Below are 67,666 nucleotides of genomic sequence, written 5' to 3' on the forward strand. Positions count from 1 at the left end.
CGGGTAGGAAAGCGATGTAAAAGATCGTGACCACGATTGTCTTTTCCAGCTCTTTCAAGCATTGGTACTAGACTAGAGTAAGAGGCGGTGTTTGCAAGCAGATGCACAGGCGATAGGCGGCTTTGACGTTGCAAATCTGGAATGTAATGACTAACTGATTTAAATTATCTTGTCTGCGGTTTGGAAAAAATGAGCAGCGGGTACTACGTCTGGAAGGATGGACTGTTTACTACTTGAAATGTCGACGTGTTGGTAATGATGCATTGATGGTCAGAGGTGAGGCTGTTTTACAATTTCAGGGGCATCAGAGCCTGACCTTGTGGATCCGGGCCGCCATTTAATGCAACAATTATTCTTGCTTCATGTCCTCGCGACTGTTAGTCGACCACTGGAGCTTTGGAATGAATATGAAAAATGGAGTGACACTTGAGAACTGTGCTACTTACACCTCGGTGAGTTGTCAGTTCCCGGATGATCTCTCCCAACCCTGAGAGCGGCTCTATGAGCGAAGCGCGCGCATCTTCCCTTGTCGACTAACCCTGAAAGATCCTCGGGGTCAATATGTAGTCCGTAATATATGATCGCGGCATTCATGATTCTCAGCGAGGAATAGACCCCCCCCGGACGTATTCAGTGGAAATTATATTTAGAGGGTTACTGGAAAGTCTGTTCCTTCACCATACGCTGAATCGTCGACATCTTGATCTTGATCGGGGACCGGTAATAATATGAGTTACACAGTTCATGAGCCTATCAAACGGCATGTAAATGTATACCACTGGTCGCAAAAGGCTGTGCTCAGAGTCTACGATGGGGTGGAACCCGATCTTGCTCCACCCAGTAATAGCACAGTGATCTTGCTGTTAACTTGCTGTTTTCGTTGGAAATTTCCATCCCAAACAGTAAGATCATGGTCTATAAATGAAAAGGAAGAGATGATTCAAAGGAATTTCAGTGAAACCCTGGAGTCTTTCCTTTCTTCGTCGTGCCTCCTTTTCGACAAGTTAAAAAAACCTCCAAGAACCCTCCTTTCACCATCTCTTCAATGGACCCCTTCTTGTCCCAAAGCATTCCAGAACTTATAATAGACGCCATTAGCTTATGGACGGACAGATACCGCTCTACCCGAGCTCTAACATCCTGTAGCCTCGCTTCACGCAGCCTCCTCCCACGATCCCGCTTCCATCTTTTCCGTATCATCCGATTTAACGACGCAGAACGATTCAGCACATTCCAAGAATATCTCCCCAGATAGGGACGTTGGTCCGCGTTCTCGACGTCTATAATGACTCGGGATGGGTGACCTCGCTAAGCGCGGTATGCGCCCATATGAACAACCTCGAGGAGATATTCTTCCGTAAAGTGAAGTGGGGTAACTTGGATTTAAAGGGGTTGTCAGGCGCTGAAGAGGGCCTTTCTAGTCGATGTAGATATGAAGGGGTTCTGGGAAGGAATTGAGCGGGTGAAGGAGCTGACGCTGCTGGGAAAACCAAAGGCGAGAGCATGGAAGATTTCCGTGGAATTTGAGGTTATTGGATGTTGAGTTTTGTCCGTACGTCAAACAACGGCTGCAGAACGCTCTTCTGAGGCCGGGAACGCTGAGGAATTTACGATCGCTGGCGGTTAAGTTTTGCGAAAGGAACGATGAGGAACTGTATTTGTTTGTGAAGCTGCTTGAGCGCACGAAATACGAGTTACAAGAGCTCAAGGTTACGCACCTGCCAAGTTTCGGTGAGTCTTTGGTTTTCAGCCATTTTACAAATATTGATACACGGCGCAATATGGAGGCTTCGATTCAACATTACTTCATCTGGACGTTTTCAGAATCAGAAAACTGACGATCAGGCTCGAAGACCATGCCAATGATTTATCACAATGGCTGACCTTGATCACGAGACTGCAAGTCCCCACTTCAAGGGAAATAGACATCTTCGTTCCCTCGCCTAGCATGTATGAAATTCAAAACGCCGACAGCCTCTGGGACGCTCTGGATGACAGAAATATCAAGTTGATGATCGACCTCTCTTGGGATCGGGGTGAGCAGACGTGCTGGAAATTTCAGGATGCGATATGGGTGTATAGTTTGGACAGGAATCAGTTGGAAGAAATGAGAGATTTCATATTGAGTAGGATGGAAAGACTGGCGAAAAGGGGGATGCTGGAAGTGCGGGTAAGGGTTGCAAGGAAACTTTTCACGAAGATTGGACCATATTAGCTTGATAAATAGAGATTGTGATGCTTGATTTCTCCTTTTCCGTAAAAAATATCCTGGAAAGTGAACTTAATGAAAGTTGATTAATTGAAGAAGGCAAGAAGAAGCACTCGCAATTACAGGTTGCTGTTATTCGGTTTTGAGTCAGAAGCTCTGTTAACTCCTGAAAGTCACGTATAGTGTTACCATAGAAGTTTATCGTGGGCTCGACATCAATCGATAACGATGCAAGGTAGATAAAGGAGGATATGTGGCTGTGCAATGCTTTCACGCGACGCGTTGTTTGGGCATGTTGTTTTGCCAAGGCTTTCTTCGTCACTCACTGCACCTTAGAAGTCATCTCTTCGTTTTGGGGGTGTCGTCCCCGGAGACATTTGGGGCAGCAATAGATCAACTTCTATTTTCCAACTCATTAAATATTTTCCTAGTCTCTGTTTTTGGTGGTAAGCTTCCTTCTAGCAATCATTCAAGCAAGGGGAAGGCATTTTTAGGTGACTCTGAATCATCCGGCTGGAAAAACAGGACTAATCGCAGGTGTGTTCTATCAATGATATGCAAATTGTTGAAATGAGCGGTAATTCTCCAGCCGCTCACTCGGATTTTAGCAGGGAACCCTCGCAAACAGGCAAGGGTTGTCTTCGTTCGACTACCTATTGATCTACTCGCCGTGTACACTAATAGAAGCAACAGGATGTAATAAACTAGTTCTTGCCTGACTAACCCTGATAACCGATGATCCCGACGTCAACTGCGCTGTGATACATGACACTTGAAACTCCAACACAAATGCTGTCGTTGGTGTTCCTTTCCACTTGTGACTAAATCTGAGCTGAGATAGGTGCTCACCGCTCAGCCACAGGAGGCTCGCGGGAGTGACTTCTGTCGAGCTCCAACATATCCCGTTGAGTAATGACACCGGACTTCTATGATGAGGTTTAGATGAGGAATGCTGCTTGAGAAGCCGTGCATGAAGGAGGGCACAGGGATCATAGTGAAATACACGAACTACCAAGGCCATCAAGGGGATTCCGAGGTCACTTTCCGTAACTGCTGATCATCCGCAATCCAATCGGGGCCCCCTTGAAACTGAACCGCCGGCATTCTTTGTCGGGCAGTCCTCGCGATAAATGTGATATCTGTGACGTTTCACCCTTATTAAATGCCGTGTGACCCTTGATGTAGTTAGACACGCGTCCTCCCGGCCCAGCCAGCATCTGAACATGGTGTTGGATAACACGCGCACCGTGTGATCAGGCACGTTTGCCTAGCGAGTAGATCATGTTTCTTAGAAGGCAAACAAGTACAGAATACTATGAAAACTAGCTACTTATATATCTTTCTGTATCTTCTAGTACTTTCTTCACCTTAGTAAACCTTTACTCAGCAAGACTCAGGCTAACTGGACATCGCGCCAGCTCGCACAGCCACAGGGTCATCAATACTGTATAATTTCGATCAGAGCGAATGGCTTGTGACCTGTGACGGTCCTGGACCTTGCCGAATGAACGAATACAGAATTTGGGACTGTGACATTCGCAAAAAGTATGAATACGAACCCGAACGAAGGTTGATTTTATGGGCAGATCTTCAACCGTAAAGGGATCAGGATCCTTTGAAAACAGCGCAAAAAGCGCTTCCGGAGAATTCTACGCTATTTAGCATGATTTATGGCCCAATTTAGGATTTTTTGGCCGTCTGGAGCCCCGGAACCTATCCGAATGAGGCTCCTGTGACCTGTGACATGCTCTTCTCTTACAAATACGAATGCGGGCTCAGGACATGTGACATTCGATGTGATCGAAATTATACAGTATTCCACACATGGTCTCCCCCAATATGCAAAGGATTGGGCGGAATACGGTCTGCGGCTCTGCCCCCAACATTATGTTCCAGCACACATTTCTGACCTTTCGCCTTTCTTCGTCTCGATTCTCGCTATATGAAACAATTCCCGAGTCCCTTGGCGCAGGAATACCACTGCCAGCATGGACACCACGAAATCGTAAGTCCTCTCGTAACCAATGTTCACTGTTTCGCTGATCTTCGCTTCTAGGTATTATACGCTTTTATCAACAAGGATTCTGTGCTTATTATGGCTAACAGGGCTTTATGCCCTCAGATTGACTACTAGGTATTCCTGCTGGCCAGTCGCTTGCGGCATGCAATTTGTTTTCTTACTCACTGATGTTACTTTGATTTATTTTGGCCGCATACTAGACACATCGCTCAGCGGAGACAAGTGGAAATGTCACCTTTTTCGACAATAATAAGATAACTACCAGCTAAAAATGCGACTGGGGGAGTCTACTTGGCTATCTCGTCTTTGGTCGTATAGCCCTCTTGAATATCTGAATCGACCTCGACGGTATCCATGATATATACGGCATTATTCTCCGTCATGTTCTACGACGTTTTCTTGGGTCTTTCTCTACTCGAGCAAATTCGACGTGTGAGAGATTATCATAATATTTCGCATGAGTAGGTGGCTGCGCTTCCTTCCATCTATGTCTTCCTCTTGCACAATGCAGTCAGGATGTGGTCGCCAGGCAAGTTGCCACACGCGCTTGTTCTTCTCTCTTCTCTTCTCTGACTAGCCTAACGGTCAATGTGAAGGAATCTCGTTGGCTCAGCAACGTCACATTGCAATTGAGCGAAAGGATGTGCAGCAGCAGTACTTGATCTATGCAAAGCAATTTACCACCCACCCGCTCGCTAACTGTCCACAAGATATATAGCGTCTCGTATAAGAAACCAACACTACCTATTGGTCCTACACCGCCATCTACCTTCAAATCGAACCGGTACCGGTTCCGTTCGTACAGTCATGGTACTCTAAATGTTCTTTACGTGTAGGCTGGTGGCGAATCAAAGGAATTACCTTGAGCCCTTTCTGATTCACGTACAAGGAGTTGCCAAACCTGTGTCCTCAATCTCAGAATTTCTCCTGTGACATCACCCAATGCGGCAGTGCCCGCATGTGGACCCTCTTCTTCGGTGGAAGTTTGAGGACCCACTTGTTGTGTGCTTCTGCGTATCTGGGGTTCTCTGGGTTCAGAGGGTCTGACAGGCAAAGGAGCAAAAACTGTGCTGATATCGTCCCTCCGTTGTCTCTCATCTTCAGTTGGACTTCCCTCCAGATCTCTATCAGCCATTCTCAAGTGTCCCTCCTGCAAGTTGGTCGATGACGGTGCCATCTCGCCCGCAAACATGGGAGAGATGGTTGCGCCATTTTCTTTGCTCATTGCGCCAGCTGGCGAAGGATGCGGCGGCAGTATTGATTGTCGCTGAAATATTATCTTAGGGTTTGGCGATATACGGTGCTTCAAGCTTCGGTGCTTCCGCCGGCGTATGAAGAGAATTGTGCCGCCTCCGAGAATAAGCATCAAGGATACCAGTGATCCTGTTACTGCGCCAATAATGATGGATCTTTCGTGTTTTCGATTATGATCTTGATCTGTCGAATCTGACTTCCTACAATCAAATCAGATCTATTGAATGCCAAAATTATTCTGAGAACACGCACGGTGGGTCACTTGCAGTAATTTTCGCACTTTGTACTGATGTTTCGGAGGAACTACTGAAACACGGATATTGAACAACATCCCGGAAGTGCTATAATGTGCGAATACAGACCTGGACCTGGGTGATGGATTCATAGCAGTCAAGGACACATTGGGTGGAGCATAGATCTGGGTAACAGCAACTACGGTATTTGTTTGGTTCTTTATTGCTCTAATGGTGTATTGGCTATGTTCAACAAACTATGAGTGAATACGCTTTGGAAAGAAACTCTGGGCCCACCCCGGTGAAGGAAAAGTCACATTCAGAGTCCCATGAGGTTGACTGGCATCACCTGCTAAGATTATGTCCCCTTGTGGAGAACCTTGGGAGTTGTTGACTCCGTCGAAACGGATATCGTCCGTTTCGTTATCGCGATGCCAGAATACCGTTATAGGTATCCCGACAGTCACAATACCCGGGTAACCGTCAAAACGAAAGCCGTATGAAATAGCGAACTTGAGGCAAGATCTACAGCCCTGAAGTTTTAGCGCCTACGTAGCAAGGTAGGGAGAAATGACTCACAGAACAATAAGGAGTAGCATCTTCGCCTCACCTGAGGGCCTTCCGAGTACTTAGAAGCGAGACCTTGCAATATGCGACTGTGGAGAGAACGAAAAGATACTATCGATGTCCTATATATGTACCCAACTTGTGGGAGAAACATACGGTCCATCAGTGGTCTGGGAGACGAATAATACACCGCCATTGAGATATGAACCCGTGATGAGATCCGCCAAGCATTCAAATATCAGAACTTGAATGGCCAACAAAGAACAGTTCGTCGGTGGGATACACTGCTCAATGTAAAAGAATGGCTGACAGTATTTCACTGATCAGGTTTGAGCTTGATCTTCGAGTTGCAAACCCTGATAGGTGTTAGCCGCAATCATGACAGAAAAAAGGCGTTCATCGGTATAACACTATAAATAGACGGCCGTGGCTTATGTCGACCAAGTCGACACCGTTCCCGACAATAGTCACAAAAGTTTTCAGGATTATTTCCGGTTATGATTCCTACAGATCCCCTTCATAGAGGTCAAAGGACTGTAAGCACACAGGCCAAGAGAATCGCAGAAAATTCTCCCGAAATTTCCACCAGATAGTCAGGTTTACTATGCCGGCACCTTTCAATTAATCATTTGAATACAATTCGAAAACGACATAGCGAAGCGGGAAGCCATCTCAATCTGATATCCATTAGATCATCTGAAAGACTTAAAACCGTCGCTAAAACTAAATATCATATCTAAGAGAAAAAACTTGCACGAGTTTGAATCCCTGTAAACAGTTTCAACCAATCGGAACTGGCATCTCATCTCATCTCGTCATTGCACGGCATGGTACCTTCAGGCACGCCGGACGCAAGGATACAAATAACAGGTAAGTAACAGGTAAGTGCACTAACTACCCTCTAGTGGTGCTGTGTCGTATGACGCGTAGTCTTACGTCATTCAATGGCCCCTAACCATTGCCTCCAAGTGCCAAACATTGATGCGAAAAGGCAATCTTTCACGATGACCGTGAGTATGGTAACTGACAAACCAGTCCTATCTCTCACATCTGTTGCGAACTCAGGACGAGCTAATAATCGACTTTACCAAACCAAATCACCGTTTAAATACAAACCGCTCCAACATCCCACTCGGGTGGAGCTGCGACTGGGCCAGATTCGAAGGTAGTGATTTGCTAGCACCCTGCATCAATGGACGCATCAGAGAAAACGCTATATTGGAAGGATATTATAGCATCTTTGGCGAAATATTCTTCGTCATGTACAAGGTTGGGACGTATACGACCATCATCAGATGTGGCAACGACACGGGGCAATATTACTTGTTCAACCTCGACATGGACAATCTTTACAAGTTCACAGAAGATATCCGACGCTGGAGGCGTTTATGGAACGAGCCGCGCTTTGGATCAATGGCGACGCGCAGATCTATTCGGTGACCCCGTTTGCAGCTGTGGAGACAAAGCCAGGGCCAATCCCGCCCAAAGAGTTGGAAGATGCATGGGATCTCGAGGAGGAGGCGATGTCCTAGCACGATATTGAGTATGCACGCGTTGTTATGGTCACCATCTGAAGAATCAGAAACCAGTTAGATCACCACGTATATTGATATCTTGCTTTTGCAGAGATTGCACAGCCGGCTAGCACCATCAATCCCAAATGTATCTTCGCTTCAATCGATAACACGTGAACATTGAGAATCATCTCGAAGTCCATCATCGTTACCATACGTCCCATGGATCCTAACGATATCGTGAGCAAAAGCACCAGTGTTCCACCATAACTAACATCACATACTGGACCAGATTTCTGTAATGTCTGACATGTGCTATTTCTTCCGCGAACAGAGCAGGCTACCCATTGGCTGACGATGCGACTGGAACTTGTTCTTGGGGAACGGGATGTTTTTCCCTCGTGCCGTCGATAGCCGCACATATTTCAATGTCGAGCTAGAAGGAATCTACGATATTCCTCGTGGCACCTTCAAAGCCATCATGTTCTATCACGACCTCATGGTCTTCCTTTGTTCAGGGCGATTTTACGTCTGGGAGCTCGCCGTCTGTTCCACCGACACTTGTGGTAAAGAAGATGTGCGTGTTTGATAACTCCGTCTACGAAGAGAAAGAAGCGGAATGGTACAGGCTTATGGGCATGAAGGATTATGAGAGTGGAGATGACGATGAGGGCAAAATTGAGCTCGGAGAGTCAAGGCGTTCTTTGACGGAGTAGTGGTGAGAAATTTGTTCATTGAACATGATGCATCCCCGGCTTGTCCTTAGCAGCAAACTCGACTTCAGACGCGGAGTGGGAACCAGAAGTTCAGGTCTGCGGGACAGACTTGCAGAAGGAATGCTTTCATCTAAAGAGGAACCTGCGGAGCTCAGCTTGTCCGGATACATGTTGAGAAAAAAGTGCTCTCGCAATCAGCCGTCTGCATTTCTCGGCCTCGTTATAACAAAACTTCTTCAGACTGGAAGCGTCTCCTTGACACTGTTTTTCATGTGGAGGGATGCGCCTCTCGCGGCGTGGGAGTGTACGGCATCTACGGCGACGTGACCATTATGAGGAATCATACGTATGGTCTCTGTGGCGGCTTCACAAGGTGGTTGTACGAGTTCACGATCGCGTTCACTTCCGTCAATGCCTTCTTGTCGGAACAGGCAATGGGGCACGATGCTTGTCACGCTGAAAGAAGTTTCCGCCGTACCAAGAAAATTAAAAGATGAAGGCCACGAGATCAAGGGGATGAGGTCAAGGTGAAGGACGAAGAGCCGTCATAGTGATAAAATAATAATCGAAGATTTGACGACGGCCAACTACATTTGTTCTGCTTCCTTCTGAGCTCTGGTCTCCGCACACAACTCGCGGGAATTATCCGGGATAACTTCCACCTCGCCTGAGGAAAAATGTCGTCCGCTGCGTCTCCTGATTAACCGGACCCATCCAATCCTTCACGGCGTCTAAAAGCGTCTGACGACGAATACGTCTCGGTAAATTCGTGGAGAAATGCTTTGAATGCATGCCAGATCTATGGCCCCACATGCGATGAGATGATACATGTCGAAGAAAATATCTCCGCAGATGCCAAGGTATTGGTTCTCGAGGAAAATGTTCGGGAATATGAGCGTGTGGTATGAAATGGGGTCTGCCCCTTCCCAGAGGCTCTGATAGATACTCTTATTGAGGTATACAGGTGAGGGCCATTCCGAAAGAGACGCAGTCCCCGCTGCGTCTATGGCTATACTCATCAGCACTTAATAAAGACGAAACAACCTGGATACTCATACTTATCACGAGAAAGGCTGCTTGTTTAAGGGCGGCGTCAATGTCGGTGGTTCAATCTCAAGGGGGCCTTGATTTCCTCGATTGGATTTGGTCGGGGCTTTATTGGAGAAGAATGATTGAGCATCACTCTTGTTAGGGCCTGGATAATATGGTATTTCGGTTCGGTGTGAGTCCTGTCATCAGGTGTTCGCTGGACTTCCCGACGTAGGAGGACACTAGGAAAACCTCTCAGGTGTTACAGAGATGCAGCTCCAGATGTGTAACAGCCGAGTAACCAAACTTGCGGGTTCTGGACGTGAGCCTTGTCGAAAAGACGTCATTTTAGTCGTCACCGCAGTGTTATCTGAACGGAGTTCAAAGCTGATACAATGAAAGGCGAATGGAAGACATGCATACTAAGTTTAGAAATGATTGCCAGGTTTTCTCCATGTGCCGACCCGACCATAGACTTGATATCTGCGGAAGCGTTAGCGTACATTTAGGTGGGGTACTCGCAAGAATTCCACACTTTGACAGTCGTCGAGGAGTACTTATCCCCGACAATGTGACACACTTCCATCACCTAAAGGAATCGCTGATGGACTTGGAATTTCGTGCCGGAGTCGGACGAGACATGATCGGTTTGATATTGAATATTGAGAAACCTCGACCCGCCTGACTGTCAGTCGATGTGGACAATTTTATGTAAGCTCCGGTCATGCGGACTTGGCCAATGACTGTACACCGTCGTCCCATCCATATCCATCTCTCACATTTATCATGAACCAGACCGAACTGACAATCGATTTCTCGAAACCAAATCATCGCTTGAACACAGACCGCTCCAATGTCCCACTCGGGTGGAGCTGCGACTGGGCTAGATTCGATGGTAGCGATTTTATACTAGCACCCTGCATCAACGGGCGCATCAGACAAAATGCTGTCTTGGAAAGATGCTACAGCACCTATGGCGATATCTTCTTCGTCATGTACAAGGTCGGGTCGTATAAGACCATTCTTCGATGCGGCGACGACACAAGACAATACTACTTGTTCAACTTTGATACAGACAAGCTTTACAAGTTCACGAAGAAATATCCGACGCTGGAGGCGTTTATGGAACGGGCGACGCTTTGGATCAATGGGGACGCGCAGATCTATTCGGTGACCCCATTTGCGGCTGCGGAAATAAAGGCGGGGCGAGTTTCAGTTAGAGAGTTAGAACTTGCGTGGGATCTCGAGGAGGAGGCGATAGAGGGAGGGAACGTCGTAGATGACATATGCTAACCAACAAACGGGGAGCCTTCCAGACCCGGAGTCCCAGATTGCTTCGGTGATCAAGCTATCCCTGTCGTCTTCACGCGACCTCCGCAAGCTGTTCAGTGCGGCAATGCAAGCAGCTATTATCCTTCTTGTACTTGCCCTGGGTGCTCAACTCCGTAAATCGTAAAATTATCTGACGTGACGGCCGCATCACTTTCATGAACGATGTCGACTGCGCGTATGCCAGATTGGCCGATCCCAGCCGGTCCTTCACACGTGCGAAAATGTATCCATGACGAACACATCTCGGTGAATTCTCGGAGTCGTGCATTTAGCGGGTGGTCGTTCATGGCTGGCAATGATATACGTCGAAGCAAACATCTCCGGTGACGCTAAGGCAGCTGTCGTAGAAACTGCTTGGGGATATGAAGCCGTCTACGACACGAAACAGGAAGCAGCGTTAAGAGTGGTGGGGCTCAGCCGATGCTCTAGTCGAGGAGCATACGGGTGGGAATCAGGCTTGGAAGAGGGTCGGGCATATGCCAAGGTAATCTTCAAGAAAAATCCTTGGCAACGAAGCCATCTATGGAGCACGAAACAGGGAGCAGCGCTATAGGTGATGGACCCGGTAGACACACTACTTGAGAGAAATGGGCGGGGGTGATGTTCGGAAGATGCGCGGGTTCGGAGACAGGCACGTACGTCAGCATTTAATCAAGGCGAAACAACTCGACACTCACGTTCGCCGCGAGGAATACGGCCTAATTAAGAGCTGTATACCTGTCGGTGGTGGAGTTCCAAAGGGATATTGGATGCATCGTGGAAGGGGTGATCTTCATTTGCGATGAGCGATCATGCCCCGTCCTCGATATACCCGTGACGATCTCTTAGGTTGGCTGACGTGATCTATCAAAAGGCGCTCCCAGTGTTTCACTGAGCAGAAGTGCGTCGGAGACTCCCCTCAGGTGTGACATCGGCTACGGAAGGGGTTAAAAACAGGAAGACCTGAACAAACAGAACAACATCAGAACAAGAAAGCAGCCAAAACGTCGAGGCTTACGGTCCTGCTATCAACAGACGGCTTGAATGGGAAACCCTCGACGTTCGCTCAGGTGTAACCACGAAATAAGGAAAATGTCCATGGATCCACGTTCCCGATGTGTACTTCGGCCAACAGAAGTTGCCACTACCTTACTATATTGCCTCGCAATGTATGGACATGGACTTCAGTACCACAGTTGTACTTTTAACAGCGTTGAGGACCCACAAGAAAATGAGAATGAACGATAAGCCTACCAATCTTGAAGAAGATCAAAGCTCTCCTGCTGACGGCCATTGATGTGGCGATCCGACCTTAGGTCGGACCAATGCAAGAGAAGAGCGACGGGAATGTTCGCAGCTGCTTGTAGCCGTTCTAGGAAGCCAGCACTCGGCAAGATGGTGGTGGTGGTACCGTTGCGCGCGCAGGTCCTAATATGGAACGGCAGGGTCCATGGTGCGATCTCATGCCTAACAGGGATGTGGCACAAGTGGGATTGACCTAGACAATGGAGACCATTGATAAGAAGGAAAATGAAGACGGAAGATAGACCTACCGAAGTTATGCACAAAGACGAAGGCATTCTCTGCAACGTAGAACCACGAGTTGCGCTTCTCTTCGAAGCTTCAGCGCCACGAGTAATGAGCTGTAAGGATATTAGCATGATATAATTGACACAGGATCACTCGTCCATACCTCCGTGCTTGGCCGCCTTCTTCCTTCGATATTTGCACACTTCGGCTACGGCGGAGTCTCTGCGCCTTCGGAACACGGGATCTTCACTTTAACATCGAACAGTACGGCGAGAAAGTATCTGCAATACGGCCTTTCCTGGAGTTTCATTAAACTTCAGTCGGGCGGATGGAGTACTATAAGTCAAAAAGTCAGCACGCAACGATAGGATTGGTCGACGCTGGACGGACAAAACAACGATCCATACTTTGGGACGACGTGATGCCACCGCCTTCCTCTCTGTTGAATAATATCGATGTACGAAGCCTAAATGAAAGGAATCAGAAATGAATCGAAAATGAAAACAGCTTACCAAAGGCATCCTATCGTTCAACTCGTCATAGTCGCGGAGATGATTAAGTTACAGCCTGTTCAGGGATCTTAGAGTCGAGTCATTTTTGAAGCACTGCGCGCGTACTCCAATGCCTGCTTCCCTCGAAGCTCAGCGCTCAGCTCTAGGCAACTGATACTGTGATAGTTAAAGTTCGAGAGGCACCTAGAATCTTAAAAGACCAGCACTGGCTCTGAGAGAAAATTATGCGATAACATTACTTTAGATATCGAAAACCACCATAGCTGCATCTTTTCGCACCCAGGTCCTGCTCGTCCTTGACGGCGTACAGAAGCGGTTTACTAACGCTAGTTCGACGTTAGGCCTTCGGGAGAAAGAAATACCCGTAGGGAGATTGGTGAAGATCCCAATGATATTTGCCGCGATGGCGTACCTCTAATAATTGGTTCGTCTCAATCCATATGGATCAACCCGCTTGAACCTGGTCCGTTGTCTCTCGGAGATTTTTGGTGACAAGATTTGGTTCCATTCCACATGAAATAATGACTGCGACGAAGGATTTGTCAGTATCGAGCACATGGGAGCCAGCACCGACACGTACTCTTCACAACAACTTCAAGCCCTAGACCGGGAAAAATTTCCGAGAAGTCTATTCCTTCTTTTAGTCGTCGAAAACATTATAAGAGAGTCTAGCATTTGCAGAAGCATAAACACCGCACGGAACGTGAGTGAAACGAGTACTAAATTCAACGGGCCCGGTCACCGTCGTCGTGGTAGGAAAGGAGGAAGCAGGACAAAACAACAGACGCAAACAGACGCGTCACGTCAGTGGCTGTGCCAGCACATTTCACCATTTTCCGACGCCCTGGTCGCACCTCCATACTTTTTATCAGTCTTTCGGCCCCGGATTACACTTAAATTTGCGTATCGTCTCCAACCCACAATCCTGCCCCTTCCATAAAAGCCTCGAGCGTTGGATAGTGCTCCGTAACTTGATAAGCCTCTCTGACGATTTACCACTGACCAGCCGTAACAAAATAAAGATCATTTTAATTCACAGGTTCGTATACAGGGAATTCTCTTTCACTGTATATCCAACACAATATCATACCACGACAGAATCAGGACAATGCAGAGCAATAGCTGAGGCAGATTTTCGATAACCCGCTGAGCGGGGCTGTCAGGTGAAAGGACATCTGCCACGCTATCGACCCGACCAATAGGCAGTATCTGGAAAGAGAGTCTCAGCCACCAGCGGCAATAGCTCGGCAAATGAGCCGTTGCGTTGCCGCACGCTCGCCACTTAAGCCGACCCCGAGTATAGCCCCTGTCCAGACAGTTTTGCGCCTACTTACGACCAGTTAACCCTGCTGTAACCCTTCTGTCGTTTCCTCATTCCTCGGAAAAAACTGGGGATGGATCCAGATGCAGAAGGTCGACGGCTATCACAGAACAGATTAAAGCTATTCAACTCTGATCGAAGATCACTTCGAACATATTTCGTATTTTGACGTCTAACCATCACCTGCATCAGTGCATCGCAATGCTCTGTACGTTTACTTTCCCACTCAGCCTTGCACACGCCCATTACTTATGTTTATCCCGAAAGACCTGAGAAGGAAATTGATTTCAGAGTCCCCAATCCACCGCCTGTATACCGGCTCCTCGAATCTTCCATTCGGGTGGAGCTGCGCCTGGCACAAGTTTTTGCGGTCGCTATAACCTCTATCCTTGAGTACGAGGACGTATTGACTCCAACCTCATCCTCGAAGCCCTATTCAACGTCCATGGCGATATATTCTTCGTCATGTACAAGAGCAGGACATTCTTAACCGTCATCAGAACTGGCGAAGACCCCACCCAGTACTACTTTTTCAACCTCTACACGGAGAGGCTCATCAAGCTTACCGAACACTATCCTACAGTTGAGGCGTTCATGGAGCGGGCGAGATTGTGGGAGGGAGGTGATGCGCAGATTAATTCAGTGACTCCATTTCAGGTTCTAGAAATTACCCCAGGTCCGAGAGACATCAGCGATTTGAGCATAGAGTGGCAGGCGGATGTGCGAGCCTTGGCGTAGGCTGCAGGTTGGCTTTATTCCAAAGCTTTTCCCAGAGACGCACACAGTATGAAACTCGAAAACTACTACGAGTAGCAGAGATGGGCATGAGAGACAAAGGAGGCGGTAATCGTACCTCCAGCAAATGGTTAGTCACAGAGTGTTGACAGGCTGCCCCAGAGATGGAATTTCCTTAGCCAGTATTGGGTGCGACCCGAGAAAGTCCCGCAGTAATATCGGAGTACATTGAAACCGCTTCGTCGATAAGAGATTGTAAATCCGAAGCATTCGCTAGGCCATCGCAAAATCAGTCGGCTCCCGTCGAGCTCCTCGTAAAGCTTGTTGTGTGCTCGGTGTAGGGTCGAGGTAGTAGATGAAGCCTGCACATGCAGTACAGCACAACAACATTTAGTTCACCGATGCTGCACACGGCCAATGGGAAAGACATAAATCTACTTAGCAGTCACATCAAATCCCGGTATGAGACGTGACATCGCTTCTGCGGTGAAATCTTCCCGGATTGTTGGTATACCTTTGGATATAGCAAGTCAGCATAATCGTCACAATCATGAAAACGCTGGGCACTTCGGATCGTTCCCTGCTTGCGGCTTGTTCAGTAAATCGTTGCGATATATAGGTACTGACATCCCCTCAAAATAATCGTGGTAACCATTCTGATTCCCGCTTCCCGCTACAGCATCATCCCCACGCTCCACCTAAACCACAGAGCACTATGCAGGCATGGCTCTTGTCGGAACCGTATACTTCCCCCGTCCATTCAAAGTCTCAACAGCCCACACCCTTCGTACATACTCCGTCCCTACATCGCTGGAAGGGCTGGCTATGATCCTTCTTTCTCCTGCGAGCTGATCTTTGCCCACAACGTCGTAGAATTTATGTCGCGTAACTTACGTCTTTCTTTTCCACGAACGGTGGTAATGCATACACCTATTGGCCAGACATGTTCAATCTCCTTCACAGCGTCTAATAGACATCCAATGGTGAAGTATGTTTCAGCGAATTCTCAGATTCGTACTTGCAGCGGATACTGGATCTGAGTCACGGTCTCCACTAACATGCATGACGAAGAAGATCCGTAGATTCCAAGGTAGTTGTGGAGAATATTTCCTGGGGCAAGGGCCTATTTATGACACTAAACTGGGAGCAGCGCTATGGGCGGTGGGCCCGGTCGAAACTCCGGTGAGGGATGTATGGGCGGGATCATGATTGAAAGATGGAAGGACACGGAGGCATGCACGTCTAGCTGCGTCTATGACTACACATATCAGTATTTCAAGATAAAGGAGAAACATCTCGGACTCACATTCTTCGTGAGGAGCGCTGCATCAATGACGGTAGTCCAGTTTCAAGGGGGGGATCAATTGAACATTGGAAGAGGTCGTCTTTGTTTGCGATAAGTGTTAGCCTGAGTGCACTATACTCGGTATGCCCTTGGTGATCTTGTGGTTTGATCGTACATAGGTGCTTCATGGCGTAGAAGTGCGTTGGGAAAGTCTCCCTAAGTGTGACATCGAGGGTTGAGGATCGGAAAATCTGAACAAACAGTACAACATCAGAACAGGGAAGTGGCCAAGACGTCGAGGTCTGCAAACCTGCTATCAAAAGATGAGTCGCTGGGAGAGGAAACATTTGACACTCGCTCAGATGGCATCAAAAACCGGTAATCCTAAAAAATGCAGAATTTAGGGTAGACTGAGCAATGGCTGACACGGTGATCGCTAGTGTGCATTACAAACAAAATCTCAGCGTGCCTGTTAAAAGAGTCAAAATTATGCTAAGGCGTTAATCACTGGTCAGCACACCTTTAATATTTGGTTACTAGCAATAATGTGTTGTGTAACTGCATTTAATCGGTGAGGTAGCCTCATTTGCACGCTCCCAGCGTCAGTCTTTTCCAGATCATCGAGCCAATTTTGAGCCAATTGGTTTCATGTTGCAAATTTGTCAATGAATCCGGGGGAGTGTAACAGTACTTTCAGTGAGCTATCAATGGGCACTTAGGGGGTCAACAGCTTGAGAAGGTCATATTGTGGACAGTAGACATAAGACATAGTGCAAGTGTAAGAAACGAGAGACAGAACGTGTTCCCACGCAATCGCTGCGATTGCTCCTGCGCGGGATCGGGATCGGTCCGATGTTCACGTGGCCTACCTCAATATCAACTTGCCGAGTTCCAAATGGTAGATTGAATTTGTATCATTGTTTGTTCAAACACAGAACTAACATTTTCTATAGATAAACTGTCACCTGAAACATATCAGGGAGCTTGGAATAAAAATATACGAAAGAGCTCTAGTTGTCTAATTTATTGCTGACAGCATCGTTTCAAGTCGCATACGTGTAACACAACAAACCGTTTTGCGTGTCCAACACATCAGCAACCTACATTGAAAGCAGAGGGATCAACGAAAGTTCGCGCTACTACGGAAGTCCGGCACATACCGTTACATCAGGAAGTATGTCGAAGATATATATCACGGTATCTCCGGTGGTCTCCTGGTATGTCGTTTAGTACATCTTGTGACAGAAACATGAATAACACGCACAACATAACCAGTAGGGGGCTCTTTCTGTGTCTCATTGCCCTATATTGTTCAAATCATTGATGCGAGTCTCGTTGTCGCCCTGCCACTGCCACCAAAGCTGCAGCAGATACGCGACTCGAAGATCAGTCCACAAAGAACACGAGAAAGAAATTGGACTGAACGCACATAATCCAAATATGCGTGATGCATCCAGAACATTGGATCATTAGGCGACGTTACATAGTCAGCCATCTGACAAAAGACAATGGAATAAGAAACCATCATCGTAGATAGAAGAGTACCCACGTCCCCTCCAATACCGAGATGACCTGCTGGATGTACCCCGGACTGTGTGGTTAAAACAGCCGCGGTAGTTTTAAATCCGGAGAACGTGTCTTGGGCAAGCAAAGCATCAACGTATGTCTGTCCCAGCTTCGAGTGAGGCGGTTTCATTCACTTGGCGTGTAAGGAGATGTTCCGTATTCGTTGTTCCAATTCCAAGGTGCAGTGTGAGGTTAGCGAAAGGCCCATCAATGACGGCCCAGTCATTTTCCTCATCGCCGTTCCCTCCAAAATCGAGCAACACTGGAGAGGCAGAAAAATTTCCAGCATCGACAACTTCATTCCAGTAGGGAAGCTGAAATCCGGTTATTCGTTTGATGACTAGCGTAAAAACTAGCTGGACGTACAGGACCAGTATATCCGCACTCAGTACGAAGGATTGTTTCATGAACGTGGACGAAGTAACGATGGACCTGCAATGTGTGTTAAGACTATCAATCCCGAACCAAGGGATGAGAATGATGTTCATACATGTAAGAATCTTTGAAAGATAGTCTGGGTAAGCATAGTGTATGGCGAGTAATGAAGTACCACTGACTGTCCAGTTACATGCCAGAAATCATTGCCATCTGGTATATCGCTTTGCTGGGCATGTGTACCAACCTATGGTAAACGAAATACATGAACATATTATTAGAGCTATACAGTGAAACTGACAAAGTCATCGTAGCGCGACACGACACTTGGAATTCCGGTTTTTGCAGGGGCCTCGAGAAGACAGAGTTCTGCTGCGAAATAGGCTGCCTTCTGATCTTCTGTTAACGTATTCCTACAAGAGGTGTTAGAAACGGTACATCGGCGTTGTGAGATAAATGGTTACCATTCCACGCGAATACTTGGTTCCGTGCAAGTGGACCGTCGACTGGCGGGCATCGCCAATGTGCGAGCCAACTGAGTAGTGGCCAAGACCAGCAAAGATAGTTTGGGCAAGGTCGCATGCATTTTAGCGCAAGTATCACCAAGCAACAAAGGCAGAAATGACTCGACCTTGGAGAGTTCATTTGAGTAAGGTAGCTTTTATATGTGGATGATCAATCCCGAAAAAGAGACGAAGCCGTAAACAGTGACAAGTTTTACCGCAAAGCTTCATATTTTTGCTTCAGGGTGCTAACCGCTAAGTGTACGACCAATACACTCGAATTATCGCAACTGGCCAAGGCGCGGGAGTTTCAAAGCTTGAGATCCCTAGTCTGGTTCAAAATACCTTCACGATACTCATTGGGACGACGAGATCACAGCTGTCGATGAAAGTTTTTAGTATTCAAAATCAGAAAGTGGGTCAGCATTATTTTCATCCAGTTTGCGCCTCAATATGCGTTACTTCAGCGTATACTTGCACCTAATGTCTGTCTCAACTTGCTGCAACATCTACTGCTATCAGTGCATCACCGGCCAATCTTGAGGAAGCCTATCTAGCGCCCTTCAACATTGTCACGATACTAGATCGCTTCAAAACAATACATACTAAGTTCAATGATTTATGGGGACCGATGTCACTCCTGTATGGCTTCGGTTGAAGTGGCGCTTGTATGCGTGCACTTCGGATGTTGCATTAGACCTGCCGTCTGCGACCCACATCATTAATCCTCGTCTTGGTATGTGAACACTCAGTTTCCCTGAACTATCTCCGCCTAGTAACTGAAGTTACCTTGGAAGCTTCCTGATCCATCCATTACTTGCTGTGCTCCGCCGTTTGATTCTTATGAAATGCGGGAGATGACGCTAAACACAATGTCCGCGGGCGTCCCGAAATCAGTGGAACCAGTGGTCTTTGATTGGCTATCAGTATTCACTTGCGCGAGTTCCTTCTTTCGCCAAACATTACGCAGTCCAGAAATCCTTGAAAATATGAAGGGGATGGTTTTTATTGACTGTATGTAAAGTTCAATCTATCGGCTGTTGGTCAACTAATATTCCGGTAGTCGGCGTAAACGTCTTACAGTGGCGGATCCACTATTTGGAACCGAGATATTTATATCCTGCCCGGTGCCGTCATAATCGTGATAAGCATCTCCGTAGTCACTTTCCTCCTCCTCCGGATTGTTCTTACAATGAATTCGTACCTGACTATATAGGCTGCAAATCACGAATGAATGTTTTATCGTACCTTACAATGGCTCCCAGAACTTAGGATAAATTCGTCGCAGACCAGACCGGAGCCGAGTCCGCTGCCGTCACCACCGACTTAAGCGGGAAGACGCTGGTCCTCATTGGTGCCAATGTTGTTCTGGGATCTGAGGCTGCAAAGCACTTCACTAGGACGAATCCTGCGCGCTTTGCGCAGGACTGTATGCGATGAAACACAGGGAAACAGGCTCTGGTCCGTACGCACTAAAGAGGGAAGGAAATATTTCATGAGACCTTTTTTAAGCTCGATGAACTGTCGCAAGACAGGAGACGATAATAGGGCCGTCGATTCCTGTACTGTGATGACACTGATGTTCTAGACGTCACTCTCCGGGGCATCGAAACACTGAGATATCCTCGCTTGAACTATGTCACTTGTCACTGATAAAACAATAGATCGCGGAAGACAAGAACTTCCACAGCGTGATTCGCGAGTTTGCATGCCATTGTTGAGGTCCGGGGGGGGGGGGGGGGGGGGGGTTAGACGAACGTGACATTGGATGAAAAGCAGTCTGTTGAAAAGAAACAGAAGACAGCATACCCCTTCGCCAGTGGCATATTATATTTCTGAAGGATCGCTGACGGTTAGCGCGAGACGGGTGGCCGACTGGGTAACACAAAGAAAGAAGCGTGTTTAAAGTTGCCGATGCCGAAACGAGACCTGAGCTAATCTTGGCCACAGTGTGGGAATTCATCCGAGAAGATTCAATACATAGCCGATACAACATCTCAGATGAAACATGGCAACTTTGATTGAGCAAATGCTCCTCCAGTCCTATCAGCACCAAGTTAACCATGATACAGAGAATGCCTTCTATTACCAGAAGGACAGTTCAACAGTGCGACGTTTCAGTAAGTGGACCGCCTGCTTTGTAAGGGAGTGGAGTCGGATCCTGTCAAATATCGCTCGATATGAGGACTAGTCACGCTAAGATTGAAGCCACATACCAAAATTCAACAGAAAATGGTTTGAATGTCGTCGACAAATCCGTACTATCATGTCCAAACTATCTCTTGCGCCTGCGTTCATACACCCTATATTGTCGGGTCGCGACACGAAGAAAGGGTGGAGGCACTGACGACCATGCCCCAGACCAAGCTGGTATTGGGTGCGACGCGGGAAAGCCCCACAGTAATGCGGAGTACATTCATATCGCCTTGTCGATACAAAATTGTAAATCCGAAGCCTTTTCCCGGCCATCGCAACATCAGCCGGCTCCCGTGGAGCTCCTCTTGAAGCTTGGTGGGCGGTTGGTGTAGGATCAAGGTAGTAGACGAAGGTACGTACAGTACTGCACAACAGCATTTAGTTCATCGATGCTGCACACGGCCAATGAGAAAGACAAACTTACTTAGCAGCTGCATCAAATCCCGGTATGAGAAGTGACGTCGTTTCTGCGGCGAAATCTTCTTGGTTCATTGAAATAGCTTTGAATATAGCAAGTCAGCATAGTCGTCAAATTACGAAAATGATATGTACTCGAGAACGTTCCAGGCTGACGACTTGCTACGGTCCTATCCATAGGTACTGACATCCCTGAAAACACCCGTGGTAACCATTCTGATTCCCGCTTCCCGCTTCCCGCCTCCCGCTATCGCATCATTCCCCTGCTCCACCTAAACCACGGAGTTCACTTTAGTAGCGGCCTCCATTATGCAGGCACTGCTCCCGTCGGAACCGTATACTTCCCCCGCCCATTCAAAGTTCAACAGCCGACGCTTCCCTTCGTACATACTCCATCTCTACGTCACTGGGAAGCCTGGCTATAAACCTGCGCCCTCCTGCGTGCTGATCTTTGCACACAACTCGTAGACATTATGTTGCATAACCGACGTCTTCGTTTCTACGAACGGCGTCAATGCATACGCCTGTTGGGCAGACCCATTCAATTCTTCACAGCATCAAATGCGAATCCAATGATGAGTATGTCTCATGGATTCTCGGAGTCGTGCTTGCAGCAGGGGCCGAATCTGATTACGATCTCCGCGGACTTGCGACGATTCATGACGAGAAACCATCTCCGTAGATGCGAAGGCAGATTTCAAGGAAATTGCCTGAGAATATGAAACCATGTAAGGCAGGAAACAGGGAGCAGCGTTATGGGCGATGGGCCCGGTCGACACTCCAGTTAAGGGGCATGTGAGCGGGGATCACTGCTGGGAGAATAGAAGGGTGTGGAGACATGCACATCTAGCTGCGTCTATGGTCACACATCCATCAGCATTTAATAAAGGCGAAACATCCCGAATACTCACATTCATCGAGAGAAGGATTAGTTGACTAAGAGCTACATAAATGCCGATGGGTGAATATTGGGTTTCAAGGGGACCTCGACTAGATCCTGAAAGGAGTCGTCATTCTTTGCGATAAGTGATCGTGCACCTCCTCGTTATGCCCTTGCCAATTTGGTAGTTTGGTCAAATACGATTGCTACCGCCAAAATGCGCTCCCTGTGTTTTAAAGTATGTTGGGAAAAGTCCCTCTAGATGTGATATCGAGTTTGAAAGGCGTTGAAGATAGAAAGACCTGAACAAACAGGACAGCATTAGAACAAAAAAAAGCGGCCAATACATCGGCATCTACGAACCTGCTACCAACAGACGTCCTATTTGAATAGGAATGAGATACGGAAAATGACAATGTATCCACGTTCACGACGTGTACTTCGGCTAGTAGTCGCCATTGCCTTCTCTCACAATGAATGGACACAGAGGTCAATACCACAGTTGTGCCTAATCCAACTTGAGAACCCGCAGTCAAGAAAAGGAGAATGGGCGATAAACGTACCAATCTTGAAGGTAATTAGCAAGTTCTCCCGCTGACGGCTGCTGATGTGGCGATCCGACCCCAGGTCTCGCTAATGCAGGAGTCAGGAGGGGGGCGGGAATATGACAGCCGTCCTGAGAAGTCAGTGCTCGGCAGAGTGGCACGATTTCATATCCAAACAAGAAAGCAACGTGGACAAAAACGACCTAACAGATAATAGTCGTTGGTAAGCAGAGAAGGAAGACATACCATAGACCCACCTAAACTATGCACGAATACGAGGTAAATTGCTGCAGCTTCGCGCCGAAACCTCGAGCACACACCACCGCGATCTTCACCTGAAAGCTCGGTTCCAACCAAAACACCGTGTAATAGTTGGGCAGAAATCTTAGAAGATCATTGATCAGCTCAGAATGGTGATGAACAATTACACGACAACTGTACCTTAGACAGCAAAGCGTCTCGCCACTGCGCCTTTTTGAACGCACCAATTGGCACTAGACCTTTCGGAGGGAGAAAGAAATGACTGTAGGGAGATTAGCAGTTGTCCAAAAGATATTCGTTGCCACGGTGTACCTCTAAGAATTAGTCCACCTCAATCCATTCTTCCGGTAACCAGATATTCATCTCCATATCGACCATGACACCTCTTGGATCCTGCTCATCGTCTCTCGAGATTGTCGACCCTAAGCGTCGGTCCTTGGTTCCTAAGGCCTGAGGTTGGAGTACGGCAAAAATTTTGCCAGTATCAAGCACATCGAACCAGCCTAGATACGTACTCCTGTTCACGGCGCCTTCAAGTCCGGGACGGCTACTCCATCCACCAGTGGTTGAAAACATTGCAAGAGAGTCTAGAAGTCGCAGAAGAAGGGGCATGCGAAAATATAAGTGAAATGAGAATAAATTGTATGGAACCTGGTCGTCGTGATGGTAGAAAAGAAAGAGCAAGGCCAACGTGGTAAAATAACACATGCAAACAGACGCGTCACGTCGACTGGTGGCTGTGCCAATATGGTCGCAATGTTCTGCTCTGTAACTGTTCCGCTGCGCCCGAATGGTTTTTATCGACCCCTGTGCCCGCTCCGGTTACGGTCGTTTTAATCGGTATTGTAATGACACGCACCACCTATGCCGAAGTTACATACCGCCGTCTATTTTCAATTTTGCCAGTGCGTCCATTCGCTTCCATTCGTCGTCTAACTCATCGAAGACTCTCAATTACAGGTTATAATCTAGAGCAACAAACGGAGAACACACCAGATGGGATGCTGCTACGATATCGATGCGACGATATTAGTTTACGAGGCCAACTGTCAACTTCCAAGCAACCGAACGACAAGCCCATCAACTGGATCCTGAATCACTTACAGCTGTTAGCATACAGCTTGACAGTCAGGGGCGTTTTTGTGGATGATGGAAGAAGGCTTGGACTTCGTCATAAACCGTGTTTTGAGGACTTCAAGCGCACAAAAGGGTCTCCGAGATCGCCGAAATAGCCATAAACGCGTCTTCAAGTCCGTAAACCATGGTTTATGACCAAGTCCAAATTATTCTCTTCTCTCGCGCAAAACACATGCTACTGCCAAGCTGCAAACAGCTGTAAATCTCGCTATCACATCTGGGAAAGTGACAACATAGATTTATTTATTCTATCTAGAGATCACTGTTCCGTACGAAGATACTGTCTCGACGCTGGAATTGCCCCTGTAGGAGTGAGTTTGGAAAAATTCTTTTCCTCAAAATCTTCACGACTGATCGGGAACTGTCCTTTTTTTATGAATCCTAGGTCTCGCTGCGTGGACAATGTTTTCCAAAGCTGCGCTGTACAAGTTCAAGCCATCGTAATGACATTCTCTTTTTTTTCCACTCCTGCAGATACTTCTCCGTATGCCATCCTTTGCTTCCTGGATCTCGGTTGAGGCGCTGACTGGCATGGGGACTGCCTCGCGCTGTACGATTTCTGCCAATGTCGTTTCCATTGCCTCTATCAGGGTATACTTGCTTTGAACAGATCGAGCCTAATAACGATCTTTATACAAAGGTATTGATTACCATATATATTCTCTAGTTTTAAGGTCTGACCCTATTCTCTGAAATAGTACAACGATGACAGCTCTGATTATACCCTATGCAATCCATACCACTCTAGCATTGCTTTACGGCACTCGGACCTCCTCCGCGGTTGCAAAAAAAAATCGTCGGTGCTAATATAGCGTCCCGTGTGTCCATGTTCTTCTGAGTTATAAATTCCATCAGTAGCTGCAGTTCGTTCGCTTCGCTTGCCTGATAAGTTCAGACAATGACCTCCCCCCTCTTCAGACCTCAAGCTTCAATCGTTAAGGGAGGACGTTATTTCACGTGCATGGCTACATGACAACAGTATACATGACTCATGTTCCCAAAGGCAAAGCAGGTACTATATACACTTCGCTCGTTCCTGACACCTCAAACGATCCGAACCACGGAAATGAACGTCGCTGGGATCAAAACCATTGTTCTCCCCGGTTCTTTCTTACGAAACTCAGAAAAAGGTGATCAGTGGTGTCGGAAATACACGGGTTAAGACCATAACTGATATGATCAGCTCCAGAGCTGCACACCTTTCGTTCCCATTCTTGTCCCATTACTATATAGTGCCTACTGCTACCGATGCGCCTCTTAGGCGCCGTGCAACCATCAAATAATAGCCAAACCTCCCCCAAAACTGCTGTCGAAGCAACATTCTTACTCCGCCTACATTATCTTTATCCATCGTGGATGCGATCATTAGTCCTGCCGGAGTCACTATAAACCTTCGCAGATACGAGAGATGCGAAGAACCCACATTCATGCTGTGGTAACGAAACGCAGCCCCACAGATGATAATAGCACGTCGTCTCGGCGTCGCTCGTGACGAGTCTATTGCACACCACACGGGTTTATCCAGCATCTGCGTGAAAACTGCTTCACGACAGGTCTATCGAATACTGCGCGGTCTGTTCCTGAGAAAGGAGTATTTCGGAGTCGAATGCTTCAAGCCTACCAGTCTCAAAGATACACGTTCTTGCTTCGCCTCGCCATTTATATGTCGTCCTGGACTCCTGGCAGAGTAAGCAGAAATCCAGGGACAAAATAGATTTCTGTCTCCCTGTTACCTGGCTCCCCGCGTACAGTGCTATTATCGTCCGCATAAAAACGAGATCACCTCTCCTTTTTGCTCTTCTCAAACAACATTGAATTCCCGCCATCTTCCTTTTGTTTTCCTTCCTCGGGTGTTTCATTTCATCCTCCGCTGGTTCCTGCAATATAATCAATGTTTACTACACCGATTCATGAGCTGCATCAGGTAAACAGATCCTCGACTGTTGGCTCTCATATATTAATCCACCCACTAAGGAATAACCCGAGCCGAAGTATACAGTATTAAAGTGGAAAGGATCTCGCCGAACATCTCATAATCCTCTTCGACCACTCTCCTCACCAATGCCTGACATCTCAAACTCCTCCCGCGAGACTGTCGTCCGCACACCGACCACTGCTACTCCCCAAGACCATATCAAGCGGGATCGGCTGGGTATCTTCGAGATTGTGTACGAGAAAGAGGGATCCTTCTTGCCTTCTCGAGACACTGTCGTGTCGGTGGTAAAAAGCATTCTGGAGAACTGGCCATTTGCCCTTCGCCTCTTCAAAGATGTCTATTCCGCTGCACCGAGCACGTTCCTGTTCTACCTTACTGCAAGCTTATGGTTGGGTATCCTGCCGGCAGTAACGATTTGTATCGTCAAAGTGGGGCTCAGCATCGTAAGATGTCACTTTTTATTCTTCTCTTCGCAGTTCATGCGACCATTTAGATCGAGACATGGATGACATCCGGGTTTTCCAGCTCGGATACTATGGTAGAGGACTTGAGATACGTTGTGTTGTATTGGTTATCGTCTGCCTTAGTATCAGCTGTGGCTAGACGTTTCATGTGAGTCTTTATTGTTAAGCAGTACTACTTGTGCTGAAAATATCATAGCACGGAGAATGAACGAGTCCTGGACTCGGCGACCAAGTTGCTTCTCTATCCTCAGTTCGCTAAAAGTTCGTGCTCCATTGGCCACGTCATTTATTCATTATCCTCATCATGCTGTCACAGAGAGCTTGGCTTTGGATCTGGATACTGCACTTGGTATAATTAACTCTCGTTATACAGATGCCCTTACTCACACTTTCTAGGTGGTAACTGCTTCCCCAACCCCGGAGAATTTCACCGAGCGTACTGCAAGGCATGGGAAACATTGCGTGCCATCATTCTTCAGCTACGGTACTTCATTAGCATTCTCCTTCAAGTCTGCGTTATGATCATCGTCCTTCGTGGATCTTTGCGTCTGGATATGGTTATAACATTTGTCTCCTGCGTTCTGGCTATCGTTCTGTTCAAACCCATCAACAAGTTTGGAGGCGCAGGTGAGTAATTTCAGTGACGAAGGAGGTGGCGCTTACATGCTTGTTTCAGGATATGCATACTGGACGAAGAATCCCCACTACGACCGTTTAATAGGACTCCATCAAATGATCTTTAATCCTTGGATCTATCGTGATTCTATCATCAAGACCGTTCCAGAAGGCTACATATATCAAGGTCAGCTTTGTCTCCCACACAGGCGCCCTTTTTCTAAATCAATGATGTTTTGACAGAATACAAGAAAGAGATCGAGGCCTTAGGTGCACAGAAGTACAGTGAAGCAGACTTCGCCTCGACGACGAGCGTCCCCCCTCCATGGTACTGGGAGTTTGCGAGCACAGTTCTTGTAGAATACTTCCCAGTACGCTTCATATGCTTTCCTGGGACGAAATACTGAAATAAATCATATTTCATAGGCCTTGTGTTCTCTTGGGTTGTTCTGGATTCCTCTGACGCCGTCTCTTTTGTCTGAAGCCGTGCTTCTTCAAGCGGCTTCGATGAACCTGAGGAAGAGCGTCGAATACATGAAGTTGTATCGATCCAGATCCTTTGTTGCTTTTATTGCAGAAGGCTAAGCTATGCTACCGAGATCTGCACATCTCTTCGCCTATCGAGAAGTCGTTCAGTAACGGTATGAGTATCTCTTTCCAGTGAGTCGAATGTCGTCTTTATTTCTAAATGTTAAACTATTTCAATATCCAGGAGCGTATCGTTGGTATACCCTGGCAACAAGAAAGCTCTTGACAACGTTTCCTTCGATGTATCTCCAGGACAGCTCATCGTTATCGTCGGCGCCAACGGCAGCGGAAAGTCTAGCCTTTTGAACCTGCTGCCTCGTTTGAGGAATCCTACTACCGGGGGTATACTCATTGACGGGAGACCCATACAAGACTATGACCTAACTTCTCTTCGTTCTTCCATCACCGTTCTTTCACAGGAAGACGTTCTCTATCCTCTATCCTATGGCGATAACTTTCTCATGACTCTGGGTAACTCTGCATCTCTTCTGACGGACAAAAAGCGCCGCATCGATATGCTTGAAAAGGCAGCTACTATGGGTGGATCGGCCGGAATTATCCACGCACAAAAGGAGGGCTTCGATTCTCTCTACACCCCCAATAACGAAGCTTTCGAATGTTCATCTCATGTCTCTATCATGGGTGGCGGGCACAAATTTCCTTCGTCGGCAGCGATACACGTACAGGAGCAGGAACATCCTCCACGGAAGCCTACAAAGCTGTCAGGAGGCGAGACTCAACGAGTCCTTGCGTACGTTTCTTCCCGTTTCAGTTGCTCTTGAGTTTTGACAAAGTCGTTTCAGGTCCCGGGCCTGTATGAAGCTATTGAATGGAGGCGTCAGGCTCCTGATAGCGGACGAAGCAACTTCGGCGATGGATCCTGTCGCTGAGCGTGCTCTGCTGAACGGTTTCTTGGTACATGGTAAAGCCATGACGATGATCTTTGTAACGCACAGATTTTCACATCTCGTCAAGCGTGCCGATCAGATTTTGTGAGTATTCAATCAATGGAATCTCTGATAACGAGAACGTTGCTGACATCTGCTATAGGTGCTTGGATGAAGGGAAGATTGTGGAACGTGGAACTCATGCTGAGTTGATGGCTATCAAAGGACAGTATGCCCAACTGTATAGCGCACAAGCAGAGGCGTACCAATAAGTTCCCAAATATACGGGTTTTCGGATCATTTTCTCATCCTTTCGGTGGAATTCTTAGTGTAACGGTGTGTTACATGTCTATGCTCGCTATGTCATAGGCCTTCTATCGATGAGATTGAGTCTGTCACTGAGCAGTTTTGATAAACGCCTTCCTGTAAACATGTGCACCACGACATCGTGCTGGTAGCTTTAGAGCATCGATAATATCACGAGCGGATCCGCTTTGATTAGCATTCGGCGTGTGATGGACCCTTTAGTCTGATTCCCCATTCGGGCTACTTGTTCAAACTCAAGACGCCAAAGTTTCAACTCAGCATCAAGGCTAGGCTTCTTGTTTACACGTCAGGGATTTTTCAATTCCGACGTGGGTCCATTATCCCATGGGGCTGCTTAATGGGTGTCCTATGATGCCGTGCACTACGGACTAGATATCATTCGGTAAATCTACCTACTCCCGGTGTTTGTTCGAGTACAAGTCTAATACTTAGTGCATGCCTCTTGTAGTGGCATTTGCCTCAATCTTTCGAGTATATCGGAGAGTCGGTAGTTCCGACACATAGACAAATTTGTCCCCAACACAGATGAGAAACCGTGCGTGCCTTCTCCGCCTCTAGATAGGCCTCCCTTGACGCATCAGGCTTTTCCGACGTCCCTATGAATGAACGTTCTGAAGAACATCTTCTAATTACCACACTTTCATGAACGTACACCAAGGCTCTCCGAGCTCAATCTCGTCCTCGTCCTTATCTCCGCTCCGATAATCCTCGATGCCCACAAACTTGTCTCATTCCACTTTATTCTCGTCATACACCTAGTTATCAAATACGCATTCCTCTTGCAGAGCCACAAGTGATGGCGGCAAGGTACCTGGTATCCACGCCTTGATTGCATCGTTCGATAAGAAGTCATTAATAGAAGCGAACTCCATTGTAAACTCAAAAAGCGTCCTGCCGTTGAGCTCCCAGACGTAAAATTTCCCGGAACAGAGGAAGATCATGAGGTCATCGTAGAACATGATGCATTTGACGGTGCTGCGAGGAATATCATAAATTCCTTCTAGCTCAACGTTGAAGAAGATACGCCCATCCGGGGACCGTAGAAGAAATATTCGGTTGGCTGAGAAATGCTCCCAGTATCATCGCCTGCCTGTAGGCAGCTTGCTCTGGTCAAGGAGGAAATGGCGCGCGCCAGACACTGCAGGAATCTGTCTAATTCAAGGCAGCGGCTTCGCTTTACCAGTTCAAAGGGTATCCTGGATTATCCAATTGACTAGCATTTGATGGCCATCACATTCGAGTGGCATTATCCGAGTCCTGTACCAAGTACGTCCCCCCTGTCCACGTTGTTTTACAATGCGGAATGTAGTCAGTTTTTCCTGTATATTGCCATCACAGGCTCCCTCTCATCAGGTGAAATTGAAAAGTCGATGTGAATCATTTCACCTTCTAGGATCGATTTTCTCCCGTTGACATAACCATCGTTAAACCATACATTTCCCGTGTTATCTATAAACCTGGCTGTAAAATGTGCATTTCCAAAATATATGACACCGGCTAATGTGTAACCCACATCTTCTCCGTTTACATTCAACGTAAAATAAATGTCCGGTGTGGTAGACGATCCTTCAATGTACACAGGAATTATATCAGGGGATATGTGATAATGCTCTATTTTGCACGTGGAGGATCCACATTCGGTACATGTTATTCTCAACGGATATTGCTGAGTCGAAGACAAATACTGCGATATAGTTTGCTTAATCTGCGTCCTCGAAGGAGTGATGCCGCAGGAATAATATCTGATACACAATCACGAACGGCATCAGGCATATCGGCATCGACATCCGACCTCGCCACGACAGAGTCTATCTCGTCACCGGAAACGTCACCAATAGACATGGAAGCATGTCGTACGGGAGCGGACGACCTACTCTGGCGAGAACTGTTCGACGCAACATATACGAAAGTCAGCATACGACACAAACCCAACAAATATAACCATGCACGTAATAGACACCGGTGGCAACAACTCTTTGGGAGCATGATAAGAACGAGTGGAACAAACATTGCTACTAGCGCAGAGGATCGAAATTCATACAAGAAAGCAGACAGTCAAAGACAGGACGTACCCCGCAGAGCGAGCACTCTGAATAGACAATTGAACAGGCCTTCGATATCATCAGCACGCATACCAAGGAAGAAGAAGTAGACCACACCTATCGAGGGTGGCGGACCTTCTGACAGGCATAGGCTTGACCCTTTTTGCGAGGGGACAGAGTTGTTTCGGGAACCTTGTCGACGGGAGGCGCAACTTCAACAGCATTGAGAAGTTCTACTGAGGGGGACCTCTCTTTTATTTTGCGAGAACGTCTAGTCACAAAAGAAAAGGAACAATTATTAACAGTGGAGAAGGGCAGTGAACAGGAATGTTCGCTACGTAGGACGAGGAGGCATATCGAGAGAAAGTACAGAAATGACAAGCACGAGGATAATAAAGCATGATAGGGCGAAAAAGACACGGGGTGAGGATATCCATCCCCACAATCGAATGGCCCATTAAGAAGGGACACACAGTGGGTGATCAAGAGGACAGGTTGCCAAAAATAAAAATGATACCTTCGCACAAACATGTGATGTAGATGTGTAATCAATCACATGATACATACTGACAGACAGAGAAGCGCGAAAATTCGACCCACAAAGACGAACCGGTTCTTCTTTACACACATGAACGATCACGCCAACGGTGCACAGGCGAAAGGCGAAAATGAAGATCTGAACGGGACAGTTCAAGTCGCAACCAAGCGTGGTCGCTCGTAACCATAACCAGAGAACAATCCAAACCCAACAAAAAGACTTGTAGAATGAACGAATTCTACAACATGGATAAAGCAAGTACGTGCATACATTTCCAAGGTTTACAATGTTTCTGATACAGAAAATAAGGAGAAGCACTGGAAATATACACGGCAGAAAGTGCCCAAAAAAACGAGTACCATCTTTGTGCAATAACCAAGGTATCAACAATACGTACCATAAAACAGGTATTCAATATGAACTAAAACATGCAGAACCAGTCCATGCAGAAAGTATCACTCGAAGACGATGGAATAGGTCACGTTGAAGAGGCTCTGTGTGCGCCAAGCTAGAAATGCACTAGCGTATATAACACTAACACACCCACACTCACACTCACACACACACAAACCCTCAGTAGTTCAGGGGTGATGTGCGATACAAGCACACAATAGCAGTAGTATTGAAAGAATCCTTGCACGTTACAATATAATATAGCGCACTTAGCAATATAATACTCTTCTAAGTCCAAATGCTTTTGGAACAGGAGGTGAGCGACAGAATTGCTCGGCCTCAAGGCAAAAGTATTATTTTGCAAGCCCCCAAATGTTCTACAAGAACGTATAACCCTCAAAATATGTCGCACGCAACACACAAGTGTCCACAACATTTCACAATACACTTAACATGACTTAAAGCCTTGCACTCCAAGCAGAAAACACTTCAAAACCCGTTCGTAGATCCACAGGGTTCTAACCTATGCGATCCAGAGATACACAAACACAGAAAACATGTCCACAAGCCACAGGGTTTGAACCTATGCCACTTGGGAATAAACCAAAAAAACCTCAGAGATTACTGACAAGCCAAAGGGTTTGAACCTCTGCCACTTGCAATAACTCAGAATTCACAAACAAGTTCCAAAAACACAAATGCACATTCAAGTTATCACAATACAATATTCTCTAAGTAGAGCGCAATCAATTACTGTACTTTACTTGAACAAATCAAGTGTGCTCGAGCAAGGCATGCCTCGCGAGCTCTCAAAGTGTTCAAAATAATTCTAAGTTCAATAATATTCTCTTGCTCGAAGCTTCAAATAAAATCCTTTCGTCGTACACTAAGCACGCTGCTTCGTAGTACAATTGCAGGGGTCTGAAAACTTGCTAACTACCTGTAACTACCACTCTTATATTTACTGTTAACTATATGAAATGTAAATACTGAAAATAGACAATGCTCCACCTCGGACTCCCTTCTCTTGCGTGCCATGTCAGCTGTAGTGATAGTAATCATTATTTTACTCAGCACTCCATGTTGGCGTGCGTGCTACCACTGTTTTCTCCACTTGGCAAGGCCTAGCCTCGTCGTGCCATGTGGCATGTGTCTTCTTATTGGCTCCGCAGATTTAATTACAGTGCCACGCAACTTATCTAGTGAGCGAGTTTTATTTTATTGGTTGCCGCGCAACCATTTCTAGTTTAATATTTCATATGGGCAGCGGGTTTTATTTCTCTCCAGCCGAGAACTCCTTAGAGTATTTGGACTTGTTGATTCTTCATTCAGGATGATGTTTCTCGGTGATTGCCAGATCGGCAGGGTTCGCGCGTCATAGATCAATGTAGTGTGAAGCACCTTCAATATATTATCTTCAGTGAATTTAATTGAGTGATACACTGCAGAGGAGGGCACAGAGTGTGTGTATAAGCACTGAGACTGCACACTTAAATGACACAAGTGTGCCGTTCTAAGTCTAAGCCATGCGCTCTACTCATATTATTTTTATTATAGTGCTTTCTGCCTCAGTGTGTAGCGCTCTATGCCTTACATGCACTCTAATATTATTCATGGGGCACACACATGTTTGCATTCCTAGAATTCGCAAAATTACATGTGTGAACATGTTGCACACGTGTCAACGTATGGTGCATACTCAAGAGTACAAACGAAGGGAAGGAGATTCACCGCTAACAGGATCATATGCGGCCTAGACCTACTCCCCCTGTTCAAAGTTCCAAAGTGAGTACAAGTTGGTCAGATTAAAAGCAGAAGGGTTCGGTCACTGACAAGGTCAAGGTCATTATCGGACAAGCCAAGCACGCTATCGCAAAAAATAACAATTACAGGATTAGGGTCAAGATATTTTGAGGAGGTGATGGAGGAACCGAAAGAGGTGAGCCTGACGGTGGAAAGGGAGTTCAAGCAAGAGGCGCTAGAACAATGGAGACCAACCACGTACCACAGTTTCGACACAATGGAGTCTACCAACCGATACTTCAGGAGAATTATAGAGGGAGAAAGTGAGGAGGTAATGCCGATATTGAAGGAAGTAGATCCCAATGGAGCACTGCAGCAACTCATATGACCAGGCTTGGTTCACACTGAAGAGAATGTAGTATGCTACTTCAGGAGCAACTGTAGATGACAGAGGCAAAAGAAGGTGAGAAAAGCAAACACGGAGGTGATGCGAACGACTAAACGATGTCGCATAACACAGATACATCTGAGCAAAACCACAGCTGTTCAGGGCAGGTGACATAGTCGAGGTACAAGTCATGTTGGCTGTCATAAGAGGGAAAAAGAGGACGCACCATATCAAGCCAATCCTGAGGGCGGTGGCTCTTATAGACAGCAACTTCACACAGGTAAGTGACAAGTTATTTAACAGTCAGCCGTCATAATGTTAATCACTTATACCACTCGCATCACCAAATTTATTACAAAAAAATGGAACATATGCACCTACTCTGTCCACACAAAGAAAAAGGTGGCAGTCAGAGCAAAGGTGGCATCTGCAGGAGGCAAAGCAACAATGGAAGGACAAGGGAGTCAAGGTTTTAAGTGCAAGATATATTTTATGGAAGAGGATGAACACGAAGAGATGAGCAATAAAAAAGATGGGAAATGGGTGAAGGGTCAGGGGGAATAGAAGACAAAATAATGTAACTATAATACAAGAGCATGAAAGGTGAACGAGATGAATAGGCAGGTTGAATAAGACGACAGCAGAAGCACAGGAAAGAAAAAGGCAAAGAAATCCCATGAAAATGATGAATGTTGATGAAAATTTCCCACAGATAGCCCAGGGAGAATTGGACGGCAATTCCCATGTTGGACGATCAAAAAAGGGCATCCAGGTTGGTATAAAGACCGAATACCTATATATACATATAGGACTCGGAACTCTCATGTACAAAGATTTCGACTCGATTGCATCATATTGCATCTGGTTCACCAGCACAACCATACCATGCTTTGTCAAAGCAGGGAAATATATCATGTCCCTGTTCACCCAAGTAGCACTCCCATCATCGGTTTACAGCGGTACATATCCTGAAACGAATGTGCGTCAGTTGCATCCATCTCGAGGACACTGAGAAGTCTAACATAAGCTTGGGTATTGCCGCCATATTCATCCATCCAAAGGTGAATATGGCCATCGAGTCTCTATCTTACCTAGGAGAGAGTAATGCTTGGGTCAGAAAGATCTGAAGCGAGTAAATGAAGAATGCAACGAGAGGCACTGAATTGTATATGTGACGAGGACAAGTTGAATTTCATTCCTTGGTCATTGTTTGTGACGGAGGGAATGGTCCTAGCAACAGAACACAAAAGAATCATAGGGCGCTCCATGACACTTCCCTACATCTTTGTGTCCCGGGGAGCTGGTGATTTTTTTGCCTCTAATTCCCCAAGTTTTTCTCCATAACTTGTATTTAGTATTACAAGCTTGGTCCAATTATTCACGTGGCTCAGCATATGTGCCATCATTGAAGAGTATGAGTGTTTGACAAATGATGTGAATTGGGACCAATACAGTTGCAGACTATACGAGAGATAGCAATGCGTCCTAAGAAACTGCCTTGGTTCTTTGTAAGCCACTAACTCTGATCGACTTAGATCGTGCTAAGGTGGCTACTCGCACTTCGGTAGACCACGCTCAACAAGTCAAAGGCGACGTAAGTCGATGGGACAATTTAGTCACGAAGGACGGAGTTCGATGTTAGGTAGAATAAACCTTAGCCGAAGCTGGGGTTTAGACCAGCTGAGGCTCTACTTAAATACACGTTGCGTAGGCTAAAGATAGTGCCGCAGCAACGTCCGATCGAAATCGCAGCATAGAGTAAGCGTGAATACGTAAGAAAAGAAAAAGAAAAGGAAAAAGAAAAGAATAACCGTAACATTACCCCCTCCTCAAGACTCGTTCGTCTCGAATGAGTCCTGACTCTCCTCCCCGCTTCGTGCAGATTCGCTGCAGAAGGACCAAGTGTCGTCATCTTCGTCTTCGTCATCTTCGTCCTTATCCCAATTCTCCGTGACTCGTTGTAGGAAGTCTACATCTGAGTCGTTGTCGCTTGGCGTGTCTTCCACTCTCGATATTCCGTTGGCTTCTTCCGCCGTTACTTCTCGCATCTCCACTGAAGATTGCACATCCGAATGCCTTGGGTTTGTGCATTCGGAGGAACAAACGGTTTCCACGTCGGTGACACATGGAGAGTCCGGATCGTGGTATGGCGTTTTGCCTTCTGGGGGTATCTTGTCGTCCCTTCCGATTGTCCTTCCATGTTTGTCGACCTCCCAGTGGATTTCTTGAAGGCGAGCTTCGTACTCGTTGACGAGTTCTTCTGCGTTCGCCATATTCGATCGTTTTACCCAGGAGTTCTCTTCTCTTGGATATCCTTTCCACTTCACCAGATACTCTGTTATCGCGCGACGGGTGCGTCCGCGGCCAATAGTCTTGTCCCGCTGTTCCACGATCTCTTCGATCTCGTATTCTTCTTCGTCTTCAATCAACTCTGGAGGTGGTCGTTCGGGACGTGGTTGATTAGGAAAGGCGGGGGCCACTGTAGGGCGTCAATAGAGACTCGTTGAAGCGGTTGTGAATTTTCCATTTTACTGGCAATTTCAACTCGTAGGCAGAAGCCCCCTTTTTTGCAATGATAGCGAAGGGTCCGACCCGACGATCCCCGAGTTTCTTGGTTGGCCTGGGAAGGTGAAGATTGGTCGTGTCGAGCCAGACCTTGTCTCCGACTTGGTATTCCACGGCGGGGTCCTTGCGTTTATCATAGGCCTTTTTCATGGACTCTGCCGCTTTTTCCAACGACTTCTTTGCCTCGCCCTGTGCCTTTTCTATCTCTTCCACGAGCTTTCCTGCTGCTGGGACGCTTGTGGTTCGTTGAGGCTTTTTAATGACCTCCCCGTCTCTCCCGAAGATGACTCGATAGGGGGAGTACCCCGTCGCTGAATGTTGTCGATTATTGTGAGTGAAGGCCGCTAACGGTAGCCATTCGCTCCAATCGTCCTGCCTGTCGTTCACGAACATCTTCAAGTACTTCTCAATCTCCTGGTTAACCCTCTCCGTTTGTCCGTCGGTCTGTGGGTGATATGCCGTGGAGGGATTTCCCTCGACATGAAGCATTCGGTAGAACTCCTTCATAAACTTGGATACGAACACGGAGCCTCTATCCGAGATTACTTTCTCGGGCATCACACCATAGGGCACATAGACGTAATCTCTCAAGATTTTGGCGAATCCGAGAGAGGTAAGTTCTTCGGTGCAGGCTATGGGGATGATGGCTTTAGAGAAGCGATCTACGATGACAAGGATGGAGTCGAACCCCTTGGACGTCGGGAGTTTAGTGATCATGTCGACCGAAAGGTGTGTCCAAGGCCGTGTTGGTATCTCGTTTGGGTGAAGGGGAGCCTTCTTTGGACGGCGGTCAACCTTGGTTCGTTGGCAAACCTCGCAACCCTTCACGTATGCCTCCACGTCTCTTCGCATGCGGGGCCACCAGTAATCGCGGAGCACCAGTTCTTTGGTCTTCTCGATCCCTGGGTGCCCTGCGGTGATGTGGTCATGTTTGAGAGCAATGAGTTGCCCTCGTAGATCCCTATCCATCGGCACGTAAATACGTCCATCATACCATAGTAGATCCTGCTCGCGTGATACTCCTTTTTCGTGATTAAGCGAGTCAGAGATCCCCCTGTCCCAGCGGCGGGGGTCGTGCGTAGCCGCTTTGATCCTCTCGTGTAGTTCCTCGGGGGTTGGCATCACCAATGCCCTAAAATGTTCGGCTTTGAGAACCACTATGTCTCGATTGTCCTCCTTTCCTTGATCATGGTCCGCCCTTCGAGATAAGAGGTCGGCCTTACGGTTTTGAGCCCCAGGCTTGTGGTGCAAAGTGAATTGGTATTCCGCCAGTTCCGTAACCCACCGAGCTTGACGTCGGTTAAGCTTCTGGGGCTTGCGGAAATACTGGAGGTTGGAGTGGTCCGTCCAGATTTCAAAGTCCTCCCTGGCTCCCATGAGGTACTGACGCCACTCTTCGAGGGCGATCATAATGGCTAGGAGCTCCTTGTCGTAGATCTCATAGTTCCGTTCTGTAACAGATAGGGCTTTGGAGAGGAAGGCCACGGGTCTCCACTTCTCGTCCTGCCACTGGGAGAGTACTGCCCCCACTGCCCCTTCGCTGGAGTCCGCCTCCACTCGGAATCGTCCTTGGTCGAGCGGGATGGCGAGTACTACGTCCTCCCGGAATAGCTCCTTCAGTTTCCGGAAGGCTTCTTCCTGGGCTTCTCCCCATTTCCACTCTTGTTTGCCGGTAAGCGAGGTAAGCGGGCGTACGTGACGGCTATAATCTCGAATGAATCGTCGGTAGAAGTTGCAAAATCCAAGGAAGGATTGCAGCTCCTGTTTACGACGAGGTACCGGCCAGTCAAGCAGGCCCGCAATCTTGACGGGATCCATGCGGATCTTCCCCTCGCTAATGATAACCCCTAAGTATTCGGTTTCCTCCACCTCGAATTCGCACTTTTCTGCCTTTAGGAACAGTTTATTCTCTCGTAGTATCTGGAGGACTTTTCGTACAATCCTCTTATGCTCCGCCTTGGTCTTGGAGGCAATGAGGATGTCGTCCAAGTATACCGACACTTCACCAGCAGTGATGAGATCTTTGAAGATGTCGTTCATCATCCACTGGAAGGTGGCGGGAGAGTTGGTGAGCCCGAAGAACATGACGAGAGGCTCGTAAAGGCCGCGATTAGTTCGAAAAGCGGCCTTCCATTCGTCTCCCTTCTTGATCCGTACGTTGTTGTAGCCCCACCGGACGTCCAATTTGGTAAAGTACTTGGCCTTTTTCAGCCGGTCCATGAGTTCTCCGATAAGCGGTAATGGATAACGGTTCTTGATGGTCATCTCATTAAGCTTTCGGTAGTCCTGGACAGGTCGTAACTTCCCATCCTTCTTTTTGACGAAGAAGAATGGGGAAGCCATTGGAGATTTCGAGGCCTGAATTCGCCCGGTGGCCAAGTTTTCATCCAGAAACTTGTCCAGTTCCTCCTGTTCCGTCGGATTGAGTGGGTAGACCTTGCAGTCGAGGTTGGCGTTAGCGTTGGGGATTAGCTCAATGGCATGATCCCAGGGTTTACGAGGGGGGAGTTCATCGAAGTTCTCTTTATCGAAGATATCCTTGAAGTCCCGATATTCTTCGGGTACTATTTCCTCGAACGACTTGGCGCCCTTTTTGGCGTTGGCTTGGGCGGCTAGCTCGTTGGCCCTAGTCCCCATGGCTCTGACGTGGAATGCTTCTTCGAAATCAATTACTAAAATAGTGTCTCCTTCCTCGTACTCGTCCCATCGTGCTGACGGGTCGGTGTCGGGCAGGGAAAAGGGGATCTTTCTGCACGTGCACCGGGCTAGTGTGACTGCTCCGGTGTCCCAATCAATGAGCGGGTTATGACGCTGTAACCAGTCATGCCCCAGGAACAAGGGGGTGGAACCGAGGTCGACTACGGCCAGTTCGATCCAGTTCCACGTGGTCTCCTATCCGTAGCCGTACTTCGGCATACTCGGTGATATCCCCTCCCTTGTTGCGGGTGCCGTCGGCATTATAGACCGGAGTGGGTCGGGCCGCTTTCTTCAGGTTGAGATCGTGGGCCCGGGCCCAGGCGCGATCGATTGAGCTCCCGGTAGCTCCGCTGTCAACTAGGGCGGACACAGCGTGGACTTCCCTGGTATCGAGTGTTTCCAACTGTACTTTTATTGAGACGTTCCGCCCCTTCCTTCCTCGTATATACATCGGCGGTTTCTGCAAGTCCTCCATCCACTGCCATTTCTCTCTAGCTTGAGCGGCCGTCTCGGTCTGTTCCTCTAGTTGATAACATAGCTGATCGGTTACCTCCCCGCGTCGTCGCGGGTGTACCCATCCGTTGAGAACGGCGCGCGTCGCCGCATCTCCTCGAGCGATTCGTAAGGCCCGACGGGTCCATAGAATACCATGGGGCTCATAGTACATGGCCGCAAACGCCTTTTTGTCGTCGGCATTCGCGGTGGGGGACACGGCGGGGGACGATGGTTTCCTAGGGGTCACGACCGGTATGTCGGACCGTAGGTAGGCTTCTTCGTCTTCGACTTCTTCCAACGAAACCGAATGAGTCTTGCTTCGAGGCGGCATTTGGTCACCGGGCCGAAGAGGGCCCCTCGGCGGCACTTGGTCACCTTCCGTCGAAGTGGTGGAGGAGGGCGCTCTGCCCTTTCTTCGGCCCTGGCCTCGGGCGCTTGTGCTCGGCGTTGTAACCTCCACTGTCGATCCGTTCCTTACGCTCCTCCTGGACCCGGCGGTACTTCGGGTTACCCTTCGCGGACGCACGCATGTCGGCTCCTCCTCGGGGTCTGCACTGTTTGCCGCAGCATTGTCCTTGGCTACTAGGGGCAGGTGGTCCTCCGGATTCACGGCCTCAGCTGCTTTTCCGACGCCTCCCGCTGGAACAGACGGCCCTGGGGACGCAGGCCCAGCGAGCTGGGTTGTCGACCTTTCTCCCACTCCGGGGTGACCTCCCTTCGTCAAGGGTGCAGTCTGGACTCGACCTAGGGGGTTCTGCCCTCGAGGGGCTTTCCCTATGCGGTCGGCCGGGGGTTCCTGAGCTCGTACAGCCCCTAGGGGTTCAGTACCAGGCGCAGACCGCGCCGAGTGGCGGGAATCCCCTCCTACGCCATCGGGGTTTTGCGATTCCTCTTCCTTAGCTTCTTCAACTGGTAGCACGGCGAAAAAATTGATATATTGTTCGTAAGGGGTACCTACATACGTAGTATGAGTCCGGCTAGTAGTACATGAGTGCGCACCAGTAGAAACTAAGTCCTTGGCCGACGCCGTCGAATCGCTTATTTCGACGCCGGCTTGTCTTTTGACGACTTCTCCTCGTCCTTGACCTCTTCAATCTTCGAGTCCTTCCCGTTCTCTTCCTTCACGGCTTCTTCGAGTAATTGGCGGAGGCGAGCGACGTTGGGTTTCTTGCGAGGTGGGAGTTTGACGGGAAGCCACTTGGACTTGTCGTCAGGGCATTTGTGCTTCGGGGTCCACCCAGTGTTCCCACACTTGAAGCACCGCTTGTCGGATCGCAATTTGTCGATCTCCATCGGCTGCCCTGCTCCACCGTACGTGGTTCCCGTGGCGTCCTTCTTATCGCCCCCGGAACCCGATCCCTTCGATGATTGTTGATTGCCTCTACCCGAACCGCCTTGGTTCGAGGAGGACTTACTGCCCAAGCCCTGGGCTACCCCGTATCGATAGTTTGCGTCGATGCGCAATACTCGCGCCTTCCACTGGGCATAGGTTGTGGGGCGCTCATTGTCCCCATGCATAACCGTGTTGCGCACCGTCGTCCTTATTGCCGCTTCTACCGCTTCGAACATCTGTTTTTCGTCTCCGAACTCCTCGCACTTGTGGGCCAGCCGCTCGAACTTCGCGAAGAATTCGACTGCGGATTTGAAATCCGCTTGCCGGATCTTCTTCCATTCGGACTTCCAGATGGTCAATTCTGCTACCTCGCGGAACTCGCGTCGAAGATCCTCGGAGAATTCCGCCCATGTGGGGAACCTCCAGTGACCTTGCGGGTCCCGATATCGGTAGTATTGGTCCACCCACCATTGTTGCGCGTCCCCACGTAGATACCCCTGGGCGAATGTAATGCGGTAGGGGTTGTGCCCCTGATCGTTCATAGAGTAATACATGGGGAATACTGCGAAGTAAACTTCGCAGTGATGGAGGAATCGCGTAAGGTCCGAGGAAACCCCAGTAAAGTACTCGGGTTGAGTTACCAATTTGGGTTTAACGTCGTTCCATGGATTATTGACGGCTCCTGGCGCAAGTTGCCAGGGAGGAATTGGATCTGGGGGAGACGGTACGTGCGGCGGTACTGGTGCTTTAGGCGGTCGCGAGACCGATCGTAGGTTTCGATTTTCCCCCGGGGGAGGGTATCCCGTGGGGTCCGGGTATGGTGGCTGTCTTGGCGGAAGGGGAGGCACCGTAGACCCCTTTCCCTTGTCTTGAGCGGACGGCCCAGCGCCTGGGTCGTCCATGTCGTCATCGTCCCCACCTGCTCCCCCAAAGAAGCCTTCGGGGAAGAAGTTCGACGGGTCTGTCGGGTGCGGCATTGGCTGCGGCCTCTTGTACGGCTCGCACCCCTGCTGCGGCGTGGTGGGGTTCACCAGATTCCAGACGGTAGCCGCCCGGTACCAGGTTTCTACTTCGAGGATGTTCTTCATCAGATATACATCCCCCATTTGTTTCGCGTGGCGGTAATCCTCTCCCGCCTCGGAGAAGAGCCACTGCGGGTCTCTCTCCATGTCCTCCATCATGATTTCGTATAGTCCGTGCCAGGGTAATAGTTCGAAGATGCCTGGCCTAGGCACTGGCCCCTGAAGAAGGACCTGCCTCACCGCCGCCATTACCGTCGGCTCCAGAGCCTGGTTTGGGGGTCGGCTTGGCATCCTCAGCCTCCTTCCTCTCTCGGGCGATTCGGTCCAACTCCTTGTTTCTTCTCCACCGACCGATGTCTGAGTCCTCGTTGGAGATCTCTTCTTGATATACTCTCCAAGCTCGGGCTCGGGCCTCGAGGTCTGCTCCAGCTCTCCGGGCGTACCCGGTGTAGCGAACGGCAGCGGCTCGTACCCGGTTGTCGACTTCGGCGGGAGTGGCGTCGGGCTCAAGGGGTAAGTCCCAAAAGCCGTTGGGCCCGTAGAGGGCGTCCTCTTCGGCACGTCGGATGCGTGCATCATGCGCTCGGCCTCGGTCCATTCTGGTCTGGACCTCTGGGGACTCCCTGGCAGCTCGAGAGAGTCCGAGGGACTCGACGTACGTGTGATAAAGGAGGGGCCACGGACGCTGGGATGCAGGGACGGGGTCGGCGAAGGCTCGCGACGGGACGGACGGTTCCCAGTCGGAGACTCCGGCGAGGCGCTCGGCGGCGGTAACTGCCCCAAGTTCTTCGGCGTCGAGGTCTGGGAACTCGCTCCAAAGCTCCCCACTCGTCGGCTCGTGCGAGGAGACGGGGGAAGGGAGTATTGGGGCCTCAGGGACCTCAGAGATCGGGTCGGGCTCTCCTCTGGTCGGGACTCCGGCCACAGGAGTTTCTTCCCCGTCGTCGGCATAGACCCAACTGGTGTTGGGGTACCAGGCGACTGGGGGTCCTCTATGGGTTGGCCTGGTCCTTGGAACAGGCTGTGGGTGAGCTGGACGGGTGGTAGCTGCGGAGGCTCCGAGGCCAAGCTCTCCGGGGTCTTCGTAGAAATCGTCTCTGTTTCCTCTTGCAATCCTTGCGCGGTCTCTCGCATCATCGGCTGCAATCCTTCTGTTGCGGACCTCCTCCCAAGTGCCTTGATGTCCCCACCCTGAGTGGGTCCTCTCGCTGGTGGAGTCTCTGGTATTGGCGGCATCTTCCTCCTCCGAGTAGAGGTCGTTGAGGAGGTCGCTGAGTCGGGTTCTTTCCCACTCGGTGAGCTCGTCCCCTTCGAACTCGGTATCAGGGCTTTCTTCGCCCTCGACCAGATGCCTGGTGCCTTGTCTTCGGACTCCGTCGGCGCTTGACTCGCCTTGGACTGGAGAGACGTCGAAGAGGCCTGGTAGGGGCGTGTCTCCTCGCTCGAGGAGTACCCGCCCGGTATCTGCGATGTCGTCGGATTCGGTTGGTGCGCTGGAGGCGCTTCTGTAGGAGTCGGTGCTCGACTCTGAGGATCGCGAGCTGTGTCGCGACGATGTGTAGAGGGATCCTCCAGGTCTCTCGGATCCGTTGGATTCGACATCTCCTATTGTCTGCTGGGATGCCGATGGGATATCGATTACCGGAGGTGGATAAGCTGGGGCGCTGGGAATGTAGTGGATGGGAAGTTGAGCGCGGATTTGTCTCCGCTGGCAACAACGGCGAAGTCGGTACAAAGTAATGGACAAGAAAAAGAGTATAAAAGTTGCGAAGACGGCGAGAGTGGATTCTGACCAGGGCATTCGTCAGGGGATCTATTCGTGGCGTAGGTCGACGATTGACCATGCAAGCTGGTACACTGCAAGGATGGTGAGAACAATGAGAAGCGCGATAATCAAGCTGAGGTCGGTCTCGTAGTTGGAACCGTTCATCAACGAGATTTCGCAAGTTTCGTCGGGAGGAGTGCTCGTTACTATTAACAGCAAAACTGTTAAAATAGAGGCGAGCTGAAGGGCGAGAATAAAGGGTTTCGTGTTGGGGTACGTGGTGTCCTAAAAGAGACGGGGATATACCGAGTACAGGGCAGCTAGTAAGCTTGCTAGCAACACTGCCGGTATTCCGAGCGCGATTAGGAGGAAAGTTAAGTATACAGTCAAGAAGACTGCGAGGAGTAGGTCGTCGTAGAAGATGGATTCAACAATCAACCGAGTTACTAACAGCAGAAGGAGTAGCCGAGGGGGTATTAGCCACAAGGCTAGTGCGACGAGGTAGTGTATCGGATGAATGGTGACGGTGAGTGCTTTTCCGTTGGTCCACTCGCTGTACGTTGACAAGCGCTAGGTTGTCCACACGAACGTAGGCGATGACCGCTCTGGTCAAGCAAGGTAATTTCTCGTAAAGAAGTTGGGCAGCACTCTTTCTCAGAAGTGACGCTGAGCAACGTAGAACGAGCTTCGGCTAAATGTAAGCCACTAACTCTGATCGACTTAGATCGTGCTAAGGTGGCTACTCGCACTTCGGTAGACCACGCTCAACAAGTCAAAGGCGACGTAAGTCGATGGGACAATTTAGTCACGAAGGACGGAGTTCGATGTTAGGTAGAATAAACCTTAGCCGAAGCTGGGGTTTAGACCAGCTGAGGCTCTACTTAAATACACGTTGCGTAGGCTAAAGATAGTGCCGCAGCAACGTCCGATCGAAATCGCAGCATAGAGTAAGCGTGAATACGTAAGAAAAGAAAAAGAAAAGGAAAAAGAAAAGAATAACCGTAACATTCTTGATGTGTTGCTACCTGAACAAAAAGGATTGGTAAGCAAGGAAAAGAAGAAAAATATTAGGCCTACTGAACTCACGAATATGATGAATTGGCATCTGCTCAAAACTTCAGCATCACAGGAATGAGCTGAGACGACGTCAGTGTACGGACTTCATGGAAAAATTAATCAGCCATACCGCTGTGACTGCTTTCCCTCCGTAGCTTTCAGGTTAGGAACTGACTGACTGAAAGTCTTTACATCTTGTAAATATAAGAGCCTCACTGCATCATGATGGGTCGTTGATAATGAGTATGCACTATGCAACTGTAGCCAGCTTTAATTGACTAAAAGAAACAGTTGACACACCTAAAGTCTTTGAATCCATCATTGATCATCAAGGCAACCAGTTCTCTCAGCTTTACAGAATCAAACAGCCACGTCCACTATTATGCCCCTCAAATGCGGTGCGCTTAGCATGTGACATGTGACATGTGAAGGCTCATCCAGTTCCATCTCACAGCCCTGTCTCTCACGGTACAAAAGTCACGATACTTGAGAAATAACTGGAAGGAGCACAGATAAGCGATGGGGGGAAGCAAGCGGTAGACATAGACATACCTCCAAAACATTAAGGCGCCGTACCTCCAGTGATGTCTACGTCCATGCCCTCCATCTCTTTCTCATAGGTATCCCCAATGAGTGTTTTCTTCCACGGTATGCATGAATGCCTCCATCGTTACTTCCTGGGCTTCAATGTCACAACAGAAAACAGGCAAGCAGTTGCAGAAATATTAACTGACATAAAAAAAGCGACAGTAGTCTCATGCCTTACTCTGGTGCACATTGCAACCATCCATGCTTATCTGCACGAGCCTTCTCAGGCCTCCGTTTTGGTGCCGGCTCTAATCATTGGTATTAAAGCGATGCAGAATCCAGATGCTCATCACTCGGCACCCTTCGAACCACCGGCTGATGATTACGAACTCTAAGCGGAGACTTGTTCATGCAGTGAGTGCATCACATTGTTCAGTTGCAATCTGTATGCTATGGCTACCCCGAGGCTCTGCATACTAGTTGGACAAAAGTGATCAGCACAAGTAGCAAATGGGCACCAACGGCCTAAGCTCGCAGCACGATACCCTTAATTTTTACATCCATTCGTTGAGATGGTAGCATAGAAGCCACTTCGCTGCCCCTTCCTGCCAGACTCTGAAAATAAGGGTGATTTAAGTTCAAGGACTTCAGAAGGTCTTCCATGAATTTTTTCGTGGATATATGTGCCGTAAAAATGAGATATAAGGCTGATTGTCACTGGGGTCGTCGTGGTCAAGACAAGAAAAATGTTGACAACAACTGCAAACAGACCCATCACGTCGGTGGCATTGTAGGTTCATTCCAAGCCCCTTTCACTTTGGCTCTGTTTATGTTTGTCATGGATATTTTCGGGCAAGCCGTCATGAAGGGGCTTGCCACAGAGTGACACGATCGAAGGGGTTGTCGTCGAGCCTCCACCACCTTCCCTGACACTCCTTGTATCTCAGTCTGAGTGTGAAAGCTCTCCATCTTAGCTTGATGCATAATATCACACACTCTTTATATCCCAATTTCAAGTAATTATCAAGATAACATGCTCGGAAGCTTGGTCCAAACTGCTGGACAACCACTCTTTGTTCACAAGGCTCTTACTCCTTTCACCACATGGTAAGTCCCAAATTTCGGCCTGAAACACAATGCTTGGAGCTCAAAAAACATTTCTAGCTCCAATTTTCCTGGTTTCTTTGTTTGCTTCAAGCTCAGCGACACATCACATCGATGCCTCCTACCACCCCACCCTGGCCTCAGCACCCCAATCCATCTTCCACCCTACCTAGGACCCCGGGGACACCTCGACGTTGCAAATACCCTCAAACAAATCGTTTACAGGGCATAAAGATGAAAATGCCGAAGAATCTCAACATAGATGCCATCAAATCACGTCTCAAGCAGAGGTTCAAGCTGTCATATCATCCGGATGATTGGCAGGCCCATCTCATACGCAGAATACTGCAGGGATATGACAGTATCTTCTGTGCAGGTACTGGCTATGGCAAGAGTTTGATTTTCGAAGGTTTGGCAGCTTTGGGAGGGAAAGGGAAGCTGGTGATGGTGATATCCCCACTTAAGGCTCTTGAGCGGGACCAGGTATGTTCTTGTGGTTGATTATGGGTATTCCTTTCATGGAGAATGTATCATAGGTCAAACAAGCAACACAGAAAGGCCTAGATGCATTTGCCATCAATGAAGACACTTACAAGACCACGAAACTCTGGGTGCCTTGGAAGTCTTCTCCAGTTACAATCTCAGTCTCCTCACCTGTTGTCCGGGGTAGATTCTGATGTCTATAACAGTTGGGAGATGCAGCAAAGGTGTGCAAAATGCCCCAGAGAAATGGAGCTGCCTCCTTATACTTTGCCGCTATGCTCTCCGGCTTGAGAAGCTCCCAAATCTTTTCCATGGTAAGATCACTGAGCTTGATTCGAAGATTGCCATCATTGATGAGTTTATTGCTCTCCTCCAGTACTATTTCCTTTGTGCATCCCAGGATTACCATGTCATGAAGCCAGCGACAAGACTTGGGGTAGTTTTTGTGCCATAGCCAGAAGATCATTGCAGGAGGAAACCGTGTATCATCTGTGGTACCCATGGATGAATATGCCATAAATTTCCCAACTCTTTGCTTGACAATTATGAGCTTGCTGGAGAAGATGAATTCAAGGAGATTGGCGAGACTGAGCGTCAAGAATATCAAGAGTGAGAACACAAGGTGACACTTCTTTTCCATTGAGAATTGTGAGGCAGGACCAAGTCTGTCCTGCCAGAAGTCATTGTCATATTGTAGGGAATCCGCACTGGCCATGGAGTGTCACTGAGCGGGTAGTGTACCTTGTCTCAGACATGTCACACAATGTGACATGGAACAAGAAAGGGCCATCTTATCCTTGACTGGTCATTTAAAAGTGCCAACCTTCATCTGGTATCATTTTTATTGGTAGAATGTGTTTAATGGATCCCAGATGTGCTCCCTTCGAGAGGATTGTTCTTCAGGATCCTTCCATTTTTTTCTATTGCTTTATGAAGGTCAGCAGTCCAAACAGGCTTGTGACATGGAAAGCCAGGCATTTGCGGGTGCTGCATTGACTACGACTGCAGGAAAAATTGGTCTAGTGCATACTTCACACTATTATATACATATTGTATCTATATATCAAGGCTGGAAGGCACGAGTTTGATTAACTAGGTGAGATTGAATGACCCTATGGTTTCTGATCACTTTGCAGCAAGCCCCTCATGCAAGGTTGCCGGCACAGCATGGAGCAGGCTTGCTCCGAACCTAGTGGCATTGTTTTACCAAGATGGCCGAAACTCATCTGCGGGCTGTTACATGCCTTCTTTTCATTACCGCAAGGCTGCTGTGGTCTCGGTCCCCATAGTGTGTCGCTTTAACCCTTTACACTTCACATTTGCCATGAGCCGGGGCATCCTGGCTCAGAACAAACTTGGAGGCCACAAGTATAAAGCCGGCTTACTAGAGTCTAGGATATAATATGAAAAATAATCAAGGTGGAAAACAAGAGAACTTATTCAGAAATATGAAGCATTCATTGCTTATAGGTAACATGATTGGCAAGAACTCATCAATGCTTGTGCAGCTCTAGCCTTCTTCACCTCTTCTTTCCATCTCTTAACCTCATCGTAATAATTATCTGGCATCTCACCCACCTCCCTTTCCACAAAAGGGGTCAATTCAGTATATGTCTGACAAGCCGGACTGCCCCATTGCCTCGCCAAATCCAAAAAGGCATCCAGCGTTGGATATGTATCAATGAATTCCAGGAGTATTTCCATTTCAAAGTTGTACATGAAATATCGGGTGCCGATCCTGATGACAGCTTTGTCCGACAGACCATGGATCATGATGACATAGATTTCACCAGAGATATGATGAAGAAGTTCAATGTCAACACTTGCAGAGATTTGGCCATTGACAGGGGGGAATAGATGCCTGCTTGATGGAAAATTCTCCCAATCGTTGTGCCAGGTTCGAGGCAGTCAGTCAGAAGGGCCTTTGTACAGATGGGGATTCAGGACAGAGAAATCCATTTCTAGCTGGGTCTATGAATGAATGTGAGTATGATATAGGTGAGATTATCATCTCAACTTACTGCCATTGTTAGGAAGATGTAGCTGGAGTGATAGAACAAAAGGCACCATAGGAGCTTCAGCTTGAATAAGATTTATAGACCTATGATACAGATCAGTGTCTAATACATGACTTAGATGGGTCTGAAGCTATTTTACCCATGATTTAGCTCGATTTAGAGATGGTAGGCTCAGCGCATGATGGACCCTTTAATCTGATTCCTAGGGATCTGCACCGTATCCGTATATGGTTACGACTGTTAAATTTATGGGTTGACTCGTACCGTCACCATATGGGCTGAAACTGTTGACAGTATGGGTTGTAACCATACCCATCAACCGTATTTCTGGCGATGCCAAGCGACTCCAAGAAATTTTCAGACCAAAGTCATTCTGGATACACAAATAAGGTCAGTATCCGTCGGATCACAGCAAATTTTAGGCAGAAATACCTATATTGAGCAAACCCATACTAGACCTGTATTTTTTCTGGATTCCAAATCTCTATATGGTATGGTTATGGTACCCATATAAACCATCCCATAATTCCATAAATATGGGTACGGTGCGGATCCCTACTGATTCCACATTCAGGCTAAATTCAAGACGCTAAAGTTTCAACTCAGCATCAAGCCTGGGCTTCATGTTTACAGCATGACAGGGATTTTCAATTCCAACATGGGTTCATTATCCCATGGGGCTGCTTAATTAATAATACTAGGTGTCCTGTAAAGGATCTACCACAGGAAGGGTCTTCAACCCAGAAATGAGTATGAATCGGGCATATATTGCCAGAAGAGAGTGAGTCAAAGACATGACATGGTGGTAGAAATCCTAGATAAAGTTGTGAAAAGGCCAAAAAATGGCGCATATGAGTACAGTACCTAGTAGTCCAAAGGAATAGGTAACTTGAAACAAAGCTAAAGGAATGACACAATCTAGACACAATTGTGAGTCTATAGAAATCCATATCCTTTATATGTCCCATCTGCTCATAGATCACAAACATGGATGAACTATAGGGATGACGCCATGTCCCACAGACCAGATATCATTCGGTAAATCTACCTACTCCTGGTGTTTGTTCAAGTACAAGTCTAATACCTAGTGGCATGCCTCTTTATTGTGAGGATGAGTGAAATATGCAGTGGTAAACCTGTCTCTTGGTCTACTACCTTAGTGGTGGTTCAGTATGAAGGAATTATTATTCTACTAGGCTAAAACTTCAGCCTTATATACTACACAATGTATCTAGAAAGTTCTACTACTTTACTTATATTTATATTTACTTGAAGGTTCCAGTAAGTAAGAGTACGAGAGGAGAAACATTTAGCAAGAGCAATGATGCTCAAATATTCTGGATGTTGCCGGATTGCTGAGACACGGCATGCCCATCACTATGTCACAACCTGTATGTCAGTCACAGCACTCTTGTAGTGATATCTGCCTCAGTACTTTCGAGTATATCAGAGAGTTGGTAGTGTTCAAGGAAATCAATTCCGAGTATGTGATGTGACCAACCACCAGGTCATGATACAGTGATGAGTCAGTCACCTCCCAGCATTCTGGCAATATCTGGAATAACCATTGAGCTCAATAGCTCATGTACAGAAAGCTGGAGAAGGTACTCGAAAGACAAATGCTTAGTAAAGTAGAAAGTTCTAGAATAATTTCAAAGTGTATAAATATGAGTAGAGTCTCTGTAGGAGACAGTAATTAATCCTCTTTCTTCATAACTCACCCTCTAGTCTTTACAATAGGTTATAGGCCCTGGCCCTAATAGAAAACCTACTTGATTACTTACTACTACACATACACCCCCTATTCACATAGAGCCAACTTCGAACACCTAGTGACTTACTACATACAGTATCATGTCCAAGTCACACAATGTATATAAAATTGATCCATTGAAGGGAGCCAAAAACTACCCAACATGGAAGGTCAAAATGGTTGACATCCTCATGGATCTCAACCTTATCGAATATGCAGATGGGACCAAGAAGGCACCGGCAGATGCTGCCGCAAAGGCTACATGGTCAAAGAGTGACCGAAAAGCCTTATCATCAATCAGATTACGAGTATCTGATGGCCCATTGATCTACATATCAGGTTCAAAGACATTGGCAGAAGCATGGAAAGCCCTAAAAGAAATGTATGAGAAGAAGGGACCGATTGGGATAGTGATGACTTGACAGAAATTCTTCTGGGCTCAGTGGAAGGAAGGGGCAGATATTGAAGAACACATTAGGACACTGAGGTCCTATCAGGAAGAGCTTGCAGCCCTTAGTCAAACAGTAGCAGAAGAAGACTTTTCCATTACCCTACTTATATCATTACCAGAGTCATGGAATGCCTTCATCTCCTCAATAGACACTGCAGACCTTAAAGACTCATACAAATTAATTTCACGAGTACTACAGGAGGATATACAGCAAAGGGACAAGAATCCTGAGGCAGACACAGCCCTAGCAGCCCAATCACAGAAGAAGAAGTACAATCCGAATGTCACCTGTTTTGGGTGCAGAAAACGCGGCCATGTGGTGGCCGATTGTCGATCAGGGAAGGATGATGCCGGAAAATCAAAATGGAAAGGGAATTCCAAATGGAAGGGAAAGGATCACACTCACACAAATGTTGCAAAAGAAGAGTCCAAAAATGATTTCGCCTTCATTGCAAATGATCTAGCATTCACTGCCTTAGACTCATCCTCATGGTTGGCTGATTCAGCCTGCACAAGTCACATTGTCAAGGATAAAAGCTTATTCATTGACTATACTGAAACTCCTGGACATATAATTAAGGGAGTAGGAGAGTCTAAAGGCCTGGGAAGAGGCACAGTCAAAGTTATATTCAGGGATGGCCATAAATTCTCAACGGCAACTCTGAAGGATGCAATATACTGTCCAGATGCACCATTCAATTTAATTTCGCTAAGCCGCATGACTGATGCAGGTGTGAAATTGACCTTTTTGGGCGATAAATTGCTCATTAAATCCCCCAAAGGTGCCGCATTTGGCCAAGGAAACAAGATCTCAGGGATGTACATGTTTGACATCTTTGTTCCTGGATCTGATCATGCACACATGGCCAAATCAAGCAGCTGAACTTGGCATGAATGGCACAAAGCACTAGGACATCTAAATTTCGGAAGCATAAAGCATCTATTCAATAGGAAAATGGTCAAGGGTATGAAAGTAGAAAATTCTACTGACAGATTCCCCATTTGTGAGACCTGTATCCAGGCCAAGCAGCATGTAGAACCATTCCCATCAGAATCTGAAACAAAATATACCCGTATTGGGGAAATGACCTTTTTAGATTTATGGGGGCCTGCCCAGACCAAAGGAATCCAAGGCGAGAGATATCACATCAGCTTTACGGATGGAAAAATGTGGAGATCAATGATCTATTTCCTAAAAGGAAAGACAAATGCAGAAGTACTGCAGAAAGTAAAACAGTACCAAGCATACATAAAGAACCAGACAGGCAATGACCTGAAGTTCTTCAGGATAGACAATGGGAAGGAATATTTGAGCCAAGAGCTAAAGGAATACCTAAAAGATTGTGGTATACAGCTCCAGCTCACAGCCACTTACCCACCATCACAAAACAGAGTTGCGGAATGATTAAACTGGACGATTGTGGAGCATGCACGTGCGATGTTGATCGAGCATAAGCTTCCTTTGTTCCTATGGCCAGAAGCAGTAGCTTATGCAACATACCATAAAAACCAATCACCGACATGAGCATTAGAAGATGACATCACCCCAGAAGAATCATTCTGGAATAGGAAGCCAGATATTTCCACACTACAGGAATTTGGCTCAGCATGCTGGGTATTACAGCAAGATGCAAAACAGCAAAAACTTGACCTGAAGTCACAAAAATGTATATTTGTGGGGCTTAGTGATGAATCCAAAGCCTACAGATATTGGTACCCAGGCTCTAGGGTAATCCAGACTTCAAGAAATGTATTATTCCCACTCTACAATACAGCTGACACAACAGAACAGGAAAACTTTGTACCATCCTCTATGCAGCTCAAGAGGGAGAATACTAGTGAAGTCGAGCCGCATCAGAGTAGAAGTGCGAAAATAGAAATACTAAAAATAGCCACCAATCAAAGTGATCAAAACAATCAAAATGATGATGTCACTCCAGAAACTCCATCACAACCTAAAACAAAAGCACTTACATGGTGCGGAAAGCTTATAGAACTACGCGAAAAAGTCAGAGTGAATCAAATCAGCATCAAATGTGCCTGATTATCGCTTACTTAACAATCCATCATCCCAAAGCAACCAGCCACAAGGGCAGAAACAGAAAACAGAAAATATCACAGTTGACAGTGCTAATGTTGCTATAACAAAGCACCAAGATTATGCCTTATTGCTAGAATCTGTGGAGAATTTAAATGATGAGCCTTTAACCTTGGAAGAGGCCAAGCTTAGACCAGATTGGAAGCATTGGAAAAAGGCAATGGACACAGAGATGAATTTATTAGCATCTCTAGGGACATGAACATTGGAAGAGACACCTACAGACAGGACTACTATAGGGTGCAGATGGACATACAGGTTGAAAAGAGATGGAGAAGGAAAGATAGTCAAGTACAAAGCCAGACTAGTAGCCAAAGGGTATTCTCAGATACCCGGAGTTGACTTTTTCGAGACATTCGCACCCGTTGTCAGACTTGACACCTTCAGGCTATTATTAGCAATAGCTGCCCAAAATAACCTGATCATGCATGGCATGGATGTAGTTGGCACATACCTAAATGGCAAACTCAATGAAACCATTTACATGGTACAGCTGCCAGAATATTCAGATGGAACTGGGTGATCAGTCCGACTCCAACTCACCCTGTACAGATTAAAGCAATCTGGACGTGTCTGGAACATCAAGCTAAATAACACCTTTTTGGGGCTTGGATACAATCGCTTACTCAATGATCAGTGTGTGTATCTAAAACAGACTGTCAAGGGACCAATTATAATTGCCATACACATTGATGACATGACAATTTGGCTCCAAGCAATGACATCATGACCCAGGTGAAAGAAGAACTCAAGTCAAAGCTAAATGTGACAGACATGGGTGAAATAAATCACATCCTAGGCATGAAGATAGAAAGGAACTGGGAGAAAGGCACTATTACCTTAACTCAGAAGGCATACCTAGAGAAAGTCCTTGAAAGAATGGGAACGAAGGACTGCAAACCGGCAAAAATGCCAATGGACCCGAATGTATGGCTCCATAAAATCCCTGAAAGAGATCCAAGAAGCGCTGATGAAGCCACCCAGCAGTACTACCTAAAAGGAGTAGGATCACTTATGTATGCGGCAGTTGGATCTCATCCCAATATAGCTTTTCCAGTCTCAGATCTTAGCAAATATGTCCAGTGTCATGAATTCACCCCTATTTTTTGCTTTATCTTATCTTATCTCAGCATCACGGCAACTCATCATTCAACTCTCATCATCATTCCTATTTTTCGCTTTATCTTATCTTATCTTGGCATCACAGCAACTCGTCATTCAACTCTCATCATCATTCCTCATACCTGACCTGTATCATTCATGACCCACTCGGTCACATGCCCACACAGCATCACCTTGCGCCATGGACCGCATCACTAGGACTCAGTCATGGGCTCTGCTACCAGACCTCATAGAAGGCAGTGCCATATGGACACTGCCCTTCTTACTTGCAGGAGCACTTCTGGCATCATCACGCTCACGCCGCATCACCAGAGCATTACCACAACACAACCATCAGTTCCATCTGATTGGTCCCTGGATCCACTGCTCACACGCATGATCCGTCTGATGGCCCATAGACCGATCACACTCCTATGGGCCGGATCCTTCTTCACCCAGTCACACTTCTTTAGGTCGTCTGTGATCACACCCTAGGATGGACAAGCCGCCACGTACACTCCTCAGAAGACCGCGCCCTATGGATGCTAGCCTTCTTACTCGCAGGAGGGCTTCTCCTATACCAAGTACCATAAGATACAGAGGACATAGAAGACAGCACTACACTGGGACTTTACGCACCAAGATGCAGGAGCGGTACATACTAGTAAATACCACAATGTATTTAAGCAAGCCTTGCTGTGGTCTTACACCCCAGCTTCGGCTAAAGTTATACACTCCTAACTTTTCATGCAGAAACTCCCTGTTTCGTGCCTAAGGACTATTGTACCTTACCTAGTGATTGCAACGCCCTCTTCACAACTGAATCACCAAACGCGAGTGACAGTTTAGAGGCAAACATTGTTCAATCCAAGTTAGTGCATTACATCCAGAACCCTGGACCCAAGCACATCACAGCCTTGAAACGAGTATTCTGATACCTAAAAGGGACTCTAGAGCTAGGCATTGCATATGGAACTAGCAAAGACAGTCTCATACTTTACTCAGACTCAGACTGGAAAAATGATCTTGATGACAGAAAGTCAATATCAGGATATGTATGCATGTATGCAGGGGGAGTTATTACCTGGAGCTCAAAGAAGCAACCAACCATTGCATTATCAAGCATGGAAGCCAAATATATGGCTCTCGCACACTGCACAAAAGAAATAATTTGGCTGAGAGCATTACTCACCGAATTAGGATTTGTGCCAGATCAAGCAACTCCGATCAATGTGGACAATCAATCAGCTATCAAATTTAGCATGAACCCTGTGTTCCACATGAGATCGAAGCATATTGATATACGACATCATTTCATATGAGAACGGATAGCTTCTAATGAAGTTGAAGTTCACCACTGCGCATCAGAGGAAAATCTTGCAGACTTATTTACCAAGCCACTGACTAAACCTCTGCATGAATATCTAAGTCAAAATATCTTAGGTGTGTACCCTCAAAATTGAGGGGGAGTGTTGAAGGAAATCAATTCCGAGTATGTGATGTGACCGACCACCAGGTCATGACACAGTGATGAGTCAGTCACCTCCTGGCATTCTGGCAATATCTGGAATAACCATTGAGCTCGATAGCTCATGTACAGAAAGCTGGAGAAGGTACTCGAAAGACAAATGCTTAGTAAAGTAGAAAGTTCTAGAATAATTTCAAAGTGTATAAATATGAGTAGAGTCTCTGTAGGAGACAGTAATTAATCCTCTTTCTTCATAACTTGCCCTCTAGTCTTTACAATAGGTAGTTCAGTAGATAATTAAACACACGATTATTACACTAAAGTGTTAATGTACTAACCCTGTATTATCTACACCTGGCATTCCCCTGATGTACCATGTCGTTTAATCCTACCTACCTATCATCTGATAAACAAATATGTCCCAAAACAGATGAGAAGCTGCCCATACCTTCTCTGCCTCTAGATATGCCTTTTTTGATGTGTCAAGCTATTCCAGCCTCCTCATGAATGAATAGTTCTAAAGAACAGAAATTTCCCCATTATCGCGCTTTGATAAATGTACACCAAGGCTCTCCGAGCTCAATCTCAACATGCATTCCTCTTTCAGCACCACAAGTGACAAGTATTGTGATTTGAATGCAGTTGCACTCCAGCTGTTAGGCTGTTAGTCACTGGGTAGACAAACTCACAAGGAGTTTCCCTTGCCTATGCTCTGTATTTATACTATTTACTACTTAATCTAGTACTTTCTCCCCATTTCCTCTGGATTCCATCTTACTAAGCATGCCAAGACATGCCGTATCACCAGAATATCACAACAACAAGTGATGGTGGAAAGGTACCTGGTGTCCACACCTTGATTGTATCGTTGGATAAGATGTCATAAATAGAAGTGAACTACACTGTAAACTAGGAAAGTACTCTGTTGGTGAGGTCTCAGACATAAAATTTCCCCGAATGAAGGAAGACCACAAGGTCATCCATGAAACATCATATGTGTTTGACAGTGCTGTGGGGAATACCATAGATTACTTTCAGCTCAACGTGGAAGAAAACATGTGTTGCTTTCAACCCAAGGTGGACAAAACTCGTCTGTGGCCTATTACCCGCTGTCTTTCTGTATCAATGTAATATTACCATTTAATGCTGCTCCCCATATCGTGTCGCTTTAACCCCTTGCACTTCACCTTTGTCATGGGCCACGGGATCCCGACCTCAGAACCAAACTTGGAGCATATCCACACTTACTAATACCATAAGTCTAAAGCTAGCTTACTAGGATATAAAATGAAAGATAATAGGGGTGGAGAACCTATTCAGAAACACGAAGCATACTTTCAAGTAATTGCTTATAGATAACATAATTGGCGGGAATTCATCAGGGCCTGTGCAGCTCTGACCTTCTTCACCTCTTCGATCCATAATCCAACCATGTCATCGTAATCCTCTGGCATTGCATCCTCTTCCCTTTCCACAAAAGGGGTCAGCTCAGTATATGTCTCACAAGCCGGAGTCCCCCAATGCCTCGCCAAATCCAAAAAAGCGTCCAGCGTTGGATATGTATCAATGAACTCTAAAAGAACCTCCGTTTCGAAGTTGTACATGAAATACCAGGTACCGATCCTGATGACAGTTTCGTCCGAGTTACGGTGGTACATTATGACATAGATTTCCCCAAAGATATGGTGATGGATTTCAATGTCGACACTCGCGAAAATCCGGCCATTGACGAGGGGAAATAGACGCCTGCGAGATGGGAAATATTTCCAATCGTTGCTCCATTTTGGAGGTAGTCTGTGAGAAGGGCCTTTGTACAGGTGGGGATTCGGGACAGAGAAATCCATGTCTAGTTGGGTCTACAAATGAATGTTAGAATAATACAGGAAAGATTATCATCTCCACTTACTGCCATTTTGAGGAAAACGGAGCTGGAGTGATAAGAATGAGACGAAAGGTGCAATAGAAGTTTCAGTTTGAACAATTTATAAAGGTAGACTTATAATCGATCGTCTTGAGACAGAACAAATCAATGCCTAACATAACTTGGACAAATTTCAGAACTAGAAAAGCCAATGCCATACGCACCGATATGAACAGTAATTAGATACAGTTAGAACGGTGATATCTGGCGACATGTGTAGTTGCAAGATCTCGTACGGACGATTTCACTTTGAAAGCACCGTATGCAAGCAATAATTGCAAGGTACTATAGGTGCAAGCCATCACAATGGCAGCTAACGGGTATTACATTACCAAGGTCGAAATACTAGCCTGTTCCTTGAACAAGTTCCTGGCCCACGGTTCAAAAGGCATTCTGGGTTATCCGATTAACTCTCACATACAAGACTCTACACCCATTTCGCCTCAATAGCATCATACTGCGTCTGGTTCACCGGCACAACCACACCATGCTTCATCAAAGCAGGGAAGTTACTCCTGTCCCCATTCACCCAAGTAACACCCCCATCATCGGTATACTGCGGTACATATCCCTAAACGAATGCACGTCAGACACAGCCATCTCGAGAGCGTTTGAAAGACATACATAAACTCGGGTATCAGTACCATATTCATCCAGCCAAAGGTGAATACGACCCTCAACCTCATTGTCATGGAACGCGAGCGGCCCCTCAGTCACATACGGGTTAACATATCCATCTCCGATCTTCGTCCAGGTTCCAAAGAGACCGCCATTGGAATGCTCGGCCCATACACGAAGAACTGTCTCGTTCTTGATAAACCGGATATATTCACCATCGGAGAGAGGGAGGATTGTGAGGTCAATGATGGGAGTGCCAGGTATGACGATGTAATCCATCGCTTCAGTGAATGTTCGGAAGTCGGAAGTGTAGGCGGATACGATACGGTCCTCTGTAGCTGTTCCAGTGTGCTATGTATATACATTAGGACAGGTAACGGAGGGGAGATACCAGGACGTACAGCAGTGTCGTCCGCATCATAGAATCTTGATGACCAATAAACGAGATATTTCTCTGCATCTGCATCCCAGATAGCTTCGGGAGCCCAAGCCATTCCAGCTGTCTCACCAACAACCTCCGCAAGCCAATCGCTGCTCCAATTCACGAGATCCTCGCTTTCCCACACATACAAACTCCGGCTGCCCGTTCACGTAGCGGCATCCCAGTTGGTGTTGTCGATGAGCAGATCTGTGCCAATGATCCAGAATTTGGACTTATCGGGACTGCTGACAAGGAACGGATCCCGAACACCACCTGTCCCACTGGTCGGGACGAGGATAGCATTGTCGCTGTTGAGAGTCTGGTAGGAGAGCGGGTTGTTTCCGTTACTGAGGTGTGCGAATATTGATGCCTCGCGGTCATAGAAGTGCACAAAGAAATACCCGACTAGGTCCTGTCAAGTATATGTCAGTGCCGTGAAATTGAGCTGCTGCAAACACGCACATCGCTTTGCCTAGGAGAGGGTAAAGCTCGAGCCAGGAAGACCAAATGGGAATACACCCAGAGTGCAGCGAAAGGCACTGGATTGTACATGTGACGAGGGACATGAAACTCAACCTGCCTTGGCTATCATTTTAATATCAATGACGGAGAAACCGGGCCTAGCGACGGGACGCAAAAGAATCATAGGATGTTCCACGTCATTCGCCCACGTCCTCGTGGCCCAGAGGGCTGGTGGTTCTTTCGACCTCCGACTCCCGAGTTATATCCATAGTTTATATCGACAACCTTGGCGCAACTATCCATGTGGGGCAGTGTGCGGCCAATCATCGGGGAATGAATATTTGGCAAAATGATGTGTTTTGGGGACGGGACCGATATGGTTGCAGAGCACACAAGAGCGGGTGATGCATACTGGCATGGAGAAATGGCCTTGATTTTTGGTATTATACGCCGCTACTGGGCGATATTTTACACGTCTTGGAAATGTAAGAGCTTCACTGTACATTTTAAAGCCATCAAATGCAGCGTGAACATTATAGGCCATGTGACGTATGAAAACCAAGTTGCACCTCGCTCCAAGCGATAGACCTTAGTATTTTGTTTGAAAGCCCCATCATTGTGCAATAGTAATAGAATTCCGACGTTCTTGACATAATTCTATAAACAAATCAGAAAAGTGGACGAAAGGAACACAGCTGACGCACCCAAAGACTAAAGTCCTTGAACTCGCTGCCGATTACCCAGGTGACCGGTTCTCTCCGTTTCATAGAATTGAATGATGATACCTACTATTACGCTCTGTGCGCCTGCTCCCATCTCAGAGAAGCGCAGTCGAAAGCTATATCGCTTCCTGAGAAACAACTTAAGCATTAGAGGGAAAACAAGCGGCAACCACACCTTCAAAACCTCGAGGTGCCATACCTCCATCGATATCTACTTCCGACAGCCTCCTTCTCTTCCTCATAGAGATACCATACGGTGATATTCGACTTCCTGGGCTTTACCAGTGCAACAGAAAACAGGCAAACGGCTGCAGAGACGTTAGCTGATATCCAAAAGTCGATAGTAGTCGTACATTGCAGCCGCCCTGTGCTCGTCACTCGTATGCCTTCAGATGATCATGGATCAGGGTTGATAGCTGCAGGCCTAAGTGATTTATTCCTGTGGAAAGTGCATCCTGATTCCCTACGTTCGGCCGCAATTTGTATGGTATGCATAACCCAAGGGCCTGGATACTAACCGGAGAAAAAAAAACTGATCAAGATTAACAACGCGGGGAATAATCAAACGACGCACAGACGCAGACAGCCTAGGTTCGCAGAATAATGTCGGCAATCCTCATATCCTTCCTCAGACGGAAGCTTTACCATCTCCTTGCCCCTTCCCGCCAGTGCAACTCAAGTTCAAGAACGACCCCAGGATCGCAGAGCAATCTTTAATAGAATATCTTCATGAATATGCCACGAGAACGAGATATAAGGCTGGACGTCGGTGGGGCCATCGTGGGAGAGGAGAAAATGTGATGACAACAAGTGCAAACAGATGTGTCACGTCGTTGGTGTTGCTTTGTCAACTACCATCATCAGCAGCCGGACTCTTCCTCGAAAATTATCTTGCAACCACCGATTCTTCTCATTCCAAGCGTTACGACATCGTCAAGTTGAGTCCGAGTCATTTGTGATTCGACTGTGCCTGTCCAATCGGTTCTATCTCGCAAAGAAGTAGAAGTCAGCAATTCGCAATAAAACGTTTCTGAGTCTCCTTCGCCTCTCCGTGGTCCCGCGCAGTTCTTACTCCAGAAATCGCACCGCATAATTGGGCGATGCTCCTACCAAGACACCCCAGCCTTCGAGGATGCCTGAGATTGTGTTTCTTTCTCGTCAAGGCCCTATTCGTGTTTGACATCATAACTCCTCTGCGTTTACTCCAATTTTAAGTAAAGCATGCAACTGACAATGACACGTCTCAAAAGTTGACGTCTGTCTGGATCCATATTCGACACTGATCTGTGTCACACAGAAGTTTCAGGTGTAACTCCGTATCAACTGAGACGATCGCTTACAGGTCTATCCTGTGCAAGCATCCCCTATTCAGAACAAGAGCCTCTTTCATTGCCGCTACCTCAGCAGCTACATTCTTCTGATAATGGCAGTAGGTCGAAACAATGATCTTATCTCGTATACTTCATACTCATATCCCTTCGTAGACTGCGCTAGACATGGATTTTTCTGTCGCAAACCCCCATCTGTATGAAGGCCCTTCCGACCGACTGCCTCGAAACTGGAGCAACAATTGGGAAGATTCTCCATCTCGCGAGCATCTATTTCCCCTCGTTAATAGCCGAATCTTTACGAGTCTTGACATCGAACTTCATCATCATCTCTGGTGAAATCTACATCATAATGTACCATGATAAATCGGACGAAGCTGTCATCAGGATCGGCAACCGGTATTTCATATGACTTCGAAACGGACGTGCTCCTGGGATTCATTCATATGTACCCGACGTTGCATACCTTTTCGGACCAGGCAAGGCAATGGGAGGGACCGCTTTCTCAAGCTTATACACTGACCCCTTTTGTGGAAATCGAAGAGGATGTGACGTCAGATAATTACTACGATGAGGTTGAAAGATGGGATGAAGAGATAAATAAGGCTAAAGCGGTACACTCCTTGACAAGTTCTCGCCAATTATGTTACCTATAAGTGATGCAATAGAAATCATCAGCGCTCGTGTACCAGTCAGTGAATTTCCAAATCTTCGACGCCTCCACATCCTTCAGCAGATACGTGTCGCCACATCTGAATATGATCTGCGCAGAATCGGGCTTGTACATGAGGATCTCTATCATGCCATATATGTCAAAGTAGGCTTTGAGTTCGACGTTAAGGATCATACGCCCATAGACATATGGGAACAGGAAATCATCAAAGTCAAATTTTTCCCAGTCACAGCTCCAGCCTTGTTGAGGTAGACGGGAAGCATCTTTGTTGAGATGAGGGGAGTCAAGGCTCGGTTCCGGGTATACCTGAGCATCGGTCAGTTCGTGAAAGACTGCGCTTGTACTATTTCTACGTACCGCCATATTCCTGCTACGTTAGTAGAAGGTCTTATAGGGGATGGATGGTAGCCGAGTTTTTGACAGCTCCCCGAGCCGAATGTCATCGGACTTTCTATGTGTGGTAAATTTGAACGGGGCGCCACACATAAATTTCTGTTAAAGTCAGATTCTCGGTGTGGCAGGTTCTTTGTTTGTCACTTTGTTTACTGTGACTCATGTTACTATCACGCTCTCCACGGAGTTGCTCGGCCGAACTTCCATTCAGCTCTCCAAACAGCGATTCTAAGAGAAAATGCGAGCTGGTGGCGGCATCTGCCGCCACCGAGCGAGGCTTTTTTGAGCAGCACCCTTATTACTGTTAGTTTTTGAAGTCCTGATCATAACTACTTACTAACTGATTCAATTCACCCACAATCACCAATGGCATCGGCTCTGATTCCAACTCTTAGGTTCAATCGTGTATAAGTGAGGTAGTTTTTGGACAATGGATACTTTCATGAGGAGCGAACGTAGCAGGCTTTGCCCCAGAGCGGGCCTTACAGGAGTTATTCATAGCTGGGATCAGTGGCAACGTGTATAAAGAAGCACCGGCTGGCTCTGGCCGAAATAGGGCCGGCTTATCCCTCGGTGTACAGATCGGTTGAGCCTTCAGCGCTTCAGCACTGACTCGAGGACCCTGAATTAAAAAACGCAAAACGTTCTTATTTCTATCGATATAACACTTACATGAAGATAAGATAATTGTCAAGAAGTCAGCAAGGTGTTTACCGCTTGAGTCTTTTTATCTCTCCATCCCGTCTTTCAACTTCGTCAGACTAATTATCGGGCATTACATCCGCTACCCTTTCCATAGGCAGCGCATAGGTCCAGGAAAGCAGCCCCTGCCATTGCTTCCTCAGATCCAAAGATGCATCCAACGTCGACGCAGCACCACCTGCTAGTAATGCTGACGTCCTCGACGTATTTCTAAGAGCGAAATTTTTAAAAAAATGTGTAGAAAGGAATACAGCTGACATACCCAAAGTCAGCGAATACATCGCTAATCACCGAGACGGCTGGTTCTCTTAGGTTGACGCATTGAACGGCCACGCCTACTGCCACGCTCCTCGAATACGTGGCGTTCAGCTCGCAGAGGCAGATCTAGCTCCATCTTAATGCTCAGTCCAGCGCTGCACAAAAGCCGTGGTATTTGCGAAACAACTGGAAGGAGCACATATAAGCATTGGAGAAAAAATAAGCGGTAACCATACCTTCAAAGCACTGAGGCACCGTATCTCCAGCGATATCTAGCAATGGTTATATATATGCTGATTCCCACGACATTATTCTAAGAACAAGTCAAAAAAAGGACGAAAGTAACACAGCTGACGCACCCAGTCCTCGAACTCGCCGCCGACTACCTAGGCAACCGGTTCTCGCAGTGAATGAATGGCTAGCTCCTTGAATACGAAACGTTTGGCATGTGCGTGTGAGAGCTGGTCTATTTCCATCTCAAAGAAGCACAGTCTAGCCCTGCATAGAAGTTGTGATGCTTGAGAAACAATTTAAGCATTGGAGGGAAAACAAGCGGCAGCCGTACCTTCCAAACATTGAGATTGAGGCCTGAGGCGCCGTACTCCAGCGATATCTATTTCCGACGCCCTTCTCAGAGGTATACCATATGGCGAGCATTGTTCTCCGCGATATATGCATAGACGCGGCTATCGTTTTGAAATTCGACTTCTGGGCTTCCCAGGTGCAACATAAAACAAGGAAAGGCTGCAGAGACGTTAGCTGACATCCAAAAAGGAGCGGTGTCATGCCTCCAGATGGACAAGGTTTGATAACTGCGGACCCTAAGTGTTGGTTTATTCCCATGCGGAGTGAATCCCTATAACTTTAAAGCCTTGATCCTACGTTCGGCCGCAATTTGTATAGTATGGGTGACCCCAGGGACGTGCATACTAGCCGGGAAAAAAAGCACTGATCAGAAGTGGCTGCGCAAAGGATAATCAAAATGACGCACAGATGCAGACAGCCTAGGCTCGCAGACGAATATCCGGGATTCGCATATCGTTCCTCTCAGACGGCGACCCTGAAGCATCTACCATCTCCCTGTTCCTTCAGTCCTCAGACATAAGAGCGACTCGAGATCAAGAACGACAATGGGGTGGCAAAGTAGTGTTCCGCGAAATATTTTCTTGGAAATATGTGCGATGAGAACGAGATATAAGGCTGGACGTTACCGAGGTTTGACCGAGGTCGTCGTGGCGAGGACAACAAGCAAGTGCAAACAGACGCGTCACGTCGGTGGCGTTGCTTTGTCAACTTGTCCAAAACTTGTCAGCGGCCCGACTCTCGTGGTATCGAAAATGATTGCACTCAGCGTTTCTTCCGATTCCAAGCATTATGATATCCTCGAATTGAGTCCGAGTTATCCATGTTGATTCCACTACACTCGAGTCGTTCTATCTAGCACTGAAGTCAACAATTCTCAATAAAATGTTCCTGAGTCTCCTTCGCCTCTCCGTGGTCCCGCGCAGTCCTTACTCCAGAAATCGCATCACAGAATTGGGTGTCGATGCTCCTACCATGAGCCCCGACCTTCGAATAATTTTAGCGAGGATGGTCCTGAGATTGTGTTTCTTTCTCGTTGAGGCCCTATTCGTGTTTGATATCGTCCTCTGCATGAACTTCAATTTTAAAGTCGACAGACGTCGCAAAAGGTGAGGTTTGTCTAGATCCATATTCGATACCCATCTGTGTCGTACAGAAGTTTTGAATGACAGAACCTGTGGCTTTGTATCAACTGAGAGGACTGACTGCGGGTTTGTCTTTATGAATCCTGTTCAAGCCTCTCCTATCAAGAACGGCCCTCATTCCCGTCACCATCACCCAGCTACATTTTGTTTATCATGGCAGTGAGTCAAAGTAATAATGTCGATGATACTTCATTCTCATATCCCTTTGTAGACTATTCTAAACATGGATTTTTCCGTTCCAAATCCCCATCTGTATGAAGGCCCTTCCGACCAGCTTTCTCGAAACTGGAGAAAAGCATTGGCCAGGGAACAGGCACACAGCCAGGGACCGTCGAATGGTCCACGCGGGATAAATACAAGAAACGGAAGAGCGGATCACACGGAAGGCTGAGAACTTGGAACGCGCTGACGTTCTCGTGGTATCATAGATTAAATTTGTATCATTGTCCGGTTCGAACATAAAAACGACAATTTCCATACATAAGTTGTCACCAGAAACAGGATATCTTGGAGTGAGGTTTTAAGTAAAGATTCAAGTTTAATTACCCTTCAATCAAGCCGCATAAGTGTAGCACAAGAAACCATCTTCCGTGCTCAACACGTCGGCAACCTACATTTCAGTCAGAATGATCAACAGAAGTCGCGTTATTATACAAGTGCAGCACATACCGTTGCATTAGGAAGAATGTCGAACATATACAATACGGTAGCTCCGGTGGTCTCCTGGTATATTGTTTAGTACATCTTGTGACAGAAACACAGTAGCACATACAACATAACCGGTCGCAGGTTCTTTCTCCGACTCATACCCGATGTTGTTCAAATCATTGATACGAGTCTCGTTGTCGCCCTGCCACTTCCACCAAAGCTGCAGCAGATACACGACTCGAAGATCAGTCCACAAAGAACACAGCCGGAAAGAAAGTGAACTGAACGCACATAATCCACAAATCCGTGATGCATCCAGAACATTGGATCGTTAGGTGAAGTTGCAACGTTAGCCATCTGGTAAAAGGATAAAAAGATAAGACGGCGTCATCGTATATGGAAAATCACGCACATCCCCGCCGATACCAGCATGCCCTGAGACATGGATCCCGAGATCTGTGGCTGCGACACCCATGGTACTTTTGAAATCCGCAAGTGTTTCAAGGGCAAGCAGAGCATCAACGTATGTCTGCCCGACTCTGATCGAGGCGGTCTCATCCACTTCGCGTGCAAGAAGATGTGAGATACCCGGCGTCGCGCTCAAGGGCCGTGTGAGGTTAGCAAAAGGCCCGTCAATGACGGCCCAGTCATCTTCCTCATTACCATTCCCTCCAAAGTCTAGTAACACGGGAGAGGTGGAAAATGCACCGGCGTCGACAGCTTCATTCCAGTACGGCAACTGAAATCCGGGAAGGTATTATTCGTTTGACAACTAGGGTAAAGCATAGGTAGACGTACAGCACCGGTGTATCCGCACTCGTTACGGAGGAGTGTTTCGTGGACATAGACGTAATAACGGTGGACCTGGAATACGAATTTAGACTGTAGATCCCGAACTTGAGGATGAAAATAATGTTCATACATGTAGGAACCTAGACAAGAGAGTACAAAGAGCCTAGGTAAGCGTAGTATATGACGATGAATAAAGGACTACTGACTGTCCAGTTACATGCCAGAAATCATTGCCGTCCGCTAAATCACTTTGCTGCTGATGTGTACCAACCTATCAAATAGAAATATGTGAAAACGATTATATAGTGATATTATGAAAGGAAACTGACCAAGTCATCGTAGCGCGAAACAACGTATGGAATGTCGGTTTGAGCAGGCGCGTTAAGGAGACAGAGTTCCGCCGCGAAGTATGCTGCCTTCTCATCTTCGGTCAATGCATTCCTACAAGGTGTGTTCAGAATGGTATACCATGCATCGATACTGTAAGATGAATAGTTACCATTCCACACGAATAGTTGGCTCTGTGCAGGTGGACCGTCGACTGGCGCCAGGTGCTGCCAATGCGCGAGGCAGCTGAACAGCAGCCAGGATCAAGATAGACAGTTTGGAGAAGATGACGTGCATGGTAGTTCAAAGAGATGATAACCAAGAAGCAGTCCGGAAAGGTAGACAGAACTCGACCTGTAAAAAGTTCATTTCAGTAAGATGGACTTTATATTCCACTTCGTGGAGGTTCAATCCCGACAGAGTAACGAAAGAGTCAGCAGTAAGGTATCATCAGGCACTTGACAAAATTGCCAGGAAAGCTAGCCACGAGGGTCACACAAAGTGCACGCAAAAGTGGCGCAAAACCGTAGTTTCCGCGTGTGTTGAACCTGAAAGTAGAAATCAGAGTGTTGTGATCATCAGCTCTTTACTTAACAAGGCCCCCGGATATCTACCGACGGTTTTTTTTTCTTCTAAAATTTCCGCATCTGGTACTTGATTCATAGCTGTAGTGTTTCAAGCCGAAGCAAAGGATGTGATGAGCCTGAACAACACTCTCCCTCGGCAAAAAGATCTCACAAGAGTCTTTCTCCTCCGTCTC

The 67,666-nt window shown here is 47.2% G+C and overlaps 17 protein-coding genes across 17 annotated transcripts; 7 read left to right on the top strand and 10 right to left on the bottom strand.

Moving 5' to 3' along the window:
* The first annotated feature begins 614 nt into the window (after positions 1 to 614).
* On the top strand, positions 615 to 2,440 carry EV420DRAFT_1592799 (uncharacterized protein). Its single transcript, XM_060474941.1, has 9 exons — positions 615 to 915; positions 975 to 1,193; positions 1,314 to 1,317; positions 1,390 to 1,440; positions 1,511 to 1,654; positions 1,751 to 1,816; positions 1,897 to 2,268; positions 2,327 to 2,338; positions 2,399 to 2,440. The coding sequence occupies exons 2-7, from the start codon at positions 1,046 to 1,048 to the stop codon at positions 2,213 to 2,215; spliced, it is 732 nt and encodes a 243-aa protein (XP_060322006.1). The 5' UTR covers positions 615 to 915; positions 975 to 1,045; the 3' UTR covers positions 2,216 to 2,268; positions 2,327 to 2,338; positions 2,399 to 2,440.
* A 2,615-nt stretch (positions 2,441 to 5,055) lies between these two features.
* On the bottom strand, positions 5,056 to 6,354 carry EV420DRAFT_1770561 (uncharacterized protein; the record flags this gene model as incomplete). Its single annotated transcript, XM_060481076.1, has 5 exons — positions 6,296 to 6,354; positions 6,014 to 6,241; positions 5,846 to 5,959; positions 5,736 to 5,786; positions 5,056 to 5,683 (listed from the first exon to the last, which is right to left on the bottom strand). Exons 1-5 carry the CDS (start codon positions 6,313 to 6,315, stop codon positions 5,056 to 5,058), a joined length of 1,041 nt encoding a protein of 346 aa, XP_060322007.1. The 5' UTR covers positions 6,316 to 6,354.
* Positions 6,355 to 6,910: 556 nt separating this feature from the next.
* EV420DRAFT_1754003 (uncharacterized protein) lies at positions 6,911 to 8,513 on the top strand (the record flags this gene model as incomplete). The annotated part of the gene is made up of 6 exons (XM_060480473.1): positions 6,911 to 7,153; positions 7,214 to 7,293; positions 7,349 to 7,552; positions 7,579 to 7,808; positions 8,212 to 8,374; positions 8,406 to 8,513. The coding sequence occupies exons 1-6, from the start codon at positions 7,111 to 7,113 to the stop codon at positions 8,511 to 8,513; spliced, it is 828 nt and encodes a 275-aa protein (XP_060322008.1). The 5' UTR covers positions 6,911 to 7,110.
* Positions 8,514 to 10,328: 1,815 nt separating this feature from the next.
* Positions 10,329 to 11,659, top strand: EV420DRAFT_1487942 (uncharacterized protein; the record flags this gene model as incomplete). The annotated part of the gene is made up of 4 exons (XM_060470583.1): positions 10,329 to 10,817; positions 10,873 to 10,987; positions 11,147 to 11,358; positions 11,444 to 11,659. The coding sequence occupies 4 exons, from the start codon at positions 10,329 to 10,331 to the stop codon at positions 11,657 to 11,659; spliced, it is 1,032 nt and encodes a 343-aa protein (XP_060322009.1).
* A 4,120-nt stretch (positions 11,660 to 15,779) lies between these two features.
* On the bottom strand, positions 15,780 to 16,719 carry EV420DRAFT_1592840 (uncharacterized protein). The gene is made up of 2 exons (XM_060474942.1): positions 16,258 to 16,719; positions 15,780 to 16,203 (listed from the first exon to the last, which is right to left on the bottom strand). Exons 1-2 carry the CDS (start codon positions 16,581 to 16,583, stop codon positions 16,194 to 16,196), a joined length of 336 nt encoding a protein of 111 aa, XP_060322010.1. The 5' UTR covers positions 16,584 to 16,719; the 3' UTR covers positions 15,780 to 16,193.
* A 560-nt stretch (positions 16,720 to 17,279) lies between these two features.
* Positions 17,280 to 18,763, bottom strand: EV420DRAFT_1653108 (tyrosinase; the record flags this gene model as incomplete). The annotated part of the gene is made up of 10 exons (XM_060478707.1): positions 17,280 to 17,336; positions 17,397 to 17,450; positions 17,501 to 17,539; positions 17,666 to 17,731; positions 17,786 to 17,902; positions 17,937 to 18,116; positions 18,169 to 18,234; positions 18,293 to 18,424; positions 18,479 to 18,590; positions 18,642 to 18,763. The coding sequence occupies 10 exons, from the start codon at positions 18,761 to 18,763 to the stop codon at positions 17,280 to 17,282; spliced, it is 945 nt and encodes a 314-aa protein (XP_060322011.1).
* Positions 18,764 to 19,955: 1,192 nt separating this feature from the next.
* On the top strand, positions 19,956 to 20,120 carry EV420DRAFT_1281667 (uncharacterized protein; the record flags this gene model as incomplete). Its single annotated transcript, XM_060468274.1, has 1 exon — positions 19,956 to 20,120. A coding segment is annotated over one exon (165 nt), but the record flags the coding sequence as incomplete, so codon positions are not given.
* A 3,087-nt stretch (positions 20,121 to 23,207) lies between these two features.
* EV420DRAFT_298556 (uncharacterized protein) lies at positions 23,208 to 23,665 on the bottom strand. Its single transcript, XM_060481582.1, has 2 exons — positions 23,292 to 23,665; positions 23,208 to 23,241 (listed from the first exon to the last, which is right to left on the bottom strand). Exon 1 carries the CDS (start codon positions 23,589 to 23,591, stop codon positions 23,301 to 23,303), a length of 291 nt encoding a protein of 96 aa, XP_060322013.1. The 5' UTR covers positions 23,592 to 23,665; the 3' UTR covers positions 23,208 to 23,241; positions 23,292 to 23,300.
* Positions 23,666 to 25,704: 2,039 nt separating this feature from the next.
* On the top strand, positions 25,705 to 29,010 carry EV420DRAFT_1592853 (P-loop containing nucleoside triphosphate hydrolase protein). Its single transcript, XM_060474943.1, is given in 13 exon segments — positions 25,705 to 26,040; positions 26,091 to 26,495; positions 26,546 to 26,664; positions 26,713 to 26,777; positions 26,833 to 26,865; positions 26,913 to 27,143; positions 27,193 to 27,318; positions 27,375 to 27,502; positions 27,558 to 27,692; positions 27,712 to 27,791; positions 27,844 to 28,410; positions 28,463 to 28,651; positions 28,710 to 29,010. The coding sequence occupies 12 exon segments, from the start codon at positions 26,178 to 26,180 to the stop codon at positions 28,816 to 28,818; spliced, it is 2,100 nt and encodes a 699-aa protein (XP_060322014.1). The 5' UTR covers positions 25,705 to 26,040; positions 26,091 to 26,177; the 3' UTR covers positions 28,819 to 29,010.
* A 1,172-nt stretch (positions 29,011 to 30,182) lies between these two features.
* On the bottom strand, positions 30,183 to 30,380 carry EV420DRAFT_1281670 (uncharacterized protein; the record flags this gene model as incomplete). Its single annotated transcript, XM_060468276.1, has 1 exon — positions 30,183 to 30,380. A coding segment is annotated over one exon (198 nt), but the record flags the coding sequence as incomplete, so codon positions are not given.
* Positions 30,381 to 33,713: 3,333 nt separating this feature from the next.
* Positions 33,714 to 33,977, top strand: EV420DRAFT_1281668 (uncharacterized protein; the record flags this gene model as incomplete). The annotated part of the gene is made up of 1 exon (XM_060468275.1): positions 33,714 to 33,977. A coding segment is annotated over one exon (264 nt), but the record flags the coding sequence as incomplete, so codon positions are not given.
* A 13,025-nt stretch (positions 33,978 to 47,002) lies between these two features.
* EV420DRAFT_1653113 (uncharacterized protein) lies at positions 47,003 to 47,740 on the bottom strand (the record flags this gene model as incomplete). Its single annotated transcript, XM_060478708.1, has 2 exons — positions 47,003 to 47,102; positions 47,136 to 47,740. 2 exons carry the CDS (start codon positions 47,738 to 47,740, stop codon positions 47,003 to 47,005), a joined length of 705 nt encoding a protein of 234 aa, XP_060322017.1.
* Positions 47,741 to 57,263: 9,523 nt separating this feature from the next.
* EV420DRAFT_1653115 (uncharacterized protein) lies at positions 57,264 to 57,826 on the bottom strand (the record flags this gene model as incomplete). Its single annotated transcript, XM_060478709.1, has 2 exons — positions 57,264 to 57,770; positions 57,821 to 57,826. 2 exons carry the CDS (start codon positions 57,824 to 57,826, stop codon positions 57,264 to 57,266), a joined length of 513 nt encoding a protein of 170 aa, XP_060322018.1.
* A 436-nt stretch (positions 57,827 to 58,262) lies between these two features.
* Positions 58,263 to 59,426, bottom strand: EV420DRAFT_1653116 (putative arabinosidase; the record flags this gene model as incomplete). The annotated part of the gene is made up of 5 exons (XM_060478710.1): positions 58,263 to 58,406; positions 58,460 to 58,804; positions 58,855 to 58,984; positions 59,045 to 59,286; positions 59,337 to 59,426. 5 exons carry the CDS (start codon positions 59,424 to 59,426, stop codon positions 58,263 to 58,265), a joined length of 951 nt encoding a protein of 316 aa, XP_060322019.1.
* A 2,606-nt stretch (positions 59,427 to 62,032) lies between these two features.
* Positions 62,033 to 62,422, bottom strand: EV420DRAFT_1653117 (uncharacterized protein; the record flags this gene model as incomplete). The annotated part of the gene is made up of 2 exons (XM_060478711.1): positions 62,033 to 62,365; positions 62,417 to 62,422. 2 exons carry the CDS (start codon positions 62,420 to 62,422, stop codon positions 62,033 to 62,035), a joined length of 339 nt encoding a protein of 112 aa, XP_060322020.1.
* A 2,457-nt stretch (positions 62,423 to 64,879) lies between these two features.
* On the top strand, positions 64,880 to 65,530 carry EV420DRAFT_1487954 (uncharacterized protein; the record flags this gene model as incomplete). Its single annotated transcript, XM_060470584.1, has 3 exons — positions 64,880 to 65,103; positions 65,232 to 65,298; positions 65,351 to 65,530. The coding sequence occupies 3 exons, from the start codon at positions 64,880 to 64,882 to the stop codon at positions 65,528 to 65,530; spliced, it is 471 nt and encodes a 156-aa protein (XP_060322021.1).
* Positions 65,531 to 65,651: 121 nt separating this feature from the next.
* On the bottom strand, positions 65,652 to 67,203 carry EV420DRAFT_1676573 (uncharacterized protein; the record flags this gene model as incomplete). The annotated part of the gene is made up of 10 exons (XM_060479156.1): positions 65,652 to 65,749; positions 65,809 to 65,862; positions 65,912 to 66,007; positions 66,079 to 66,144; positions 66,200 to 66,526; positions 66,586 to 66,651; positions 66,710 to 66,719; positions 66,786 to 66,850; positions 66,909 to 67,020; positions 67,079 to 67,203. 10 exons carry the CDS (start codon positions 67,201 to 67,203, stop codon positions 65,693 to 65,695), a joined length of 978 nt encoding a protein of 325 aa, XP_060322022.1. The 3' UTR covers positions 65,652 to 65,692.
* Between the last annotated feature and the right edge of the window lie 463 nt (positions 67,204 to 67,666).

The sequence above is a fragment of the Desarmillaria tabescens genome, assembly GCF_030435595.1.
Source record: "Desarmillaria tabescens strain CCBAS 213 chromosome Unknown EV420scaffold_147, whole genome shotgun sequence".
In the NCBI taxonomy this organism is placed as follows: Eukaryota; Fungi; Basidiomycota; class Agaricomycetes; order Agaricales; family Physalacriaceae; genus Desarmillaria; species Desarmillaria tabescens.

What these genes read in the sequence shown, in the direction of transcription:
- EV420DRAFT_1592799 (XM_060474941.1), top strand. Translation starts at nt 1,046, where the DNA reads ATGGACCCCTTCTTGTCCCAAAGCATTCCAGAACTTATAATAGACGCC. An exon ending in GAAAGGAACGATGAGGAACT is followed by an intron (nt 1,655 to 1,750) that starts GTATTTGTTTGT and finishes TTTGGTTTTCAG; the next exon opens with CCATTTTACAAATATTGATA. An exon ending in CAACATTACTTCATCTGGAC is followed by an intron (nt 1,817 to 1,896) that starts GTTTTCAGAATC and finishes CTTGATCACGAG; the next exon opens with ACTGCAAGTCCCCACTTCAA.
- EV420DRAFT_1592840 (XM_060474942.1), bottom strand. Translation starts at nt 16,583, where the DNA reads ATGTTTCCTCTCCCAGCGACTCATCTTTTGATAGCAGGTTTGCAGACC.
- EV420DRAFT_298556 (XM_060481582.1), bottom strand. Translation starts at nt 23,591, where the DNA reads ATGCCCCTTCTTCTGCGACTTCTAGACTCTCTTGCAATGTTTTCAACC.
- EV420DRAFT_1592853 (XM_060474943.1), top strand. Translation starts at nt 26,178, where the DNA reads ATGCCTGACATCTCAAACTCCTCCCGCGAGACTGTCGTCCGCACACCG. An exon ending in TCAAAGTGGGGCTCAGCATC is followed by an intron (nt 26,496 to 26,545) that starts GTAAGATGTCAC and finishes GCGACCATTTAG; the next exon opens with ATCGAGACATGGATGACATC. An exon ending in CTATCCTCAGTTCGCTAAAA is followed by an intron (nt 26,778 to 26,832) that starts GTTCGTGCTCCA and finishes ATGCTGTCACAG; the next exon opens with AGAGCTTGGCTTTGGATCTG.